The sequence below is a fragment of the Juglans regia genome, chromosome 5, assembly GCF_001411555.2.
Source record: "Juglans regia cultivar Chandler chromosome 5, Walnut 2.0, whole genome shotgun sequence".
Lineage (NCBI taxonomy): Eukaryota > Viridiplantae > Streptophyta > Magnoliopsida > Fagales > Juglandaceae > Juglans > Juglans regia.
The window spans coordinates 7328739-7400827 of record NC_049905.1 but is presented as its reverse complement, the minus strand read 5'-3'; the positions used below and the strand labels follow the sequence as shown (position 1 = coordinate 7400827).

At 35.2% G+C, this 72089-nt stretch overlaps 5 protein-coding genes and 1 pseudogene across 6 annotated transcripts; 2 read left to right on the top strand and 4 right to left on the bottom strand.

Annotated features, from left to right (window-relative positions):
* The first annotated feature begins 3599 nt into the window (after positions 1-3599).
* On the top strand, positions 3600-8159 carry LOC109003781 (serine/threonine-protein kinase BSK5-like). Its single transcript, XM_018982072.2, has 10 exons — positions 3600-3984; positions 4080-4300; positions 4457-4592; positions 5092-5225; positions 5323-5428; positions 5516-5601; positions 5841-6029; positions 6263-6427; positions 7006-7119; positions 7551-8159. Exons 1-10 carry the CDS (start codon positions 3909-3911, stop codon positions 7791-7793), a joined length of 1470 nt encoding a protein of 489 aa, XP_018837617.2. The 5' UTR covers positions 3600-3908; the 3' UTR covers positions 7794-8159.
* Positions 8160-9516: 1357 nt separating this feature from the next.
* LOC109003778 (mitochondrial import inner membrane translocase subunit TIM10-like) lies at positions 9517-12842 on the bottom strand. Its single transcript, XM_018982066.2, has 6 exons — positions 12689-12842; positions 12526-12576; positions 12258-12310; positions 11094-11132; positions 10834-10903; positions 9517-9945 (listed from the first exon to the last, which is right to left on the bottom strand). The coding sequence occupies exons 2-6, from the start codon at positions 12568-12570 to the stop codon at positions 9895-9897; spliced, it is 258 nt and encodes an 85-aa protein (XP_018837611.1). The 5' UTR covers positions 12571-12576; positions 12689-12842; the 3' UTR covers positions 9517-9894.
* Positions 12843-25318: 12476 nt separating this feature from the next.
* Positions 25319-30618, bottom strand: LOC109003777. Of its 2 annotated transcripts, none has more exons than XM_035690296.1 (2): positions 29978-30618; positions 25319-25766 (listed from the first exon to the last, which is right to left on the bottom strand). In XM_035690296.1, the coding sequence occupies exons 1-2, from the start codon at positions 30364-30366 to the stop codon at positions 25763-25765; spliced, it is 393 nt and encodes a 130-aa protein (XP_035546189.1). In that variant the 5' UTR covers positions 30367-30618; the 3' UTR covers positions 25319-25762. The 2 variants fall into 2 exon arrangements, with proteins under 2 accessions (XP_035546189.1, XP_018837610.1); XM_018982065.2 differs by having other exon boundaries at positions 25319-25728; positions 29978-30612.
* A 13169-nt stretch (positions 30619-43787) lies between these two features.
* Positions 43788-46150, bottom strand: LOC109003776. The gene is made up of 3 exons (XM_018982064.2): positions 45808-46150; positions 45462-45504; positions 43788-44213 (listed from the first exon to the last, which is right to left on the bottom strand). The coding sequence occupies exons 1-3, from the start codon at positions 46084-46086 to the stop codon at positions 44062-44064; spliced, it is 474 nt and encodes a 157-aa protein (XP_018837609.1). The 5' UTR covers positions 46087-46150; the 3' UTR covers positions 43788-44061.
* Positions 46151-52030: 5880 nt separating this feature from the next.
* LOC109003775 lies at positions 52031-61529 on the top strand (annotated as a pseudogene).
* A 5463-nt stretch (positions 61530-66992) lies between these two features.
* On the bottom strand, positions 66993-69048 carry LOC109003774 (proliferating cell nuclear antigen-like). The gene is made up of 4 exons (XM_018982060.2): positions 68517-69048; positions 67880-68032; positions 67684-67781; positions 66993-67458 (listed from the first exon to the last, which is right to left on the bottom strand). The coding sequence occupies exons 1-4, from the start codon at positions 68833-68835 to the stop codon at positions 67228-67230; spliced, it is 801 nt and encodes a 266-aa protein (XP_018837605.1). The 5' UTR covers positions 68836-69048; the 3' UTR covers positions 66993-67227.
* Positions 69049-72089: the final 3041 nt, after the last annotated feature.

Here is a 72089-nt window from a genome sequence, read left to right as displayed (position 1 = left end):
CCTGTTTTCCACCACTTCAGCACAATCACTAGGATTTAATCCAAATTTATCATTGTTGACTTTGTTGCTAACATGGGCATCTTTTTTGGAGTATGGGCGGTGGAATCTATAATAATGAAAGATTCTATATCCATATTTACAAGAAGAATATTACTTGTTGGGTTGTCGGTTGCCAATGCTCGAAGGCTCCAAATTGTGCAAGTACTTCCTTTTCATAAAAGTTTCATTCGTTTAAGTCCCTCATCATTTTTAAATTCACCACTTATATTGCTCTTTTTCCATCTAGTATCTTTAATAAGAGTTGGCTCAAGACAGTTGGCAGAGTCATCAACATCTTTAGTTACCATATTAATCTTAAGACTCCTTTCATTACTCCTCTAATTGCTACACTAATACTTCCTTTCATTTTTTGGGATTCATTACTGCCTCCTGTGCCAGAAAACTGCTGTCTCAAGGTCTCAAATTGGTCAACTTATGGCCTACCACCATATCTTTTGGAGCCATGAGAGCTGGTTAAAGTTGGCTGTACTCTGAGCCATGGTCCATACTATTGTTGACAACCTGTTGCCGATTGATTACCATGCTTTAGCAATGAACATCCCATTCCCTTATGTTTTAGCACTCCACATTGGAAGTAGAAGTTATGTGATCTTTCATATTGGAAGCCAATCCACTTTTGTTATCCTCCAACATTCAATCACCTTCCTCGAGCAAGTGGTTTAGTAATGTCCAGAGCAATTCTTATCCTGAGAAATTTACTCCATCCCAGACCTTCTTTATTCACATCGACCATTACAACCTTACCAATTGAGGAGCCTATTTGTTCACCCATCTCTTTTGTCATTCCCGATAATGGTAAATTATGAATTTGTATCCAAAAATATTCATGTGAGAAATTAAACTCACTTGGAGGGTTATTATCTTCAAATTCCTGAATTACCACCAAGGATCAATCAAAAAACTTGGGTCTGCCTTCCACGATCCTGTATCTTTTAGTCACTTCTTGAAAGTCTATGATGAATTAGTTTTCTCTCACCTCCTTGTATGTAATCCAGCCTTCTAATTTTTACACTTGAGACATGGTGGATCGAAAGGCCTCGCAATTCACACCTCTATGTGCTAATATCATAACTAGTATGCAATGTCTTCCTCGAGCAACTACTCCAGAAATGGTCTCCTCTAATAATTGTATTACTGTTTTTCATCCTCAATTAGTTTAAGGACTTCGCATAGATTGGAAATGTCTTTATCTACCATGTTCTTTATTTGCCATGCTGGAAAAAACTCTATAGACACTAGGACTAAGAGACTAAAGATCTTCGCCACGGTAAAGAGACTCATACCTCACTCTTTAGAGAAGAGAAGGACTCCCATTTCTAGTTTAGACGAAGACTCACACCTCACTCTTCAGTATGGACAAAGATTTTAAAAAACCTTAATCCCCACAAGAAAGTAATGCTTGGGAAATAAAACTAGATCGAAACAATGAATAATAACTCTTAGAGTTATTCTATTTTCAAGCCGGTGTGTAGAATATATTATCCACATCATTTAAATGATAAGATTTAATTTGTAGAATTTAAAATTTAAAATTTATCTTTCAAATCAAATTATGGCATGTAAGCACTTTATTATATGTGCTCTATACATAAGCTTGAAAATATATTTTTTCTAACTAATCTTATTCTAATCATATTTAAGATTAAAAAAATTCTATTTATAAACCGTGGATAACACACTTAGTAAAGTGCTTACATGATATAATTTGATTTAGAAGAAAATTTTTAAAACTTAAATCTTACAAATCAACTCTTACCATTTAAGTGATATTAATGGTGTGCTCTAGATACGGTGTTGAAAATAGAATAACACTTAAAGATTATAAAATAGTTAGTTCTAAATTCATTAGAGTTTCTATCCATGTTTTAAGGCCTAAAATAGGATAAAAATAAACACATAAAATGACTTTATACTATTTATAATTAATTAATAAAATTTTCTAATATCATTAAATATTTAATGATATTTATTAACTATTACATGTGTTATCTCCCTCTTACTAACTATTTAAAAAAAAATCAAGAAATTAAAATCTAAGGTATTTATTTTAAAGAAATACTCTAATCACAAAATGATTATAAAAAAAAAAATTTAAAATTAATTTAGTTTGATGTAATTTATAGATTATAAAATTATTTTTATTATAAAATAATTATCTTATTTTAAAGTAGATTTGTCAATGTAATAGTCCTCTTACTTTTATCCAACCATCATGCTCAACGATCGCAGCCTGAAAAAGTGAAATCGTTTTCCACTAACCCATTACTTGATAGGTATAATTATTATATACAAGTAGCCCATTCCATTATTTAATCCAAAAGATGGTAGTAGGAGTTATTATTATCAACCTATAGTCTTATTCCACACTCAATCCCTATCCCCCCCCCAACCAAGATAAGGTTAATCATTAGGCACGAATGGTCATTCTTGTTCGACAAACCAAACGGGATAACCTAGGATTTTTAGAAGGATAACATAAACTTACTACTTTCTACCATTATTTATTATTTCATGGTATATTTGAAATTTTATTTTTTTATTATTTTATTTTAAGTATTTTTTTAACATATTTAATTATTAAAAAAATTAAAAAAATATATTATTTTACTAATAGTAACTTCTTTAATTATTAAGTAAAAATAATAATAAAAAATTAAAAAAAAAAAAGGAAATAGTGATTGAGTTTTAGAAATTTGTAAGCCTATCATTATTCTTTTTAGAATTATGCATGTTTCATAAAGTTGTATTTTTTTTTTGAAATTTTTTATTCTTAAGTCATTATATAGAATATGCTTAATAAAATACTTACAAAACATAATTTGATTTGAAAAATAATTTTTAAAATTTGATGTTATAAATTAAATCTTACTATTTAAGTGATGTTGATGATGTGCTATGTACATCAACTTAAAAATAGAATAACTATTTTAAAATAAAAATAAAACTCTCAACCGTCAAATTCATATAAAAAAATTCAATAATATGAAGAGATTGTCTTATTTGTTTGAGTAACATCTCAATGTCCTACTTACTATTATATAAAATAGAATAATATTATATACCATACTTTGATCTTATTTTAATTATACTAAGTAGTATGTGTCATATTTATTATCATTAGATGATAAAGAAATATGTAATAAATAATTATTTAATGATAATAAATATATCACATTATACGTAGTAAGATGAAAGTTAAATGATAATATAGTATGTAAAATTTTCTTATAAAATATGATATTTTTATCATTTACTCTTTTTTAAAAAAATTCTCAAATCAAAATACTTTTACGTCGTTGAAAAACGTAAAAAACTACAAGTTGATTAAAAAAATAAAGAAAAAACTCATAAAATTATAACGTAAAAAACTCGTAACATTTTCCAAAATCAATTCAATTTTGACGAGACGACAAAAACACGTGAAACTATTATTAATGCAACTAAACTTGCTTTTGTTCTTTGTCCTCGAACGAGATTTCCTTTCTTTGACTTTGACCCCTCCTTTCTTTCCTTTCTGTCTGAAAGCGATAAAAAAAAAAAAAAATTCCGGGGGGGAAAGCAGAAAGCGAGGAATGATGAGATCGTAGGATTTCAATAAAACATCTGTATCCAAAAGTTTCTTTTCCTCTCTCACTTTTTTCTAGCTGTCCAAACAACAAATCAAGTGCAGTAGCTGACTTTCTCCTGCTTTTTATCTATATCTCTACCTTGCTTTCCTCCCCTATCCTCGTCTCTCCGCCAAACAACCTAGTATCCCAGCTAAGTGAGAAATAAAAAGAGCAGCTTTTTAAGTGTGAGAGGAAGAGAGGTATTTATATTTTAGCTTTTTTCTCGGTGTAGGATTTGCAATGGGAATTCGTTGCTCCAAGTTGTCGCTCTGCTTTTGGCCTTCAAGTACTAATCTCAACTACTCGTCAGACATTGGTAAGATCTTTGCTTTTTTTTTCGCTTTCCGGAGAAACTGTTGCTGCTCTAGATTTGTATGAGTTTTGGGTTTATATTTGGCGCTGTGGCTGCAGAGAATGGGAGCAAGAATGAGAAGGACTCGTTACCTGGGTTCAGGGAGTTCAGCTTGGATCAACTCAGGGTTGCAACTGGGGGATTCTCTTCGGAGCACATTGTCTCGGAGCACGGAGAGAAAGCTCCCAATGTTGTGTATAAAGGAATGCTCCAAGAAGATCTCTATATCGCTGTTAAGCGCTTCAACAAGTCGGCCTGGCCCGATTCTCGCCAATTCCTAGTCTGTTCTCTTATTCCAATCCATTCTCCACGTTAATTCTTCAATTTCTACATATCTACATACATAAATGTGTGTATATATATATATATAGTGTATACGTTTCTGTGTATGTGTGTTTGTTTTGGTTTTGAACGGGGAGTTTGATTCGGATTCTAGGAGGAAGCGAGGGCGGTGGGGCTGCTGAGGAACGAGCGGTTGGCGAACTTGTTAGGTTGTTGCTGTGAAGGCGAGGAGAGGTTGCTTGTCGCCGAGTTCATGCCTAATGAGACTCTATCTAAACATCTTTTCCACTGTAAGTATACCCGTTCCTTTGTTTCGTCGTGTACTGTATTCGAGTTTCTTATTTAATTTTAGCAGATTTCTGTGCTACATTTGTATGTTTCTAAAATGGATGGGTTTTATCCACTATCTGGTTTGTTGGCGAGGAACGGCTGAGGCAGATATCATTTGGGATTTTGGGTCTTCTGGAAATGCTGGGCAACGATCTTGGAAAATGGAAAGCTTTTTTTATTTTTATGGGCTACTGAGTAATCAGAAGTGTAGACTCAAAATTTTGTTTCCTTTTTTTAGAACTTCCCTAATTTTTTGAGCAACCAAACGGGGTGTGAATAAAAGATGTAAGCTATTATTGCATACCGAGGGAAATGTACCTCATTTGTGGAGTTTATGGACTTATAAACAATATAACATCTTATTTCTTGATTTGATACTTAGTTGATTCAATATGTGTCTGCACTTCACCTACTCAAAACCTTACTTTGCTCTTATTGTATTTGGGCAATATGTTCTAGGGGACACCCAGCCCATGAAATGGGCAATGAGGCTGAGAGTGGCCCTGTATTTGGCACAAGCTTTGGATTATTGCAGCAGTAAAGGCAGGGCACTGTACCATGACCTTAATGCGTACAGAGTTTTATTTGATAAGGTACTTATGGCTATTGCCATTCTTCTGGTTTCCTACTGTTTTTCAAGGTGTGCTTATTTTCACTCTTCACTCCTTACAATGAGTCCTTACTTGACAGGATGGTAATCCCAGGCTCTCCTGCTTTGGCCTTATGAAGAATAGCCGAGATGGCAAGAGCTATAGTACAAACTTGGCCTTCACTCCTCCAGAATACTTGAGAATAGGTATTAGCTGTGGTTTACTTAGGGTATCCGTGCATGCCTTTGTATATTTCTATAACCAAGTTTATTTGATGTTGTTTCTGTTTGCAGGAAGAGTGACAACAGAAAGTGTAGTTTACAACTTTGGCACCCTATTGCTCGATCTTCTTAGTGGCAAACACATCCCCCCAAGCCATGTACATTTACTTACAGTCAATTTTATCTGTCTTTGAACTCTGCATAATTCTTGACCTTCCAAGAAAAACTCATGGGCTCCAAAATTAATTTATGCTCAACTGTGTTTAGAGTTGCCACTTTATGGATTCAGTATGTTCTAAGTAGTCAGCTATTGTTTCTTTTTAGCTGAAACATTATCACATGCTAGTTAATTGTAACTTTAGAAACTTTTGGAAGTAAACACTTCTTTTATCTACAGGCACTTGACCTCATACGTGGGAAGAATTTTCTGATGCTGATGGACTCATGTTTGGAGGATCATTTCTCAAACGATGATGGAACTGAATTAGTGCGATTAGCTTCACGCTGTTTACAGTATGAACCTCGTGAGAGGCCAAATGCTAAGTCTCTGGTGACTGCTCTCGCTCCTCTTCAGAAAGAAACACAGGTATGCTCAACTTCTTTCTACATAAATGGATCTCGGTAGGTTGATATAGCTTTTGAAAATATTTGCTTTATATAATATAAATATTATGCATTCGGACATTATTTTATTATCTCTCTGCAGAGTTTGTTTTCTAATAATGAGAGTTTGGTTAGCTGATTTCTGCTTTACAATGCTTGCAGTTAAAATTGAGTACCTTGACGATACTGTGTGATTGCATTTGATGGCATTTGTAGGTTCCTTCATATGTTTTGATGGGCATACAATGTGGAACGCCGTCCCCAAAGGAAGCAGTGCCATTAACACCTATGGGTGATGCTTGCTCAAGAAGGGATCTTACTGCAATACACCAAATATTGGAAAAAGCCGGATATAAGGATGATGAGGGGGTTGCAAATGATGTTAGTGATCTCCAATCCTAAATTCTAAAGGTTTCTGCCTTGAACATGTCAGATGGGGAAGAAAAATTTAATCTCTCATCTTAAAAACTAAGTTTTTTGGATCTGTGTGCTCCTTAGTCTTTTATCATTTGAAAGTTTTATTGCTTTCATCAATAACTATCAAGAAGGAAGGTTGTCCTTGATTCAGTTGTCAGGTGATTTTCCTTAATAAAATGGATAGTTTAACAGCTCAGGATCTCCCACATTATCATGGTGCTAAAGAGTGCTATTATGGCTTTTAACATAAGTTCTAGCTTTTCAATATAAGACCATGTGCACTTATAAACATATATACATGCACACACGACCATGTATATTCAGATGACCATTTTTTTGGTTGAGCTGGCTCTTTTATAATAGCACTTGAAAGATCTAAATGAAAAATACCTGCCAAAGATGCTGAAAATCTCATTATAGAAACCAGTTATTTGACGCAACCTGTTTCGATTTCTCACATTAGTATTAGTTCTAGAATCTGATATTCCTCATGTACATATGCACTGTTGCTCAGTACCATGGAATTTTGTTTTGCCTTGCAGCTTTCCTTCCAAATGTGGACAAGTCAAATAGAGGAAACACTGAACTCTAAGAAGCGTGGAGATACTGCTTTTCGATCTAAGGACCTAGCCACTGCCATTGATTGTTATACCCAAGTAAGTAATTTCTTTAAACCTGCAGAATCTTCCAGCTAATTGGTCAGCAGAATCAACATGCAAACAAATGCACGGTAGTGTTGGAATGCTGACAGCCTGACACATTGGTGCAGGTTGTCATATATTGTCAAACTCTAAAAACACAATTTCATATACTTTCAACTTGGTGGATTGTAGGTTTAAAAATTGAATTGTAAGTTGGAAAAGATACAGTTATGTTTTAGTCAAAATGAAATTGGAGTGCTTGTTTTTTCGTTAACCATGGAAGGAAATTGAAATGGGATGATAGCATCTTCAGCTAACAAACCGATTTGGCCAACCAATCCCAATTTAAACTTAACAGCCTTATCAACTGTATTATAGAAATGGAGAGTTCTTCTGAACTTGCTCCAATTTAATTGGGTGATCTTATTCCTTGCTTGGATGTGTAGTTCATCGACGGTGGGACTATGGTATCACCAACTGTGCTTGCCAGGCGCAGCTTGTGTTACTTGATGAGTGACATGCCACAAGAAGCTCTAGGAGACGCAATGCAAGCCCAAGTAATATCTCCTGATTGGCCCACTGCCTTCTATCTTCAAGCAGCTGCCCTCTTCAGCCTTGGGATGGATAATGATGCGCGGGAAAGTCTCAAAGATGGCACATCCTTGGAAGCCAAGACACTTAGAAACTGAAAGTGTGACATTTTTTCTTCTCATTAGGGATAACAAAAGAAAAGAAGAAGGAAAAGACAAAAATAAAGAAAAAAGCACTCCTTGTATATATGCACATGCATTTCTTCTTTGGCATGAGTCCCCCAGCACCTAAGGTGTGTTTGCTGGCTCATTTTTATGTTTTGATGTTGTTCTGTAATTTTAATCATCTCCTTAAGTTGCTTCTGCATTTCTTAGTTGTCATTTGCTATATTCAGATGGTGATAATAGCAATGAAAGGTAGAGTTCGTATTTTAAAATTCTGTCCTCCAGATTGTGACCCTAGCGGTTCATTACTCTAACGGATGTTAAATCACTATTTATCTCAAAAGCTTAAATTAATAGAAATACAAAGATTTAATTATTTATATTATATATTAACAGGTCAGAGGAGGGGCTTTAAAATGGTCAATAGATGGCTTGGTTGAATCACTATTCTTTCTTGTTCCACAAAACAACTTCCTGACATCTGTAAGAAACAGTTTTCATATTTCTAATTTTATTGCCATCAGAATTTGTCATCTTTCTTTTCCTTTTTCCTTTACTAATAGAGTAATGATATCCATACGACACATTTCACAATATATACAACACGTAAAATAAGGACATTTTTGTAAAATAATATTAGTTTTATAAGGCATTTTACAAAAATACCTATCCTTTCAAAACATTGTTATATAAAGTGTTGTGAAAAGGGATGTGTGATTACCATTATTCTATTCGATTCATGATAAATATCGTTAGCCATCTGTGCCACCAAACTACTCCCTAGACAAACCTGATTGCAGAATGGACATTGTACCTGACATCTCTTCAACAATATATCCAACTTCGATCGAGTTTGAAACAAACCCTTTTCTTAGGAATGTTGCAAAGGATAGAAATTTGATCGACCAAGTTATCTTCATGCGACTTTAGACTCATTTCTGGCAACTCAACATTTGTAACCACTTTTTATGCCTTCTTTTGTGTACACAGAGAGTTGGGTTGTGTAACAAAATTGACTGACTCGTTAAAAAAGTTTCGAGTGTAAATTAGAGCTAGAGCTCAAATCCAATGAATCAATTATTATGGTAGTTGGGGTGGTACAAAATTCCTACTTAGAAGTGCATTTATCTCATTTTATTTCCTTACTCTGTATCTACCGGAATGGGGTTTTGGTAAAGAGATCCCCACCCCCCATCTTATTCTTCGAGTTTAATTCAATGGAAATTTACTTAAAAATAATAATAATGAAATACAACAACAACATCAATCTAAGTGTTACAGTAAGTCACGGGTGTTCATAAAAACCAATTCACACCATGCATTTTTTTGTTTTTTATAATTGTGGATGTCCGGGCCTGTTTGCTTGCACCTCGACTATTCCCACAGAGCCCTAAAGTTAACAACCAGGTAAACCTCCAATGGCCCTAAAAGGACTCGAACTGGTGACCGTTGGGGAGCAAACCCAAGGCTGGACCAGCTTAGCTCCAGTCAGTTTCTTTCATATGAGCTGATAACAGAGATGAAAAACGAACTTTGTTGGGCAGAGTTGTGCAAGCATGCCGTGACAACAATTTTGTAAGCTCACTACAACGGGGGAAGAACGTGGCTTCTTGAAACCCAATAAGCAGCAAGAAGCAACCAAAACAATTGGAGATGTAATAAAGCATCATGGAATAATAACAAATTCAGTCATCTATTCTAGAGTAAAAGATATATCCTCAAAACACCTAGATAAGATGAATCTGTATAATGACATCATATACTATAAACTATGAATGTCTTCCCGTATCCATTTATTTGTATCAAGGATGCTCGCACAAATTAATCATGTGCCAAGAACCAGATTTGAACTGGTAAAAAATGATCTCTCATTAAGAAAAGCAAATACTTTTTCAGACTTGCAACTAGGGGGCAGCATAAATTCAAAATACTGCCTTTTTTCCCCTCTCAAACGACAAAATGGATATCACCTCATAATGTTGGGTACAAACAAAGAGAGAAAAGAAAATAATTTTAGCGTCCACCTTCTTTCATAGCCAGCCAAGTTAACATGTAACAAATGCAGAATGGCTTTCAGATGAGAGCAGCCTTAATTTCACATTGGAGGCCGACCAGAACCGAGTAGCTGGCCAATTAGATTAGTCACCTGGAACACACAGAAAAGATTTTGCTTTTATCTTCCATTAAATGATAGTCATCTACATGCAACCATAAGTGAAGAATTATGAAAAATGGAACCAAGAAGCAGCTCATTACTCAAATATCTATGTTTCGGCTATAAGTATCTAGGTTTTTTTTTTTTGATAAAGTGTTTAGGCCATCCTAACGCAAAACCAGGACTGTGGCCCTCACATACTGAGTAAAAAAAATTGTTAACAGGACCAAAACCAGCAAAACACGGATACTGAAAAATAATAAAATAAAAGCCATCAACAGCCTAAGACTACAGTGGTCAAAGAATGGGTAAGGAAAAACGAATAAAGCAGCCAGGGAGAACACGAAAGAAAGTAATATGGTAAACCTTTCTTTAAAAAAAAACAAATCCAGGCCATAAGAATTCCCCAATATATTACAGTCATCACGGCAACACGTCTTTGCCCCTTGTACAGGGATATCTGAGTTATTAGATGTCTATAAACTTTTGGAGCAATATTATAGCGTGGGTATGACTTAGCCACAGGAAGAAAAATAGTAGCTAATAAAGGAACAAAGGAAATATCCCTCCGCCAAACCACGTGCATGTGTATGCAGATAATGGTAAACTAAAACTTATATTTCCATCTGTTAACAATCGGCAAACTATGTAAGCTTTTTTTCGAAAACAAAGGCCAAGAGAATAATGCAACCATGAGAGTAAATTTCATTCCTATCAAAAGATATTTACACCTCCCCCAATAAAACAAGTCAAGAGAATAGATAATAACAATAAAAAATAAAAAACTGTTCCACTTGTTTGATATAAAAAGAAAAGATAAAAGCATCAGAAGTTCACAGGAAGTACTCTAAACCATGCCTGAATACATCAACAACTTACTTGCCAATATTTTGAAACACAGCGATCAATGCAACTATTTTCGCCCATATTTAGTTCAGATTCCTTGTACCTGAATAGTAAAAGAATATATTGGATACAGCCTTTTTTTGGTACAAGAAGAACAACTGGGTAGTTTCTGGAATCATTTATTTAGAAAACTTGAACTGAACTTCTTGGGAAAGTCTTCAAAGGAGAACTCAAAATCTACTTAGAAATGTTCATGGAAATTGTTGGAAATAAATGAACACAAATTCTTGTACCTTTTCTCCACGCACTTATTAAAACATGTGTGTGTGAGCCTGAATGGGTAAAAAGAGAAGAGAAAATACATTAGCCTCAAGAAATATTTTATCAAGAATGGAAGCTCATAAGCAATGCAGAGTTTTTTAATATACATATCAGCAAGCAAGTTCTTCAACTACATCAGTCCATTCCAATTCTAAATACAGCAATTCAAATCCATTATAAATATGCTTAATACGACAGTTTAGGTAGATTATACTCGTCCAAAACTTAAAAATAAAATCAAGATAAACTGAACCTATGGCAAAGCTAAATAATCAACAAACTAGTAGTACCTCATCCCACCTATACCTAATTAAAGTGTTTTTGGAATTAAATTATTAAATAACAAATTAACCTCTTTCAGTAGAATGTAGATTAAGATTTAATTTACAGATATGTTTGCTCTTGTCTTTACTTAACATGAGAAATATATATATTTTCTTGATCCAACGAGAGTATGTATGAATGGAAATTGATGATGACTATTTTTCAACAGATAACCACATTTTACTGCAATATTCAACCCAGCTCATTACAAAGCCTTTTTTTCTTGAGAAATACTATAGCCACAAAGAGATTGCACAAAAGTAAATCCACAAACTGATGTGGCTTGATGCAGGACATTAGATTGTAAAGTTACTTTTATTGTAAAGTAGATCTAACAGATCACGTAAAACCACGTCAGTTTGTATGTTTACTATTGTAGAATCTCTTTGTATCTAAAACAATTCTCTTTTTTCTTACCCATGAGATGTTTACAAGCACACTGAAATTCAATAACTTGGATCACACCGGGAAAGCAGATTATCATATACATGCACCCATGGTTGCTCGAATTGTGGAGGCAGGTGCCTAATCACGCATGATACACCCGACAGGAAATAAATGACAGAACACTCAAGGACCGTAGTCCAAGAGACATAAAAAGAATTATATGCTCTGCACTGTGTCTTCCCAAGAAGCTCATAAATCATATGCAAGACCATTTTATAATGGCTCTAGCTTCACAAAATTTTTCCATTATTCGATGAGCATTGACAATAGTATCAAATACACTTGATATCAAATCTTAGAAAACCCTATTGTTGAATGGACGACATTTCTAGTATGGAAGGATATATACAAGGCAGAAAACCTACTTGTTGAACAACTCGACCCTATACTCCATCTCCTTTTCCGCCATTCCAAAGATCTGTGGAATTACAATAAGCAGAATTTATAATCTAACTGTCAACAACTTAGAACAAGAGTGCCAGATATACATAGATATACTTGATGAATTCGGTTCAGAGAAAAACAGAAATGCCATGCTCAGAAACACTAAAAAATAAAACTAATTTTTAAATTTCATTTCCACAGTTAAATTCAAGATCTGAGTATCAAACAATAGTTAAAAAAGGTACCCACCTGTTCTTTCTCCAAGCCCGACGGCGGATTATTGTTGGCAGCCATTGGACCCTAAAAAATCAAAGATAGTCGCCTAACGTCTTTTATCCCAAAATATCCAATTTTATGCCTATGCGCAATAGAAAAAATTAAGTAAAAGCTTCGAAGGTTAAAATAATCTTACTTGTTGAGAGGGAAACTCTCTGTTGAGGGGTCTAGAGTTTAAAATCTTTGGGCGTTATGAACTTATGAGATAGAGTGCATACGATTTAGGGTTTTAGAAGTGAGCCGACAGAGTGAATGTGATCAATAATGTTAAATGAATGAGCGGCCATAATAACACCGCCTATGTTGTGTGTGGTTGTTAAACTAAAATCAATTCATCTTAAATTATTTATTAATAAGATTTATTATTTTTTTTAATTTTTTTATAAAAAAAGTAAAATTCATTTTAATTTATTTTATATATTTTAACTTAAAAAATTAAATACATCTCAATCTTAAAAAAGTTAAACAAAATATTACTATTTATAATTTAACTAAATTCATCTCAACATATAGAAACATAATCTACTTTTAGGAAAGATGTAAAAGATTAAAGTTTTTCTATTGGACAATGCTACAGCTCCCGCCCGTCGGAGATCTAGCATATATTTTCACGTGTTGTTTTTTTAAATTATTTTTTATATAAATTTTTTTAATATTTTTAAATATTTTTAAAAAATAAAATAAATTTAGAATATCATTAAAAACATTTCTTTAATTAAAAAGTAAAAAAAATTATTAAAAAATACTTCTTTAAATTTTTATTTTACTTCGTGATTAAAAAAATATTTTTAATAATATTATAAATTTTTTTTTTACAATATTTAAAATTATTAAAAAAATCTATATAAAAAAACTAAAACAAAACACATGAAAACACATGTCCAGCGGTAGCTCCTAGGGGAGCCTGCAGCGGGAGCTCTAGTATTATTCTTTTCTATTATTTTCATTATACTTGATGACGTGATATATATTAAGTGATTTTTATTTAAGTATCTAGTAGAAGAAGTCATTTTAAACATTCTGTCTAATTTTAATGGATTTATCATTTTAAAAAAATAATGGACATGATTGTTTTAAATGAAAAAATAATTTTAAAATAGGGTTTTTTTCATCAATCTTGTCCATTCATTTTTTACTAGAAAGTATCGAATGAAATTTTAATAGAATGTAAGCCAAATTTTTTAAAAAATGTGACATCATCAAGAATAACCAACTATGATAAAGTTTAAAATAATAATAAAAAAAAGAGTTAATTTTCAAAACAGTTCATCTGTTTATCTTCAAAAAATAACCCTCCAATAGGTGATTTACACATAGCCTCCTCAGCATACCTACCATGTGCCCCCACCACATGCACGCAGATGGATCCCTCAGGCCTCATCCCCTCTCATTCTTTCCCTTAGAATCCAGTTTTACGAAATTTCATCTCCCCCCTCTCTGCAACTCTCTTCGCCTCCTCTCTCCGTCGTTCGCACGAGGAACACGACCCTCTTTGCCCCCTCTCTCTATCGTCGCACGAGGAATGTGACCTCCGATGGATTCCCTTGCTATTGAGATTAGATGGGTCTGGTAAGGGAGTGACAGTGAGACACAGAGAACAATGTCGCCCACCTCCGATAGGTCCCTCCGATGGTTGTTGTGGTTGCCTCCTCTTCCTCCGACTTTGGATCAGTCGATATTTTTTCTATTTTTATTTTATCTAATCTTTTTATTTCCATTGGAAGGATCTAGGAGGGGGGCTTCGTCTGGGTTTCAAGAGAGGGGATTAGGATTTGCTGTAGTGCGGCTTGGTAGTCACTGCTTCACGCACGATTCTGTCAAAGTTGAGGTATTTTTTCTTGTAATTGTCGAGAGAGAGCGCTTGGATTCTAAGAAGGGAATGGAGGGGAACCATCTCAACAGGAAATTTGGGAAGAAAGAGAGAGTTTATCTATGGATTTCGACAAAAAGTAGAAAAATAAAGAATAAAAAAGCCGATAAAAGTGGTGCGGATGGGAGATGTGTTCTTGGGCAGTGAAATTCTGACATGAAGATGATGTTCTTGGGCGACTGGAAGATGTGTTTATTATGAAGTGTATGAGCTTATGTTGATTTGTGTGTAATTGCTGATATGGTAGAGTATTATTGGAGGTTGTTAAAAGCTTATTTTTGGATGGACCGCTACAAAATGGCTTTGATAAGAAAATAAAATAGCATTATCCATCTAAAAAACATTTCATTCCCTAGCCATAAAAAGATTAAAAAAATGAAATAAAGTTGTTTTTACAGTCTTCTACTTGCAAATCGATGCAAACAAACCGTTAGTTATATGATATTATAATTACAATGTTGGTATTATAATAGCTAGTTTTTAATTTAATATGTGAGGCGCGTCATAAATTTTTTTCTACAACAACATGCAACTGCAATTTCCTTTTAATTTTGTTTTTCCAAAAATATGCTTTACCAAGATCATGTATGATCCTTAAGTAAGTCGGAACTTCTTGAATTTATTTGAGATATTTATAATCATAATTAAACAAAAAGATTGGTATCATTGCTCTAGATAGATTTTTTTTTTTAAAAAAAATTGAGTTATAAAAACTTTTGTGATGATGTGGCGTCGCACCACATCTGAGCTCCACACGTGGCAGCCCACTTTGCCACCTCACCAACAATGGTCCCTCCGTCCAGCACCACCTGGAAAGTAACCCTTGCAACCCTAAAAATATGGTCGAGCCATCTCCCTTCATTTCATCATCTTGTCATACACTTGGCAAAAAGGTTTTTAGGAAAGAGAATGAGATGGAACTACTGGCTTATACTAAGCCTTCTCTTTCATATTTTGTTTCCCCCATGCTCTTGTTGTGTGCCGTCCTTCACTACTAATGATATTCACACATTTTGGTCAGTCATTTCAATAGTTTCTGGACAACATACTCATTGGAACTTCAGGCCATTCATTGGTAACAAAAGAATTGGAAAATTGAAAGAGCTAGAGGCCTATTGCCTAGCCCTTCCTTCAGCATCACTTCACTTCTTTTCTTTTGTAGAAACTGCCCATTACCACTAATGACATTCACACCATTTGATCAGTTATTTTATTAGCTTATGGACAACACAATCATTTGGAACGAGGCCATACATTGGTCACAAAAAGTTGGAAACTTGAAGGAAAAGCCATGGAGGAAAATTGAGCCTCTCTTCAACTTCTTTTTACTCATTTTTTTGCAGAAGTCAACCATCTGTCTAGCATTCAGCCTGCATCTCTAAAGAGCCCCAAGGTTAGCACATCATTAGAAGATCTAAGACTATCCATTTGGCATTAAAGCGAGAGAGAGAGAGAGAGAGAGAGAGATTGGGTGGGTTTAACTCAAAACCAACAGCTCATTTCATTTTTCCTTCTTGTTGTCGAAGTGACTAACCCGATGACTAACCCAAGAGGGAAGGTGAATTGGGTTGTTTTAAAAAATTAAAAATTAAAAATTAAAAATTAAAAATTAAATACACAATAGAAAATGTGAATAAAATACTAAGCAGCAGTAAATATAAAAAGTAATGGTAAGAGATGTAAACTCAATATTTTAATAAGATTCAGTCTCACTACCTACGTCCTCACCTCAAGCTACCCCTTTACGATTCCCAAATTGATTAGTCAACCTCTTTCAGGTGAAAATATAAACCTATTACACATTTGAGCAATATTGCTTCAAAGAATTCGTGTAGCACACCCTCTACACTTACAATCACATTCCGAGTGATGACTCAACTATTCCCCTTGTTGAACTCCTACTATACTTACAAGTGTTACACTTACTCTTTTATTGTTTATACAAGGACTGATAGTGGATAGGTTATCAAAATACACTCCTCAATAAGTGAAATGAAAATAGCATAGTGTAAACTATATCCATCTCAAAACTAACAAGTGTTAAGACACAATGCTATGAAAGAGAGATTGAAAGCTTTTGATGAATGAATATTGTTATAACGCTTGTAGTTAATGTATTTTTGAAGATTATAAATGATCTATTTATAAGCATATAAAACTTCATTTTCAAATTTAAAAAGATTCAAACGTTGAAAAGGAGCATCATTCATTTTTCAAAACTTTCAAGTAAAATCTTTTACTTTTTATGTATGTCAAAAAGAGCATCAATCACTTTTCAAATTTTCAACAAATCATGCACATGTGAAAATGACAATCAATCATCATTCAAATTTTCAAAATTTAAACTTTCAATTATATCATGTACATGTAAAAGATGACAATCAATTATCTTTCAAATTTCAAATTTTCAAACTTATCATGCACATATGTAAAATGCAAATTGATGTCTCATGAGAAAAAATTCCTTTCGAGCTTTAAAACCTTTTTCAAATTTTGAAGGAGATGTACAAAATTACTCTAAGAGCATCATTTGTAAACTTGTTCCCTTTCTTGTTCATGCTTAATTTGTTAATATCCTTGACTCTATTTTGTGGACAACTTGAGACTCTTTTATACGTAAACTCATTTGGTATCATCAAAATTCATAAGTATACTTGAAATTATATGATGCTTGAAACCTTAGGTTCAACAATCTTTCATTTTTTTATGATGACAAACACTTGGTAAGATTATCCGTAGTAATGCTCAAGCTCCCCTTGAGAATGTGTGCTAGTTTTTCAAGTAATAGATAAACTTAATTCCAATCACACATATATATATATATATATATATATAAAGCTTAACCATTCAAGGGATATAAAATCAAATAAAGCATTGGCAAAAATATGTTAATGTCCTATTCTATACTTCTCCATTTTTTGACATCATTAAAAAGGGCCACAGTAACCAAAGATGAAAATGGGCGCTAGTAGAAACTACAGATAGCTAAATAATTGGAGCTACTTAGGCCAGACAAGTTCTATAGAGCTATAAGGTTAGCCTTATCGAGTTAGTGCAAAAAGATCTTCAAATTCAGTTGATATTTTTGACAAATGATATTTTGTAAAGATTTGAAAGTTCTGAGTTTCTACTTAAAAGGATTGTCCTTACCCATCAGATTCTCATGAGAAAAATTCCTCACATTGTTTCTTAACCTGTTTTTTGTTTATCCAAAACAACTTTTATGGTCGAGCAATTTTCTTCCAATAATGTTTCAGATTTAAATCAGGAACCCTTCACTCCTCAACCACTTATTTTCTCTATTAAGTCTATTAATTCCATGCCATGATAGGAGAAGAGAGACGTTTGACTTGCAAGACTGATTCTTAGGTCAATATAGAATCAAAGACTCTCAATGCTCAATATAATGCTAGTGTTACAACCATGTCTCAGAGATTATGAGCAAGAGTGAGTGACGTTGATCAATTTAACAATGAAATTTTTAAATTGTGTTGAATGCTTGTTGATAAATGTGAAAAAATAAAAAGTTAAAACAGGAAGACTAGGAGTTGAAAAAGTTGACAAATTGGTATGCTCGTGACTTCAACCACAAGTAGAGGAACTAGAAAGAAAAAGAGCTCAAACTCAAGGCCAACAGTAGCGAATAACGATAGAGATTAAGTATTTAGGAGAAAATAACTTTTGAGAAGATTGAAAAAAAATTGGGGGACAAACTGTAATAAATTCAGCTGCCTTAGTAAAAATAAATTTTGACAAAATGAGTCAAGCATGTCTTGTAATGTTGACCAAGTAAGATATGAAGAGGTTTGATGTTTTGTCTTATGCTCATGTTTATCTCTGTAAATGCAGTCTTCAACTTATCCAATTCGCATTCAATCTTCTTCACATATATGTAATCAATCTATATTCTTACTCTGTAAGTTTTCTCTATTAGCAATGGCTCAACAATCTTCTTCCAATAATCCTTTTGATCAATATATGAGAAATTCTACACCTCAATCACCAGTTTTCTTAGCATCTACCAAGGTGTCATGGTGTGGTATGAAAGATATCTAGCTAATAAGCCAGATGATGAGGCTATTTATGAACTAGTGACTCTTGGCACTCGATATTTATCATCCATTGTCGCATTTTCTCTACGATTTCAGTCTAGAACAAGTGAGGTTGAAAAGTTTAATAAGAAAATTTATATACTCTAGTGGCTTGTTCAGTAGTCTAACATAAAGATAAGGCTTAAAGCAAGAAAATAAGTAGTTGAGGTCCTCGCTAGACTATTCATCCGATTGCCTAATACTTTAGATAAGGATATCATGCTGATATGTGAAGAGTAGGAACGCTTAAAAAATTAGGCTAAGAATCTCAAGTTTTTTTTAAGTAATTTTGATCTAAGAAATTATATTTGCAGTCTTAGGGTGTGCAAGTCTCGTGTACTCCCTTTTAAAAAAATAGATAAATTTGAGACCTACATGAGCAAGTTATTTTTTTAATCTTTTTTCCCATCATAGTGCGTAAGGCTTACATGTCTTTTGACTATATCTAGTATTACTCTTTTAAGATAATAAAAGAATATTTACCAAATATCCATAGCATGCAGCATTCTTAATTCTCTTCTCATCATGCATAATATATCTTCTGGCTGAGGGTTTGTGAAAATATCTGCCAACTGGTCGTATGTGCTTGTGAAATCTAGTACAATGTCACCCTTGCACATGATCTCGTAGAAAATTATATCTAATTTCAATATGCTTGGTAATAGAATGTTGTACTGGGTTGTTTGAAAAATTTATAGCATTGATATTATCAACTTTAAGTGGAATGTGATTATATATGAGCTTAAAATCCTAAAATTGTTGCTTCACGTATAGAACTTGAGCACAACAACTACCTGCAATAACATATTCAGCCTTAACAATAGATAATACAACAAAATTTTTTGTTTTACTAAACTATGAAACAAGTGCATAACCTAAGAAGTAATATGTTCCACTAGTACTTTTTTCGATCAACTTTGTAACCAACATAATCTACATTTGAGTAGCTGATTAGATCAAAATATTGCGCTTAGGATACCAAAACCATAGATCAATTGTGCCAACAAGATATCTAAGAATACACTTAACCACATTCAAATGGGATTCTTTTGGAGATGATTGAAATCATGTGCATAAACATACACTAAATATAATATCCGGTACTTGTTGTCAAAAATATTAGACTACCAATCATACATTGATACACTTTTGAGTCAACTGGCTTACTGCTTTCATTTTTTACAAGTTTGGTGAATGGACTCATTGGTGTTCCAATTTACTTTGTACCTTTCATTCCAAACTTTTTGAGTAATTTTTTTTTATATATTTTGACTAATTAATGAAGATAAATGTTTTAGCTACAAATGAATTCCACAAAAGTAAATTCATAAATTGACGTGGCATAATGTGATATGCTAAATTGTAAAGTTACTTTTATTGTAAAATCTAACATTTCATATAAAGCTATGTTAGTTTGTAGGCTTACTTTTGTGAAATTATTTTGTGGTTGTATCACTTCTCATTGATAAATATTCCCCTTTTTGCTTGCTTGATTTGCAATCCAAGAAAGAAGCTAAGTTCTCTTATCATGCTCATCTCAAGTTCTTCATGCATACTCTTAACAAAAACTTAGCACATTTTTTCATTAATACTACCAAATATTATATCATCTACATAAATTTAAATCAGAAGAATATCATCATCTTCATTAAACATGAAAAGGGTTGTGTCGATTTTTTCTCTTGAAAAACCTTTTTTCAATCAAGAAAACATTGAGCCTCTCAAGATCTAGGAGCTTGTTTGAGTTCATATAGTGCTTTTGCCAACTTAAAAACGTGATTTGGAGAAATATGATTTTCAAAACCTGGAAGTTGCTCAACATATACCTCCTCATTAATAAAAACATTTAAGAAAGTATTTTTAACATCCATTTGAAAAAGTTTGAAATCATTATAACAAGTATATGTAAGTAGTGTTTGAATAACTTCTAATCTTGTGACCGGTACATATGTCTCATCATAATCAATTCCTTCTTCTTGATTGAAACATTGGACTACTACTCAAGCCTTATTTCTAGTGATAACTTCAAACTCATCTTTCTTGTTTCTAAAAATCCATTTTATTCCAATAATAGTATGATTTTTGAGTCTGGGAACAAGTGTTCAAACATCATTTCTTTTAAATTGATTTAGCTCTTCATGCATAGCTAGAATCCAAGATTCATCAAGAAGTGTTTCATCAATATTTTTGGGTTCAATTTGAGATTAAAAAAAAAAATACTATGATTGCAAGTATTTCTAAGAGATGATCGACTACTTACACCTCATGATGGTTCTCCTAGAATTTGTTCCGCTAGATAATCTTTTACACGTTTCTACTATTTGGTTGCATATTGCATTAAGTTTTGATAATATTTCTTAATGTCTTCACATTGGACCTCCTCTATTGTGTTTTCTTTATTAGGTTTAAGGCTCTATATGTTATTTATAAGTTTTGTTTCTTTATCACCAGATTTATTGGAAAACATGGGGTTAGATTCATCAAATACTACGTGCATAGATTATTGTGCAGTCATAATTTTTTTATTGAAGACTTTATAAGTTTTACTATTAGTAGACTACCTGAGAAATATACATTTATCAAATTTTGCATCAAACTTGCCTAATCTATCCCTGACATTCAAAATGAAACATTTGCATCCAAACACATGAAAATAATCAATGTTAGGCTTTCTCTCATTCCAAAACTTATAAGAGCATTAGCATTGGTCTATGCATATGCATATGCAAAATTACCTCTTTTGCATATCCACTTTGCCATTCAAGCAAAATTCCCACATTGGCTTATGCATATTTGAAACAAAATAATAATAAAATATTATTATTTTATTATTATTACTTTTTTGCTAAAATTAATTTTTTTTTATATATTTTACAATTAATATCCACTACATACATTTGACATTAATGATACAAATGTAATAATAAAAAATATAATTTTTTAATAATAATATACTAAAAATATAATAAAATGAAAAAATATATATAATATATTATAATAATAAAATGAATGTGCAAGTGAATGTTTGTTTTGTTGTTGAAGGAGGGAGAAAATGAAAGGATTGTGTGAGAGAGAGTAGGAGGAGAGAGAAATAATTATTAAAATATGATTTGTAGGGTGAATAGTGGTTATCCAAATTTGGATAAGCACTATTCATAGGTAGCTAAATATTTGGATATGCATAAGCCAATGTGGAGGATTTTAGGACCATATTATCCAAATATAACTTTGCATATGCATATGCATATGCATAGACCAATGCTAATGCTCTTGGATTTTTATCTAACCTAGATATTAACATAACTCTATTTTTCTCATTGAGCATTGTTCTTGCCATCTCTTGAAAGGATATGTTCTTCCTCTCTCCTACTCCATTTTGTTGAGGACATCAAGAAGCAAATAAATTATGCACAAAACCATTTTCATCACAAAATTTTTTAATATCTTTATTAGCAAACTCTTTCTCCTATCATTTCGAATACTTAGAAATAATTTAGCCATTTCCATTTTAAATTCTCTTGTATAGCTTGGTATAGGCTGAGCAAAAAAGATGACCCAAGTATATATAGAGAAATCATCAACAATAACAAATACATAATATTTTTCTCATAATCTTTCAATTTTGTTTGGTGTAAAAAGATCCATGTATGTTAGTTGTAATGGTTTAGTAGTGAAAATATGCTACTTGATTTTAAAAGAAGTTTTTATTTGTTTACCAAACTGGAATGCCTCACGAATTTTTTCTTTAAGAAAACTTGTCTTTGGAAAACCTCTCACAAAATCATTTTTTTAAGTTTATAACTAAGTTCTACGTTGGTAAACTTCTATGTCATAGCCAACTAGTTTCATTTTGCGAGCTAAAAAATAAATAGTATATTGTGAGACAATTTCTTCGTATTCAATTGTATAAACAATATTGCTTCTAAAGGTAAGAAACAAACATTACATTCAAGCTCATTCAAAATAATGCACTTATCCCTTTTGAAAGTAATTATAAAACCTTTATCACATAATTGATTTATGATAAAAACGAGGTTCGGTCCTACTACCTACATTCTCGCCTCAAGCTACCATTTGAGAATTCTCAAATTCACTATTCAAGCTCCTTTAAGTGGAGATAGAAACATATTACACGTTTGAACAATACTACTTCAAAGAAATTGTGTAGAACACTTTCTATACTTACCATCACCTTTCGAATGGTGATTCAACTATTCCTCGTGCAGAACTCCTACTGCACTCACAAAGGCTATACACAACCTTTTATTGTTTATACAAGAGCAGACATTGGGTAATTTATTAGTGTACAATGCTCAGTGAGTAAAATGAAAACAGTACAATGCAAACTATATCTATTTTTAAAATGAACAATTGTTAAGGCTCAATGTTAGAAAAGAGAAATTGAGAGTTTTTTATGAATGAATGGCATAATGTTTGTAGTTCATGTGATGTTGAAGATCTCAAATGAGTTATTTATTAACATATGAGACTTACTTCTCAAATTTAAAAAGATCCAAAGTAAAAAATGAGTATCATTCATTTTTCAAAAATTTCAAACAAAGGTTTCTCCTTTTGTAATTATCAAAGACAAATCATTTATTTTTTAAAATTTTGAAATAAAATCTTATACTTTTTGAATATGTCAAAAAGAGCATCAATTACTTTTCAAATTTTCAACAAATCATTCACTTGGGAAAATCACAAATTTTCATAATTCAAAATTTTAATCATATCATGCACATGTGAAAGATAATGATCAATCATCCATCAAGTTTTCAAAATTCAAATTTTCAATCATATCATGCAAATGTGAAAAATGACAATCAATTATTTTTCAAATTTCAAAATTTCAAACATATCACACACATATGAGAAATACAAATTGATGTCTCATGAGAAAATATTTCTTTCGAGCCTTAAAACCTTTTTCAAATTTGAAACAAACATACAAAATTACTCTAAGATGTTCATTTGTAAGATTGTTTCCTTTCTTGCCCATGCTTGATTTGTTAATGTCTTTAGCTCCATTTTGTGGACAACTTGAGACTCCTTTATGCTTGAACTCGTTTTTTATCATCAAAATCTATAAGTAAATATATAGTTATATGATGCTTGAAACATTGGGTTCAACACTTCTATATACCGAGAGCTACCTTGTCCCTTGCCATTCCTTTGTTACTCACTTTACTCAATACCATCTCCAGTTACTTTACACAAGATCATAGGTCACAATCACCAAAGTCTTAGAGCAACCTAGAGATTTTTTGTTAGTGCTTGGTGTAGAGGGAAATCGGTTTTGCTCCAAGATTTGAGCTTTGGTGAGTTAAATACATTCTCTCTTTATTTCAGTACTTGTTAGATGATTATGTTAAGAAGTGGTATGAAGCATTTTATGGGAGCTTATGTTGGATATTTGAGGTAGATGTTGGTTGAAAGTCATGGTTAGCATTAATGTGGTTAGTGTTGTTAGTTTGAGATTGAACTTTGTAAATGATGGATTTTTATGACTTAAATGGTGTGTACAGATCTTTGTTTGGGTTTATAAATGAATTATATTATTTGGATGTATGATTCTTGCATGAGATTTCAAGTATAAGAGTTCAGAGTGTCATTTAGATCTATTGCATGTCTCGATTAGTACCTTGTTGTTGCATGTGGTTGATTTTGAGTTTGATCTTCATAAATGTTAAATTTTTATGAATGACATGATGTTAAGGACTCACATTAGGTTGTAAATGATGTGCATGGTCCAAATGTTTAAGAAACCTTCAAAATACAAGTAGATGAGAGATATGTTAAAGACTTTTCTAAGTATATATCTCGGTTTCAAGCCTTAGTTTGTGCATTTGATTTCCTCTCAAAAATATGTTTTGGTTTAGGTGTTTATTTGGAGTTAGTATCTTCAAGAAATGATTTTGAACCTGTTTATGTTTAGAATTTTTAATGGCTTTGATGATCTATGCATTAAAAGCATAATAGGAACAAAACAAACTCGATTAGGTTTCGGTTCTTGATATTCATGTCCATATACATGTTAGTTGATATTTTCTTTAAATCCTTCATGGATCAAGAATGTAAACATGTTTAGAGTTCTGTTTTAGAGTATAATCAAGTATTTATTTTCGGTTTGAGTGATTGCAAGTGTGAGCTTAGTCATGAATTTCAATTAAGTAGACCTTAATTGCTTATTTTTCTACTATACAATTTATGTTGAGTGTGGAACTTCTACCCTCAAAGCATCCACTGGGGCGAGGTAAGAAAGGAACAGCAGATGTGTTGTTCCTGTTTGAGATTTAGATGAGTTGAATAAAATATTATTAAAATATTAATTTTTAATATTATTATTATTTTGAGATTTGAAAAAATTGAATTATTTATTATATTTTATATAAAAATTTAGAAAAATTATAATGATGAAATGAGATAAAACGATTTTCGAATCCACACGAGCCATCCATTGTCCCCTCAAACAATGGATACTGTTTGAGATTGCTGTCAGACTTTGCTGGCAATTTTCTGTTGGAATAATACTAATCTTCATCTTGAATTCTATCCTTGTAATATTACCGACCAATGTGATACATTTTAAGTGATTTTTGTAAGTCAACTACAAAAGTAGAAATCCATTTAAAATATGATATCACTACATCACTTAGATGTGACTTAAGATGATAGAATGAAGAGAGAATCTCTCCTCTTTCCCTTGATGTTTTGCCTGTGCTGGAGCTTTATATTCTCTGGAAAGTGCAAAATATTAAATGCTTGTCAAATCGTGTACATTCTCAACATTATGAAAAGAGACAAATAAATACAACAGGATTGCTGTTTCATTTTCAAAAATTACAAGACGTGTAATTGAATGGCACATGCTCACAGAAACTTTTGTAATTATACATCACATGCATACACGTTTCATAGCAATTCTAAATACTGGGGGGCAAGTAGGCATAAGTGGAGGTGAAGTGTATATATATATACATCCAGAACTGAACTCATGTTAGTATTTTAAAGTGAAAAAGCCAAGAAATGACAAAGCCAAGGACCATGCAGGCCAATAGAAAATTCATTATGCGGCGGCCATGCCAAATGGTTCGGTTCTCCACCAGTATCACTGGTGCTGCTAATGCTGAGGCTGAAACAGTAGCAGCATTATTTGCCTCATTTCTTTGCATACTGGCAACATTGAGTGCAGTGGCACCACAGATCTCACAGGTCCTGAAAATATAGATATTTTTATTTGTGGCAGAAATTATCTGAAAATGAATCAAAACTATCAGTTACTGAATTTTGTAAGGCATATGAAGAAAAAAAATGAGATAAGAAGCAAGTTTCAAATCTAAAGGACAGCATCAAGCTCTGGATTACTGCTCTATTATGTACATTCAATTCAACTTACCAAAGCATTTATGAACTTATCTCTTGACAATATTTCAAAAGATTAGGATGCTATCTTGAGGGAAACTACACCAAGTACCAATCCTTTGCAAGAACTACCAAAGTTGCAATTTATCCCCTTGTCCTGATCTAACCATTAAGATGGACGAAAAGTAATCGACGTGGCATTCAAGGAAAAGGAGTGGGTGGATTCAAAAGTAGTAGTAGTTTGAGGGATAAAGTGACAAACTTTTTGCTAAGTAGAATACAGTGACTACTTTGGTAGTGCAGTGGTCATATTGCAAATGAGTGGTAGGTTGAGGGGTAAAAATGGATTTTTAACCATCTTCAAACAAGAATTGGAAACTTGGACTGCATTCAAGTTATTCTTGTTCTAGAAATATGTATGTATGTATGAATTCAAATTATATTTGTTATAATATATGATACCAGGGTTTACAAAAATTACAACACAGTCAAGAGGGATTCAATTGGGTGTTTTATCAAGTCATGACAGCAATATTTGCTTCCACTACAATTATCATTACATAATGGAAACCATCCAGTTTCATAAATAATACAGTTCTCTTGTCTACATCCCGACATCTCGTGTACTTGGACAAGGCCTACTTATATTTATCAATAAAAATTTTGTTTACCTATAAGAAAAAACAATACAGCAAGCATGCTCCTCAATTGCTTTACACACTCCATCACAATTGCTAATTTATGTCATAAAAAACTATCAGCTAACACCTCACCAACTGCGCTCTGTTCAATAGATTTGCAGTCATGCCGTGCAACTCATACTAACTTTGATCGCTCGCAATCTTCTCCACTTTCCTAATAGCAATTTAAAACACCTTGATTTACCAAAATTGCATATGGTTTTAAAACAAACACTAGCTGCACAGCATATTGCACAACATGGGCAATATGTAATTGATTAACAATGAACAAGCGCAGTGCCTGCACACCAATTGCCAATATATTTTTTTTTTTTTCCCTCAAAGATAGTCATCGTCTGTCCATACTTGATGGATTGCATTTATTTTATTTAAAAAACAACTTGTCAATCGATTCATCACCTATCAAAGCACAAACAATATCTATTCGAACCACCTTTACTTGTATGAGTACATCTTGGTCCATTCCTATATAATTAATATAAAAGGAAATTGAAGTTAGTGTAACCACCAGGATTGTGAACAGGAGTTCTTATCTCAGTACTCGGTAGAGACAAAAAAGGCAACAGAAAATGAAAGCAAACACAAATCAAATAGTTGCAGGAATTCCATGAGAGGACACCCCAAGACTTGTTTTTATCTGTATAACTTTACTTTTCCTCGACAAAGGAGACAGTGGATGGATGAAACCTACTTATCATTCGTTTATTGGCAAAACCTCCTAAATAGAGTTGATTGTCTCCTAAATAGAGCTGATTGGCAAAACCTACTTATAAGACCAGATTTTGGAATAAGAGCATTGTTTGGCTGGTCGCTGACTTGTTTTCCTCCACTTGCCTCTCCCCCACTTTCCTCTCCACTTTCCATTGCAAACACTGAGCGAGAACGGTAAGGGGCGCACAAACAATGCCGTTGCGCAGGGATGCGATTCGCCAAGCTGGGACAAAAAAAGCTGTCCTGCCCCCTACTGGATTAGGAATGCAAAGGTCTTTCCTTCAAAAGTAGCCCCGGAAAAGAAAGAGCTATGCTATTGACCAACCCTTTTTTAGTGACTTTGAATCAATTGGCCTCTCCTGTTTTCTCATTTTGTTTGAGGCGGGCCAAATAGAGAATGAAATGCAGAAATGGGGAACGGTTCCAAACCTTGCTTTAGGTTTAAGGGCTGCTCGCCCTACCGAAGCACCAAAGGCTTTTGGGGCTTACGCCTCCCTCTTACACGACCTAAAAAAGCTTTCAGTAGCACCCCAACATCGACAGCCACGCGCCGTCCCATTGATCTGGCAACCCACCAATCCACAATACCACACCGGCAAATGTCCAGCCCAGGCCTATCTAGCGGCACTCCTAAGGGTTTTCTTCAGTGTTTTAAATTTCGTACCGTACCGGCCGGTACGGTCGAAATTTTTCGTTTCGGCCGTCCGACCGGTACAGGTACTATATCTGTTCCGTACTGGCTAAAATACCGGTCATACCGGACTAAATTTCGGCCTGTACAGGCCTATATTTGGGCCGGTACCGGCCTTTTTTTTTTTCCGTTTTCTCAAACTACAAACTTATTTTTTAACCCCTAATTCAGACTAGACTATTTATAATTTTTATATATATGTATTTATATATAATTTATTTATATATAGACTATTATTTTGGAATATAATTTTTATATATATTTATATATATAATTTATTTATATATTGACTATCTCGAAATGTTATCCCAAAACGCTATCCCGAAACGATACCGGTATTGAAATATTTCGTTCCAGTGCCTTGACCGGTACGACGTCCAGTACGGTATTCAAAACATTGGTTTTCTTCCCTCTCCGAGAAGCAACCTCCAGTCCTCTCTTTATGTCCAAAGTGGACATCCATTCTAACTTCTTTTCCAGAGGATGAGGGTGTGGAAAGCTTTGTTGGATGCTCTAAAGCAGTCAAGTCCTATGATACATCACCTATCGCAGCTTTCAGACGCAACACGGCAATCACTCAGTAGGATCATATCAAAATTGACCTTTATGGCAATTCGCTCAGTTCACCAAAGGAATATAGATCTGAACCAAACTTTTAGCTCTATTGTCCTTTTAATTTTTAATTATATGCACCGTATTAGTTGTAAGAGTGGGGCTTGTTGGGGCTCACTACCCCCACCTTTTGTATTTCTCTTTTTAATTAATGCATTGTTACTTATAAAAAATAATAGTATTAATGGTCCTTGTAGATTACAAGTTGAGAAATCAAATTGGACTCTGCTTGTGATAAGAAGAGAAGTCAAATAGATAGAATGGAACTATTTCCCATATTGTTTACTAGTTGATTCGAATATTCCCATATAGTAAATATTCGAATCAAGTAGTAAACAATCAATGCTACCATCTTTCAATTGAATTTTCACTCTATGAAAGACTCTTGTTTGGGTATTGGAGTATTCTCAAGTATTCTCAGATATTCTCAAATATTTCCTTACCAAATATCAGTCAAAACACAAAACACTTTTTCAATTTCAAATTTTCAAATTTTCAACTTTTTCATCTAATTATTACATAATCATTACAACTTTCCCAAGCTTCCAAACAAAACACAAAAAATAATTCAACTTTTTTCCAATTTCAAAACAAAAGTAAAATTAAAAAATTATATTCCAACAATTTTTTAACATTATAATATTTTTATTCAATTTTTTCTCTCTCATTTTCCAAAACCTAATAAAATATCTTAACTCAAGTCATTTCACTATTCACAAACCATTTCACTCCTATTCACAGATATTCTGAGATATTCACAAAACAAGTCCTTAATATTTTAATTGTCTATCTTTCCCCAGAAGAGTAAAGATGTGCATTTACTTCTAGTTTTATTGATCATAAGAACTGAACCCAGTTTTTCTGTAAAAATCCAAGTTACTAAACCTAAACGCTAAAATTTTGATATCAGCGTCCCCCGTACCCCTCTTTGTTTGGTTACTTATAGCATGACAGGAGTGTGAAACAAATCGAGCCAACACTATTTCATGCTTTCATCAATTTCAAATAATAAAAAAATCACCATCACTAACCAAAATTATTTAATAGGCTTGTTTTGTATAGATTTTATTCATCTTGAGCCACGCGGTAATGCAAAAAAATTTAAGTTTCAATCATTCATATCCTTCCTTTCCTCTTCTCAGCAATCAAACAGAAACAAAAGAAGAAAATTATACAGGCAGCAATAGCATACCCACAAGTAAACAACATATAGAAAAAAAGAATCCCATGATTCCATATTTATCACCACTACTCACAAAAAGCAGATACCAACAAATGGATATTCAGAATTTCCCAAAAAGCACCCATCATTAATGAACAATCACATACAGAAACAAACGATTTTCATGAGCTAGTTATATGAGAAAATTTAGAAGCCTTTACTCACGTGTTTCCCTTGATCTTGAACCACGTCTCAGCACATTGCTTGTGGGCAGCACCCAAATCACCTTTACAAGCACACCCCAACTCAACTAGCACCCCGGCCTCTATACCATCCTCCAAACCCAAATGGCAAATCCTACAATCTCTTTCAACTTTACCCAAATGCTTCTTCAACTCCTGAACCCCACTCTCCAAGTCGTCTTTAAACAAACAGTCTGGCCCAGAGGAATCCCTCTGAGAGTCCAGCACACCTTCAATCTCCAACGGCGAATGCCACGACTGGTCGTCGGAGTCGCCGGAGATTGAAACGCCACTGCTAGCTGTGACAGAATTACGATAACGGCAGCGACTTGCAGTGCCTGCGTCAACATGGGGCCCCTCCACAGTTGCCATTGTGTAGAGTGAAAGGTCATGGATTTGGGAGAGAAGGCATGGAAAAGGTTAAAAGGTGGAGATTTCCTTCTTAAAGTGTATAGGCCATTAGAGATCAAAGGATTCAAAGAAGGAAGGAGGTGCTAGGGACTGAGATCAGATGGTGAGGTTGGACCATTGCAGCAGGTGGTGTGGTTTTTGTTTGCTCAACTTTATCAAATATCAAAGGTCTTTGTCTGTTTGCTATCTTTGCTATCTACATATCTATGTGTGTCAGTTTTTGAGCAGTGTTGGTGAAAAGGAGATGCTGGCAATTGGTAAACTGTGGGGCAGACTCCAGAGTGCTCAGGTAGTATTATTTTGCTTTCTTTTTTTTCTTTTTTTTTTTTCTTTTTTTCCCGAAGTGGATGAATCGATGATACTTGTTTTATATTTTTTTAATTATATAAAGTTTAAAAAACTTTAATATTTTTTAAATTAAAAAATAATAATCGCAATCATGATTATGTAAGTATTATATAATTATTTTAAAAAAATAAATAAATATTAAACATACATAAAAAAAAATTAATTTTTTAATAATAAATCTCACTCTTTTTTAAAATAATTATACGATGCTTGCACATTTCACGAATTTATGTAGCATTACCATTTTAAATTATACAAAAGTCAATATCCTATAAGATATGTTCCACACTTCTATACACTACTTAAAAACATGTGATTGTATCATTTTATCCTCATATTTCATGAAATATGTTTTGGTATAATGATAAAATTACATATTTTTAAATAATGTCCAGAATATGAGACTTCTGTATAGCACAACTCAGACATTATATGAAAAAATATAGACCTTCTCAATAAAATCATTTCTCAATTTATAATTGCTTGATTTTTGCTTTGAGTTATGTTTTGCATGAAGTTTTTTGTTGTATTTGTTAGATATTCCCCCACTGTTTATGCTAGTGTTTTTCTTTAATTTTACTATAATTGTTATCAAATCTTTTTGCCGAGTCAAATGAGATCAGAATCCAAAGTGTTGAGATTTTATTCAGCTTCAATATCCACTCAATTCAATTGAACAGATGGCATGCAATGCCCTACATTTAGTACGTTTTAATGGGTGAAATATCATAGAGAGGTTTTTTTTTTTTTTTAATAGAAAGAGGAAGGTATCTTCAAGCTTTATCAATGGAAGAACCTTATTATCAAAGAATTACAACCAATAAAATAAACTCTACAAAAACCAAAAAACTACCCATATCCATACAGAAACATTAAGCATTACGGATGTATGGAAGACCAAGTTTGTCTGTCTTCAAAAGACCACGTAATCTCCAAGGCAGCTCTGCAAAAGAATTCCAATTTGAAATGCATCCCTCTGAGGCCATTCTCGCCAACATATCTGCTGGGGCATTCCCTTGTCTATACACGTGAGTTATACTTATATTCATGCCCTTCATCATCTCTTGCAAGCTCCTCCCAATAATCTTCAATGTACCAGAGTCCACAAACTGATTTTCGCAGCCAGTTTACGACAGTAATGGAATCAAGTTCCAGGTCTAAGTGATCAATACCCATTCCTTTTGCTATTTTAAGACCATGAAAAACACCCATAAATTCCCAAATGAGCTATTGTCTTGTCCCAAGGAAACCGAGAGAGTTGTTACCAATTTCCCATTAGAATCACGTATAAGACCTCCTGCCCTGCTGCACCCAGATTTCCTCTACTACTGCCATCTTTGCCACCCAGAATTTTATATTCCTCCACACTTGTTCTACAGATTCTTCTGTCTCCATGTAATAATGGAAGGTAGTCAACGGATAATATTCCCCATTGTGGTCGATTTTTTTGCTCTATTATACCAGCTTGCAACAATCTATCGCCATGACCAGCCATCCTTCACGGTCATGCCTACTTGAAGAGCACACTTCTTCCAAATATTTCTTGCAAACTCACCTTCAGCTAGGATATGACTCTGATCCTCGTAAGCTCCATTTTTACTACAATTGTATTTTGAGACAATTGGAATACCAACCTTTCTAACCCGATCATCCACACTCAAAGCATTATTGAGTCCCTTCCACATAGTTACTGCCATGAATTTAGGAACACTAGAATGCCATACCCAATCAACCCACAATATTCTAGGCATTTTTACCCGTATCACTTCCCAAGCACTCTTAGTGCTAAACTTTCCACCCGAATTAGGCATCCAAATGAGGACATCAGCGCTAGGTTTCTTGCCCCTCAAAGTTTGCATTATCCCCTCCATATGATCTGGTCCAACCAGCCAATTAATAAGTTCATAGTCTCATCGATCCACCACCAATAATTCCTTCAATCTCAAATTTGATGTACTCACCGTATCATAATGATCATAAAGGGGACCATTCTGCCATTTATCATGCCAAAAGAAAGTATCTTCAGACTTTATTTTCCATTTAGCATGTTTGATGACATCTGGGATACAACCAATAACCATTCTCCAAAAGCTCGATCCCTGTCAGGAACCCTAGAAGAACCGATGAAGAGAATCGAAGCTAGAGGGGTTCGGAAGTGTTAAGTGGAGTTCAAGTGTTTGAGACAGGTATACTCGGGACGACGTCGTTGAAGGAAGCAGTAGAGTAATTGAAGACCAAAGCTCACCGTTTTAATGGGGAAGGAATTAATGTCGTTTTAAGGATTTTAATTAGTGTTGTCATTTTCAGTTTTATTGTGAAACGCACCGTTTGGGGGAGTGTCCTAAACGGAGCATTTTATACTGTCATTTACATTCTGTTGGGAGATGTGATTTTATCAAAAGGGTGGAGTTTGTTAGAAGGGAATATAGTCAGACAGTGGGGTAGTGGGATGGGGTCGAAAATCTTGTAGTGGAACTTATTGGAGGAAGGGAGACCTCGAATGCTCCCAGCGTGATAACAGTTTATCCCTTTGAGGAATTTCATCATACATCTTGCCTGCATTCATTTCCTTCTCATGTTCTTGACAGATTCTTATACATTCATCCATAATACAATCTACATTTATTCCATCGTTATTCTCACATTCTTACATCATCATTAATCAAGAGATTCTCGTTAGCCTGGAGTACTCTCGGAGGAAGCTAACAATTGGTATCCTGAGCACTGATCCTACCCAGAAACACCTTTCGCAATTCGCACTCAACACGCATTCCAACCCAGAAATCCATTTCAGTCTCATACAACCACTCACAGCATGGCTGAGGCAACTCGTTCCAAGCAGAACAATCTGGAGGGTCTTCAACGCCAAATCGACATTTTGGGCGAGGAGCTACATGAAATACGGGCAAGCCAACAGACAGCTGATACTCGGATGGACCAGTTCATGGATATGATGCGTACCATGGTAGCCAATCAGAATACCCAGCAAAATGTCCATGTAAACAGAGACCTGTACGAAGCACATGAAGGAGATCAACATCAAAATAGAGGGGGATTTCAGAGAGGAATCAGATTAGACTTTCCTCATTTCAGTGGGGAAAATCCATCAGCATGGGTATTCAAAGCTTCTAAATATTTTGAATATCATCAAACAAACCAAGCTCAACGTCTACTACTTGCTTCTTATCACATGGAGGGGGAAGCCTTGGTGTGGTACCAGGATGCTCTTGATACAGCTCAGTTTAATAGCTGGGACACCATGGTTAGAGCCTTGCTGGTCCGTTTTGGACCCACAGCTTACGACGATCCTATGGAGACCCTTACTCGTCTTAAGCAAACTTCGTCAGTAGCTAACTACAAAGCACAATTTGAGGCACTCTCCAACAGATTACGAGGACTTTCGGACCAACATAAGTTGAGTTGTTTTCTCAGCGGACTGAAAGATGAAATTAGGTTACCCCTACGTATGTTTAATCCTCTTAATCTAAACGCTGCATTTGGCTTAGCTAGGGTGCAAGAGGAATATGTTAGTAGCATTCGTAAACCCATTAAGCTGCACAATGAGAGAGGAATGATACCAGCAGGCCATGGACCTAGCAACACGGCGGTTGGAGGGGAAGGTATTAGTAAGGGGCCGAGAACCTTCCAAAGAGAAGTTTCCTCATTATCGATGGATGAGAAACGAAAGAAGGGCCTATGTTTCCATTGTGAAGAAAAATGAAACCCAAACCACATGTGCACGAAGCCCCGAATTTACTTATTACAAGGGTATGATGGGCTGGAAGAAGGAGGGGAAGAGGAAGAAGTAGCTAAGGAGTTGACTAAAGAAGCTCCAGCTTTGGTCCAAGAAACAATCCAAGAACCCGAGATTTCATTAAATGCTCTCACAGGAACTCCTAGTGCCAAGACAATGAGGTTGAGAGGAACCATTGGAGGAGAGCTAGTGGTGATTCTTGTGGACTCGGGAAGTACACACAATTTCCTCGACCCGGCCATCGTGAGGAAAACCATGTTGGCAGTGGACGCAACACAGAAAATTGCTGTGCGGGTTGCAAACGGACAGCTTATATATAGTGAAGGTTATTGCAAGGCAGCTCACACAAAAATACAAGGTACCTATTTCAACTCTCCGTGTTACATTTTACCTCTTGGTGGTTGTGATTTGGTGTTAGGAGTAGAGTGGTTGGAAACTCTTGGACTCATTCGGTGGGATTTCAAGAATCTTACAATGAAATTTGAGTATGGTGGAAGGGAAGTTACCTTGGTGGGGCTGACTTTGAAGGAATCCACCATGGTGGAAAGTAACAAATCCTTGTTTAATTCGATTAACAAGGGAAAAGGGCTGTTGTTACAGTTATTAGTAAGGGAGGAAGAAGGGAATGTGGGTTGTTTGGGAAAAGAGATGCAGAATCTGCTCAAAAGGTTCAAAGGGGTATTTGAAACACCTAAAGGCCTACCACCCTCACGTGTACATGATCACAAAATCACCCTCAAGGAGGGAACCAAGCCAATTACAGCACGACCATATCGATATCATCATTATCAAAAGGAGGAAATCGAAAAAATAGTTGCTGAATTACTGGAAACGGGGGTAATAAGACCTAGCGCCAGCCCCTTTTCATCTCCGGTGTTGTTGGTACGGAAGTCGGATGAAAGTTGAAGGATGTGTGTCGATTATAGGGCACTTAATAAGGAAACTATAAAAGATAAATTTTCGATTCCCGTCATTGATGAACTACTAGATGAGTTGCATGGGTCGGTTGTATTTTCCAAGTTGGATTTACGATCCGGTTACCATCAAATACGGGTAATACCCGAAGATGTGAAAAAAACAGCATTTAGGACTCACGATGGGCACTACGAATTTCTAGTTATGCCCTTTGGGCTAACGAATGCACCATCAACCTTCCAAGGGTTAATGAATGATGTGTTTCGACCTTATTTGAGAAGGTTTGTACTAGTATTTTTCGATGATATACTCGTTTACAGCAGGGGCTAGGAGGAACATTTGGGTCACTTAGAGAAGGTGTTAGAAGCATTACATCAGCATGAGTTATTTGCTAAGTTATCAAAATGTCAGTTCGGAGTTTTTGAAATTGATTATTTGGGTCATGTGATAAGTGAAAAAGGAGTGGCAGCCGATGTTAAGAAAGTAGCAGCTATGCTACAGTGGCCTAAACCAAAGAATGTGAAGTCATTAAGAGGGTTTTTGGGGCTGACTGGCTATTATCGTAAATTTATTAAGAATTATGGGGTGATAGCAACTCCCCTTACGGATTTACTTAAGAAAAATGCTTTTTTGTAGACAACCGATGCAATGGAAGCCTTTAACAACTTGAAGTCAGCTGTAACACAGCCACCAGTCCTAAGACTTCCGGATTTTTCACAAACTTTCACTATTGAGTATGACGCTAGTGGACGCGGAATGGGGGCAGTACTCATGCAAGCTGGACAGCCACTAGCTTACATGAGTAAGGCCTTAAAGGGAAAGGCATTACTACTCTCTACTTATGAAAATGAGCTGTTATCCTTAGTCACAGCAATGAGGAAGTGGAGGCCCTATTTGTTGGGCCAATCATTCGTAGTTAAAACCGACCAACAAGCTTTAAAGTTTTTATTGGAACAACGAGTCGGTACTGCAGCTCAACAGAAGTGGATCAGTAAATTGATTGGGTATGATTTCTCTATCATGTATAAGAAGGGGAAGGAGAACGTGGTGGCAGATGCCCTATCACGGGTGGAGGATCAAAATGAGGATGTTGGGGCTGTACTAGCTATGATATCATTTCCTACAGCTGATTGGGTAGAAGAATTAAAAGCCAGCTACACAGTTTCTGCCGAAATGCAACAATTATTGCAGAAATTACAGCACGACAGCGATCCTCCAAAAGGTTACCAGTTACAACAAGGGCTCTTACTAAAAAAAGGTAGGATTGTGATTGTGGCTGAATCAGCCTTCAAAAACAAGATAATGCAGTACATACACGACAATCCAATGGCAGGACATTCCGGGTTTTTGAAAACATACCAAAGGGCTAAGAGAGATTTTTTTTGGAGTGGTATGAAGAAGGACATTAAGAGGATGGTAAGAGAGTGTGGAGTTTGTCAGGCTATTAAGTACGAGACTTCTTCCCCCGCTGGTCTCTTGCAACCCTTACCTATTTCGAAACAGGCATGGACGGACATTTCAATGGACTTTATTGAGGGATTGCCTAAATCCCAGGAATTCGATGTCATCTTAGTGGTGATTGATCGTTTCACTCAGTTTGGCCATTTTATTCCACTGTCTCACCCATATACTGCTGCAACAGTGGCCAACTTATTCCTAGATCATGTTTTTAAGTTGCATGGGTTACCAAGAACTATTGTTTCAGACAGAGACCCGATCTTTGTGAGTTCATTTTGGAGAGCCTTCTTTGCACTACAAGGATCGACTCTCAATCACAGTTCAGCATATCATCCACAGTCTGATGGACAGACTGAGGCCTTAAACAAATGTTTAGAAAATTATCTAAGGTGTTATGCTGGTGTGAAACCCCAGAAGTGGGTGCAGTGGTTAGCAATTGCAGAGTGGTGGTATAATACATCATACCACACCTCCACAAAAATGACCCCATTCGAAGCCCTGTATGGTTATGCACCTCGGCCTCTGTTAGCGTATATACCAGGAACAACAGCAAACAACCAAGTTGACCAAACATTACAGAATAGAGATAAGGTGTTACAAGTGCTTAAGGAGAACTTAGACCATGCAAGAAACCGTATGAAAATTCAAGCAGATAAACATAGATCGGAAAGACACTTTGAGGTTGGAGATTGGGTTTACCTAAGGCTTCAGCCTTACAGACAGAAATCGGTGGCTAATCGAAGAAATATGAAACTTTCTCCTCGTTTTTATGGTCCGTTCAAAGTACTGCAGAAGATGGGAGAAGTTGCTTATCGGTTGGACTTGCCAAAGGGGTCCAAGCTCCACCCCACTTTTCACGTGTCTTGCCTCAAGAAGAAGATTGGAGTCCAAATGCAGCCTTTAGCCACTCTACCTCCAGTCGATACACACGGCGAAGTTCAACCTGAACCCGAAGCTGTTGTTGAAAGGCGAATGAAGCGCCATGGGGATCACGCGATTACGGAAGTTTTAGTGAAGTGGGTGGGCGCAACGGAGGAGAATAATACTTGGGAGAAGCTGTGGGAGTTGCAGCACCTGTACCCGCACCTTGTGGGCAAGGTGCTGTGAAGAAGGGGGCAGTTGTCAGGAACCCTAGAAGAACCGATGAAGAGAATCGAAGCTAGAGGGGTTCGGAAGTGTTATGTGGAGTTCAAGTGTTTGAGACAGGTATACTCGGGACGACGTCGTTGAAGGAAGCAGTAGAGTAATTGAAGACCAAAGCTCACCGTTTTAATGGGGAAGGAATTAATGTCATTTTAAGGATTTTAATTAGTGTTGTCGTTTTCAGTTTTATTGTGAAACGCACTGTTTGGGGGAGTGTCCTAAACGGAGCATTTTATACTGTCATTTACATTCTGTTGGGAGATGTGATTTTATCAAAAGGGTGGAGTTTGTTAGAAGGGAATATAGTCAGACAGTGGGGTAGTGGGATGGGGTCGAAAATCTTGTAGTGGAACTTATTGGAGGAAAGGAGACCTCGAATGCTCCCAGCGTGATAACAGTTTATCCCTTTGAGGAATTTCATCATACATCTTGCCTGCGTTCATTTCCTTCTCATGTTCTTGACAGATTCTTATACATTCATCCATAATACAATCTACATTTATTCCATCGCTATTCTCACATTCTTACATCATCATTAATCAAGAGATTCTCGTTAGCCTGGAGTACTCTCGGAGGAAGCTAACAATCCCGAGGAAGGATTGACCAGGAAAATAGGAGAATTCTTAACATACTTTGCTTTGAAATATCGAGACCATAAAGAATCATCCGCAAGAAGTTTCCAAGCAAATTTCATATGCAGAGATTTTTTTATATCCTCCAGATTTTGCATCCCTATTCCACCTTCTTTTTCTGGTTTGCAAATTGCCTCCCATGCCCTCCAATGCTTCTTCTGTTTTCCTTCATGAAAACCCCAAACAAATTGCTAAACAACCAGTTCATCTTGATAAGAATCGACTTTGGGACCTGCAGAATAGAAAAAAAGATGAATAGGCATACTTCCAAGAATATGCTTTAAAAGAAGAACCCGTGCGCCACTGGATAAAAGATTTGCCTTCCATCCACCAAGTATATCTCTAATCTTCGACAATATCTCATCAAAATGAATTTCCTTAAGCCTCCCTGAAATAATAGGTGACCCTAAGTATTTAAAAGGCAAAGAACCTTCAGAAAAACTCATAATACGAAGACTAGCTTGTCGCCTTGCAATTGTGAATTGCTTTGAAAACATAATTGAGGACTTTTCTTTACTAACAAATTGACCTGACCATTTTTCATGTCTCTAACGTTGTCGAGATGCTCCTCAAGGATGCCTTGCTTCCATTGGCAAAAATGACAATGTCATCCGCATATAAAAGATGTGAACTAAGGAGAGTGCCCCAAGGATGATAAAAAGCTCCAATGTTTCCTTGATCAAAATTTTTCTTCAACAATCTAGACAAAATGTCTTCCACCACAATGAAAAGATGAGGAGAAATTGGATCTCTCTGCCTAAGCCCCCGCCTAGCCTTAAAGAAGCCCTTAGAAACACCATTCATAACAATTGAGAACCAAGGGGAAGATATGCAATTTCTAATCAACTCACATACCAGATTTGAAAACCCAAACGCCTTCAAAACATGTATCAAGAAATCTCATTCAATATTGTCATAAGTTTTAGCCATATCAATTTTAATAATAACATTACCTCACTGGGTTGGCTTATGTAGATTATGTGTCAACTTCTGTGTCAAGCTAATATTATCAAATATACTACATCCAAGAATGAAAGCTCCTTGTTCCTGGGAAATAAACCGGGGCAAAAGAGAGGAAATTCGTCAAACCATAATTTTACTGCAAGTTTTGTAGAATACAGAACACAAGCTGATAAGACTGAATTTATCAAAGCTATTAGGGTTGTCAATTTTCGGGATAAGAACTAGAGACGTTGCCGAAAATACTGTTGGCAAAGGAGATCCTCGAAAGAAATCATGTACCGCCTCCACTACATGCATAGAAATAATATGCCAACAATATTTATAAAAATTGGCTCCAAACCCATCAGGTCCCGAACTACTATCCAATGGAATGGAGAAGATCACATCTTTAATCTCTTGGATCAAAGGGAGCTCAATGAGCTTCTAATTATCACTGTCAGTAATGACCTGCATAGACAAACTAGAGAGATTCGATAAAGGATTAGAATTCTTAGACATCAAGAAATCCAAAAAATATTCAACCGCCCCGTTATGGACCTCTTATGGACTCTTTAAGCACTGCCCATCATTTAGAGTCATCTCCCTCACTACTTTATACTGCCTGGATACAAAAGTCTTGAAAAATGAAGCATTTGCCTCACCTGTCGTAAGCCATTGCTACTTAGCTTGTTGAGCTAGGCGAAGCTCCTCCCTATGCATCCAAGTATTCAACTCCCCTTTTGTTACCAAAAGGTCAAGATCGGAGTCCTCATTATGTTCAACTTTCAATTGTTCTTCCAAATGCATCACCCAATCCTCAAGCCTTTTCATATTTTCAGTTGCAAAATTGAAAACATTTTTATTCCACGCCTTCAGGCTTTGCTTCAACTCTTTTAACTTCCCAACTAACCGAACCATACCTTGACCTCCCTTCCACGTTTCCCAAGATCCATGAACACAATTTCGGAATTCCGAATGAGTCTCCCACATTCTCTGGTACTTGAAGCTTGGAAAACCATATTTAATATTATCACTCTCCATCCACACAACCATAAGAGAATGGTCTGAAGAGGCCCGTGGTAAATACTTCATGGAAGCCTTAGAGCAACATAAAAGTAAAGGAGAATTAATCATCACCCTATCCAAACCAACCCAACTTCTTGAAAGGCCATGTTGTCCATTGCACCATGAAAGCATATTACCTTCATGATTCATATCCAACAAACCAATGTTATCAATAAAAGAATTGAAATATGTCATGGCCACTGCAGATCTTGGTCTTTCACCCCTATGTTTCTCATCATTGCGAATTATGTTGAAGTCCCAAGAACCATCCAAGGATCATTTCCTGTGTTAATACTTCGAAGATTATCCCATAAGCTTCTTCTTTCCAGTTGTTGAAACTTTACATAAACAAAGGAGATAATATAATGGTTATCCTCCTCCAGTCTAACCGACAAAGATTGAGGACAACACTGCAGCACCATAACCTTGACTCCAGAAGCCCATAATAACCAAATCTTTCCACCACATTCCTCATTAGAAACACTACCCTCCATACAAAGTTTAACTTTTAAATGACTCAAATGATTGTCATTCAAAAACGGTTTCGCCAACGCAATAATCATTGGCCTATACATGCAAACTAACTTATTCAGTCTCCTCTTAGAGGTCCCAAGACCCTAAGGTTCCAAAATAAAATTGGTTTAATCATAAGTTCAAACGTAAGGGCTTGCTCTTAGCCCTTCTGGACCTCATTGGCTTAAACTCCTATTGCTTTCCTTACTAGCATTCTTGGCCTTCTTTTTCTGATAACGAATTTGTCTCCTTTTGTAAATGAGCAAAGTCAGACTTGTCTTCTTCACCTTCTGAGACAGAAGAACCATATTCTAGATGTTGGTCAACACGAAATAGTCCAGACCCCTCACCAACACCCTCCTGCTCCGGAGAAAGAGAAGTTTCAGGATGATCAACACAAGGCTGTCTCACAGACCCCAAACCAACACCCTCCTGCACGAGCTGTCTATCCTGACTAGAACTTGTTTCTTGCACATCAAACATTTCCTGCACCCTTTCCTCATTGGCTCTCTCCATCTCCTTTCCTTGCAATTGGGCGTGAAAAGGATTTGTTATCATTCCTTGCTTCCCAGACACATCTTCAATCACAAACAACGTCTCTTGGTTTAACGATAAAACATCTTTGTTAGCATCCTCAATCACTTTCTTCGGCTGGAAAGATTCAACTCTATTTTCAACTTCCAAAATCTTTGGATCCTCCATGTCCGCTGAACTCAATTTCCCTCTTAAATCCTGATTCACATTTTCCTCCAGATTATTTTCTAGGATTTTAGGAACCCATTTTTTCATCACCTTGCCTCCTTCCAATTTTTTTAGATCACCTAACTTCTTTGCATCAACCTCTCGTTTGCATGTTTTAGAGTTATGGCCCTGCATGTGACAATGAGAACAATAAGTCCGCAAAATTTCATAAACTATTTCTTGATATCTACAGGCAAACTTCCTTGGATCACCAATTCAAAAACTTCCATCGCGTAGCACAATGCGTGCTATTATCCCTCCTAATATATTTGCCAATCAGAAGCACCAGACTCTGCAAGAAGGACTCATTGTAATCAGTGGCAATCTAGGGAGAACCACCCAAACTGGAACCATGGAAGGCTCATATATCTCTAAAAAATCTAGGTTCTAGATAAAAATCATGTAAGGCTTCCCTTCTACCTCACAAACCTCTCTAGAAAAGGCTTTGACGAAATCAACTTCAATTGAAAACCGAAGGAAAACGTTACGAGGGCGTCGCATACTTGATACAATCGGTTGTTTATCTAAACCCCACCGATTTTTTATAAACGCACGTATCTCATCCAACGAAGGACGTTGGCGGAGGAACTTCATCACCAAAGAAAATCGAAAACACTAAGTAGATTTTTTTATCTCTTCTAACGTGAATAAAACACAAGACGTACCATCAATAATTTTGGGCACACGAATCGGCACTTCCACTTCAGGCAGCGGAGCTAGTGACTAGGGGTGGGCAGCTTGCCCCGCCCCGCATGGCGGGGCTGGCAACCCCGCTTTGCCCATGCAGGGGCGGGGCCCCCCACCCCGCATCTAGGGCTCCTAGCGAGGGCGGGTGGCGAGGAGGGCCTAACCCCGCCCCGCCCCCGCTCCCATTTTATATATATATATATATATTATATACATATATATATATATAAACATAAATATATATATATATTTATATTTTACAAATTGTGTATATATAAATATATATTACAATTTGTTAAACTTGTTCACAAAATATGTATTGGCAAATTTAAAAACTACATAATTTAAAAACTAATACATTATAATTTACACAAAATATGCACTAACAAATTTAAAAATTACATAGTTTCTAAATTATAGTCATATTTACAAAATTTAAATTTATAATTTGGGTCTAAAAATATATTTTTAATTACTTTTACACTTAGAAATAATTTTTAAATAAAAAAAAATATAGTATTTTTTTTTAAGTAAAAGGAGGCTGGGCGGTTCCCCCGCACCCCGCCCCCGGAGGCGAGGGACATGGGTGAAAGCCCTACCCCCTGCCCCATGCGAGGTGGGGTGCGAGGAAGGGGTGCCCCCAGTCCCGTAGGGGGCGGATAGCACCCCTACTAGTGACTGTGAGATCATCTCCGCAAAGGAGCGCAATTTCCCCGACGCCGACAAGCCCAGAGGGGGCCCTGCGGCAGCCATATTGCATACACTCAAAAAACCCCTTTTTTTGCTCCAAAGAAAAAAAAAAACCGTTTTTCCTGAATCAGATCTTGTTTCTCGTCTGCTATAACCGAATCCCCTTCTCTCTTAAGCTTGAACCGAGCAAGAGGGAAAGAGAGATCGCTTTTCGGATTTCGAGGCATGAGAGGTACTTGAATGAGTCTTCCATTGGAAAACAGAAATCAATGGGAAAAGCTGGTCCCTACAAATTAAATACTAATTTAAGGACATGCCTTCCTACCTCGGGTGAGCAACATAGAAGGAAAGAAAGTTGGAACAAACGAGGACAGAAATTAAAGAAACATCCTGCCTCGAGCCTGTCCTAATCAAACACTCATTGAATCTCCAGATTTCCTCAGATACCATTTTGGAAGAGACAGGATTAAGCATCACTCCAAAAACATGAAAACTGAACGAGAACAAAATCCATCATGCTCAACCTTTTCACTTGTGATGACATATTTTCATTTGCATTGCCAATAGGCCGTTTCTTTTGCTTCCAGTACACAAGGATGCTACAAAAAAACATCAAATACATCCAGAAAGAACTGAATAGAGAACAAACTACATCCGACATCGGTGCCAATGGAGTGAAACTCTAAAATAGTGGGGCATCAACGGCTGAAAAAGGACATCAGGGTATAACAGGTCAGGCAACCAGTATCTATTATTAGTCGATACGATTCAAGATGCTTGAACTTCAGCTTTCGGGGCAGTTTCAGCACATTTAGTCAAATTGGGTGCAATCTCCGTTGTTTTTGTCAAGTTTGGAATATACCTCCAACAACGCTTGTGGACTCCACTTATTTTCTTTGGTGCATCTGCAGCTGGCAAGCCTGCATCAAATTCTAGCAAATAAACTTTTTTGATAGATCAAAACACAATAAACTACAGAAATAGATAAATCGAGCCTTGAAATCAGATAATTCTTCTACCTTGAAATAGACTAATAAATCTAACCTTTATAACAAGCTCCAAATATTGTGAAATAACTAGTAACTACAGAAAATAGGCATTTAGTGAACCAACACATAACAACAATGCTCTTGCAACTAGAAAAAGTAATCACGATCTGAATCAATTTGTATAATCCTTACTCTTGATACCATAAAATGATTTACTATTATAAACATTTTTATGGACCTGAGATTTGGATGAAAGACCAAAGATCGAAAACAGTAACAAAACTTTCTTGGACCATAAACACTGAAATAACTAATGTAACTTTTTTAGATGACCTTCCAGTCAATTATACATTTCAGTCTGATTTCCCACAGAAATGCATATTCTGATAATTGGTCAGCCAAAATAGAACAAATCTAAGATGAAATCTACATGTTCCATTCCAAGTCCATAATTATAAGTTACTAAGGATCATCAAAACAGGAGATTGAGTTACTAAGGTCAACCAAAGAAGACAAAAGCTAATTAGCTTTTTTGAACCAACTACTCTACAGAAGATTGCAATATGAGATAGCTGATCCCCATAATGCAAAACTAATTTCAATCCGGTCTTATTGTTTGCATACATAGACACAGCCAGTGTGAAGAGACATTTGAACCCTTAGACACGCTTAGCGTGAAGAAACAACTAATCAAAGATTATGAGTTTTCTAGGTCACACCTTTTCAGCATTTCAACATTGAAAAGATTAATAAGCAGGACTGAGACTTGGCGCAAAGAAATCCTTGAGCTTAAATAATAATTTGTTATGGTGAAAAGCAACAGTCTTTTTTAATCTTTTTCTATGAGTAGAGCGTTACAGATATATTAAAGTTTGCAGCATCAAGGGATTCAAGAATTGCGAAGGCCATACTAAACCCAATCAAATAATTCCAACAAGGTAAACAGCTCACTCCCTAAACTAAAAACTCTTTTTAGATTCATTATACAGTAAAACAGAAAAAGTAACACCCGACGTAATGACACTGAGCAATAAAGCATGAAATTACCTCTTTTTTTAATTAAGAGAAAAAATCTCTAGATATATTAAGTAACAGCAGCAGGTGCAGTGTCAGCAAATCTAATACCAATATCGAAAAACAAATTTCAATTCTTTAAGAAGTATGAAACCAAACACTGACCGTCCTTGTGAACGATTCCCCATGCCTTGCCATGCCTACCATCCTGCAACAGAACCCAGCAACCACATAAACCCTATACCCTTAAACCTATGAGAGAGTGGCGGACAAAAGAAGCATAAAAATTGAGCCAACTCGTTGTTTGGCTGCCGAGAAACTGTAGGAAAGAAAAATTGTGGCCATGCACATCACTCAAGACAAGACAATGGTTTAGGCAAATTCAACGAAAAATTTTGGATAACCGGATTTTGGGTTTTTCCAATATGGAAAATTTCCAGTAATTTTCCCACATTTTCTCGCAAAAAAAATAACAATGGAAAATCAGCGAGGCAGAGAGACAGAAAGTGACCTTGTATAGATTGATCTTCGTGATCTCGTAGGAGACCCCGGTCCAGTGAGTCTTGGCCATGTGGTACCCGAGTCCCCAGCTAGGTAAGAACTGAGCCACCTCGAACAGGTTCTTCTTCTTTCTTCTCTTGGGTTTCTTCGAGGCCGAGGAAGAAGCATTGGGATTTGGCGCAGAAGGAGATTGCGAAGCAGCACTGAAGCTTCTGAGGAAGCTGAATGGGAGCTTCAAGAGGCTTAGAGCTCGATCGCTCGAAGCTCTGTTCGCCAGAGCAGTCGCCATTTCTGGAGTTCGGCTGTGTCTCTCTTCTCGGTGAAAAACTTTCGGCTTTCGTCCTCTTTGAGCGACTGCGAAGTGAGGGTTTTGACGTTTTTTTTTTAAGACCTCGATAGTTTTAAAACTTGGTAAATTGAACCCTTAATTTTTTAGTCTTTAAGTTTTTGGCGGCATTTTTTCTATTAATTGGTAAATGGTGCTGCTGTTAAGTGAGTTTGCCCTCATCAAACTTATCATTAGTGCAATTGCATATTTTTTTTTCAAGTATTTTTTAAACATATTTAAAAATAAATAAATACATAACTTCATTAATAATCACATCTTCAACTATTAAAAAAATTAAAATACTCAAACGGTAATTTTGAGGAGACAAAATCATGAGATTAGTATCATTTAACTTTGATAAAAGTTATGATTTATTGCCAAGACTATTTTGATCAATTGGAAACACCTTGATTTTGAGAACTAAGGATCGAATCTCCCCTCCCCATATATAAAAAAAAATTATGATTTATTGACAATTGAAAATGGTATACCCATCAAAAAAGTCTACTGATTATGTCTACCAAAAAATTAACACTCAATACAAAGTGTCGATGGGATTTCTCGGTGTGAGTAGCACCGTCCATTAACAAATATTTTGTCAAATAAAATTAAGTTCATGTTTGGAAAGCGAGATCTCTCATAATTTCCTTTTCAAATATCATTTAAATACAAAATACTTTTCAATTTAAAATTTTTAACTTTTTCATCTAATAATTACAATTTTTCTTAATTTTCAAACAAAATACAAAAAATAATATAATTTTTTTCAAATTTCAAAACAAAAATTATATTAAAAAATTATATTCAATAAAATTTTTAATTTTTAATATTTTTCTCTCAGTTTTCAAAATCTAATAACATCTTAACTTAAATCATTTCATTACTATTCACAAAATTCCCATATCATCTCATTAAAATTAAAATCTTAAAGAATGTCACGCTATCTTGAAAATTGTAAATGGTTACCTTCAATTTTAAGAATTTAGAACTTTCTCATCTGTCCACTTTAGAGATGACTCAAACTTCTGGATCCATATTTTTACTATTCATATGATAACTAAAAATTTAGATTGTGTTTGAATAGTGAGATAATCTCAGATATTATGTGAATAGTAATTAAGAAATATTGAATAGTAATAAATAATAATGAAAAATAATAATAAAATAATAAATAATAGTCAAACTAGCCCTTAGCACTTTCATTTCCAATTAATTTTGTTTATAATTTTTTAAATTTTCTAAGTATATGTTTTTAAGCTTTTATAATTTTTTTTTTATGGGACGACTTGCATGGCATGGAGAATGCCATGTCTCATTAATGTCCGCTAACAATCTTAAAAACAAAAGAAAAAGATGGATTAAAATGATAAAAATATGCAAAAAAGTGATATAGAAATGCTATAAAGAAGCTTTACATCACACATCTCTATTTAAAAAACAAGTGATTTATCATTTTTATCATTATATTTAAATACAAACATATTTAAGTATGAAAATAAAAAATATAAAAAATCACAAATCACATATTAATTATATTAAAGTATGCGATGTAAGGATTTTATGTAATTTCTCAAAATTATAAAATTAAAAATCCTATATGCACTTGACCCTCGGAACTCTTGTCTTGTTTCAAGATGAAAAACACACCACGATGTCATGTGTGAACACTTTTTTTTACTGAGTAAACAAAAGAAGAAGATAGTTTTCGAATGAGAAGAAGTAGAAAACGAATGAGAAGAAGTAGAAAACTTTAAAATAATCATAAATATATTTTCTTAAAAAAATTATAATTCTTAAAAATTAAGAATTGATAATGATTGTTATTGTGTTTGTTGAAGATGAGAAACTTGTGAAGGTGATGCCTTACAAAAATCATTCCGTACCAATCAATTTGACTTATTATATCTGTTAACAAAAAAATCACCTCCAATACAAATAACAACATTTTTCAAAATTAAGGTTGCTCTAGTATTTATTTATTTCTTATATGTATTTGAGCACATAAATCATTTTATCTCATTTCATCTCATTTTAAGACGGGTGTCAATAAAACGTTTTAATTCAAATCATTTTATTACTATTTACATGATTATCATCTCATTTAATTCTCCAAACATTCCTTAAGGGAGGTATGAATAATAAATTGAGATGAGATGAAAATTGAAAGTTGAATAAAATATTATTAGAATATTATTTTTTAATATTATTTTATTTTGTAATTTAAAAAAGTTGAATTATTTATTATATTTTGTATATAAATTTTAAACAAATATATATAATAAGAAGATGAAATGAGTTAATTAAACAGTTCTGCTAGTACAATCTATTTTGTGCACGAAATTGTGAATGAAACTGATGTGACGGATGTAAGTCTATTTAAAAAAAAAAAAAAAAGAAGACATCACCAGGAAACCTCTTCCCACAAGTAACCCTTAACACTTGTATCCCTGAAGCTCCATCCATATCCGACCGTATCTTCAAGAGTGCCAAAGTTTCCTATCGTGGCCACCGGTTTCCACTGTAATTACTTTGGTCACCTTTGTCTTCTTCACCAGAGTCTGATCTAACGCCGCTAGCCTCAACGCCTTGGTGAGTTGTCACAGCCGCTGCCATGGCTGCAACCACATCGTCGGAGCTCTCCAACATCCTGGTACCCGAGTCCTCATCTAGCATAGGACTCTCTACAAGTTTTTTTTTTTAAACAATTTGACAAAAATAGAAAACAATTGTGGGAAAAATATTATTTCCACTGAAATTTGATGATTACACATCAACCACTATGATTGTTATATACAACTTTGTGTCCTTTGCTTGACATTAATGCAGAGAATTAAAAATGATAAATACTAATAAACCTATTGACGTGTATATGACATATTTACATGTGTGAAAAATGAATCTTCTAGAACAATTACTACTAGTGCTTTTAACACTCCCCCTCAAGATAGACTATATATGTTTAATAATCTTATCTTGGAGATGCTTCAAATTGTTGTTGCCCCAAAGCCTTGGTGAAAACATTTGCCAACTGCATATTACTCTTGACATGCAATATCTTGATTAGTCCTACTTAAAGCTTTTCCCTCACTATATGGCAATCGATTTATATGTGCTTTATCCTCTCATGGAATACAGGATTAGTAGCTATGTGTAAGGTTGCTTGGTTATCACAAAACAACAATGCAGAATGTGGATGAGGAACATGCAAATCCTTAAGCAATTGAACTAGCCACATCAATTCACAAATTGTTGAAGTCATTGATCTATATTCAGCCTCTGCAAAACTTCTAGAAACAGTGGACTGCTTTTTAGATCTCCATGAAATCAATGAATCTCCAAGATATATGCAAAAGCTAGTAACACTTTTTCTGGTATCTATACACCCAGCCCAATCCGCATCTATAAAGCCTTTTAGATGCAGTTTTGACTTAGAAGATAGAAAGAGAACTTGCCCTGGAGTTCCTTTAATGTATTGCAACACTCTATTTGCTGTTGCAAGCTTTTATTCATAAATTGAGAAAGCACTTGAACCACATATGAGATGTCTAGCCTTGTAATAGTAAGGTATATCAGTCTGCCTATCAACCTTCTGTTCTGCTCAACTTTAAATTCTGCTCCATAGGGAATTTCTGCACCTTACTCCCTAACATCCCACTATCTTCAAGGATTCCTAAAGCATATATCCTCTGACTAGTAATACCATTTATTGTTCTAGATATCTCAATACCTATGAAATATTTTAGAGGACCCAAATCTTTCAACTTGAACTTGCTATCCAAATCAGTTTGAGTTCCTCAACTGCACTCATGTCATTAGAGGCTATTAATATATCATCTACATACACAAGCAAAGCTATAAATGATGATCTAGTAATTTTGGTGAAGAGAAAGTAATCTACAGTGAACTGAGTGAAGCCATGAGTGATGAGGGTCCCTGAGAATTTGCTAAACCAATGTCTCGAGACTTGCTTTAAGCCATAGAGAGACTTGAGTAGCTTACACACTTGCTGAGGCTCCCCCTGTTTAGCAAAGCTTGTGGCAAGCTCATATACACTTCCTCATGAAGCTCACCATGCAAAAATGCATTGTTAACATCTAATTGGATGAGGTGTCAATTATAAACTGAAGCAAGAGCCAAAACTATCCTAACAGTTACCATTTTGGCAACAAATGAAAAGGTCTCATAATAATTGAATCCCTCTTGTTGGGTATAAACCTTGGCCACTAATCTGGCCTTATACCTCTCAATGGACCCATCAAACCTAAGTTTAATCTTGTAAACCCATCGACAGCCAATAGGAATTTTACCAACAGGTAGTGTAGTGAGTTCCCAAGTCTGATTGGCTTCTAGGGTTGCTATCTCGTCTGCCATAGCCTTTCTCTAGTGAGGATGACACACAACCTCATGAAAGAACTTGGGTTCATAAATGCTTGATAATTTTAAAGTGAAGGTTCTATGAGAAGTTGAAAGATTATCATAAGAGAGAGTAGAAGCTAAAGGGTGAGGATTACCTGCTTATAGAGTACCATTGGCAGAAGGGGAAGGTTGGAGTGGTGTTAGAGAGAGAAGGAACCTGTGATGAAAATCAAACAAGTAGCCTGGAACTTTTCTAATTCTAGTGGAGGTACGAGTAGGCATGACAGGGGGTATAAAAGGAGAAGATGAGGATGCATCAATAGAATTAGTAGGGCAAGCACATGAGATGAAGATGTAATGTCAGTTAGAGATACATCAATAGGAACATCAAGAAGATCAGGTAGGGATAAAGGGAGAACAAGTGAGGAATTTTTAGTTGATGGAGGAAGTGGTAAAACATAAGTTAGAAAAGAAAATATAGACTCATGAAAGACCACAGCTCGAGATACAAAAACAGTTTTAGTAGTGAGGTCAAAGAGTTTGTAACATTTTGTGGCATAGGGATAACCAATGAAAATGCCATGGAAAGAATGAAGATGAAGAAGAAAGGGAAAACTATTTTCTCAAGAGTTTTCTGATACCATGACAAAAATAGAAAACAGTTGTGGAAAAATTATTCTTTTCATAGAAAATTGATGATTACACAGCAACCATTATGGTTGTTATATACAACTTTGTATCCTCTACTCAATATTGACGCAGAGAATAAAAAAGGATAAATACTAACAAACCTATTGCCATGTATATGGCAGATTTACATGTGTGAAAAATGAATCTTCTAGAACAATTACTACTAGTACTTTTAACGCAATCTCCACAAACTATTACAGTATAGCTGAAAGAAAGAGAAAAATAAAAATACGAAACAGAGAAGAAGGTGAATTGTCGACGATTTTTTTATGATGGACAGGTGTATGGTGAATTTGCTAATTTATTATGCTGGGATCTGCTTGTCAATATCGAGAACTTTTGTTGGTTTCATTGCTAATTGATGGTTTTGTTCATTGCTTCCTTCGATTTTGCTTAGTTTCGAAGTTTTGCAATCGGATTGGATACTGAGAACTTCTCTGCACTTTTCACCATTTTTCTGCAACTGATCAAAGGTAGGACTCAAAAGAAACTAAATAGTAATATTAGATATAGTGGTAAAATATATAAATATCATATAATTTTTTTTTAAAATAATTTTTAATATTAAAAAATTAATTTTTTTTATATAAATCTCATATTTATTTATATTTTTTAAAATAATTATATAATATTTAAACATTTATATTATATATATATTTTTTTAATATTAAAATTATGTTTAGATGTTGAATTGAGATGATAAAATATTATTAAAATATTATTTTTTAATATTATTATTATTTTAGAATTTAAAAAAATTAAATTTTTATTATATTTTATATTTTGTATTGAAATTTAAAAAAATTGTAATAATGAATTTAGATGATTTGGAATTAAAAGGAGTCGAAGAACCAAAGGCCAATTGTTTTTTGAATGCATAAACCCCCCGCAAAGCTTGGAAGGGAGGTTTGAATTCAATATGTTCAGCGCAGAAAATATGGATTAAGATTCGGGCCTTTCCCAATCTAGGTCTGGAGTAGACTTCGGCCAGTAAGTATAGGAATCCTGGTGGATAAAACTGGGAAACCGAGCAAGCCTCGCCAAGTTATCGGTCTTCATTTTCCGCTTCCGACACGTTTTCTTCACTTTCACTCTACTGCAAAGCTCGAGGGTATGTTTACTGTCAAAGAGCCAGAGATACACTCCGCATTCTGGAAATTCAAAAAACTCGATCAAATTTGCAGCAACTGCTTTAAAATAATGACCGTAGTGTGGAAATCGCAAGTCGTCGTCTGCTAAGGTACAGAATCTCCGCTGAAACTGAAAGGGTTTTACCTTTGTTAATCGCATTTACTTGGCTCTTTTCCTCGCTAATCATAGGTAGAATGGTGCATTACAGTGCTCTCGGTCTGGTCAGAAATCATAACCTAAAATTGTAATATGTAAAAGAAAATTCGAGAAAATCTGTTTTAGTTTCGACTGTGATAGTGTATGTCTAGCTATTAGCATTGATCAAGATATTTGAATTATATGAGGTAGCATATGTTATTCTGCTTCTTCTTTTTTTGTGAAATCGGTTATAATCAAACGATTCGAGGTTTCTGAGAATCGAGTTAAACAAGAAATAGATTGTGCATTGACACGTGCCTTATCTAACTTTGATAGAGAGATAAATTATGCAGATTACATTTTAGCCCATATTAGATAAAATAGAGTGCAGCTTCTGTGACTCGTTTTGCATACGTTTGGAACTCTTATGCACTACGGCTGTCTGTCGCAGAATATGTTGTCTGTGAAGGAAAATGAGAAGAACTGGTTGATTTCTGATAGATCTCGATCGAGTGCGATGGAGTTTTCATCTCGTTTTAATCTCAAATTCAAGAGGCCATGTGCAATGATTTGGTTATGGATTGCTTTGGTACTCCTGCTGCAGAATATTAGAGGACTGGTCTCAGCATCCAATTATTTGATTGGGCTTGGAAGCTATGACATTACAGGACCTGCCGCTGATGTTAATATGATGGGATACGCTAACTCAGAACAGATCACAGCTGGGATTCACTTCAGGCTCCGAGCTCGCACTTTCATCGTTGCAGAGCCAGAAGGGAACAGGGTAGTATTTGTAAATCTCGATGCTTGCATGGCTTCACAAATTGTAACAATCAAGGTGATTGAGAGGTTGAAGGCAAGGTACTTAATATAATATGTCTCAAGCTATTGCTCTACATTTTCTTATCAATATGTATATTTTGATAGCAAAAATAATTTATTTGTCATATAAAGTCCACCTATAATGTAAGAGTGACATTTATTGTAATACATAAACTCTTCTATTCATGCGGATATGAACAAATTTGCTTTGTTATTTAAAACCTATTATGATTGGCGGGTGACGAAGATAGGGGGGATCTCTCCCCCCTCGCCCCAAAAACCTGCAATTTTTTCTATTCCTCCAAAAAGAAATTCTAGTGCATACCGGCCCCTTCAGTTTCAATTCCTAGCTCCATCCCCGGTTGGTGCATGGTGTTTTTAAAATGGATGGACTTCAATTTCTGTTGCTAAATGCCAAATTTTGAGTTTATTGGGCATTTCAACATCTTTGTCCAACAAACTGAAACTATCCAATCTTTTTATTTGGCAGGTATGGGGACCTATATACTGAAGATAATGTAGCTATTAGTGGAATTCACACGCACGCTGGCCCTGGGGGTTATCTCCAACATGTGGTGTATATTATAACATCCCTTGGATTTGTACGACAGTCGTTTGATGTCATTGTTGATGGGATTGAGAAAAGCATTATAGAAGCCCATGAAAATATCCGGCCCGGGTCAGTTTTTGTAAGTAATGGTAAGGGAAAGAGCTCTTATGCTTCACCACATCATTTGGATGTTAAAATGTCCCTGTTGGTCTTGTTTTTCTGTGTCATCTTTCTCCCTCTCTCTTTCAACATTTTGCACTGTATTCTAATTTCTTAAGAACATTGTGGCATGTTCATTGCTATCATTTTTCTCTTTGCTATTATATCTAAATCTCATTGTCATATAAAATTAAAGAGATGTAGAAATTAATATTTTCAACTTTATGATAGTGTATATATATATATATATATGTAATTTTAATTAATAATTTCAATCAAATCTCATTAGCAGGAGAAAGAATATGATCGTTTGAAAGCAACAAACCTTAAAGAATCTGTATATATTTTTCTTAGGGGAAAAAATCTAAAAGCATTAGTGTTTAACAAAAAATTAAGTTTTTACTGGTGTGGCTAAAGATCATATATAATTGAAGGTTAACCCAGTCAAAAACATGTTGCATTTGACATCTCTACGGTTCCTTGTCATTAAAAAAGAAAAATCAAGGTTAATCGTCACCTTCTCCAATCAAGTTACCCAATATTACTTCAACACAATATCGAAATTAAATTTACTATCTCAATCTAGTTTTATTAGTGAAAAGCATTAAATTTCATGCTTTTTAATATATATTTATATTATATTTTTAATTTTCTCACTTTTATTCTTAGAGTTATATATTCCCATCCTGGTAAATAAAAGACCTAGCTTCACCCCTACTTTGAAGCCTCTTTCAGCTTTCATTGTAAATAACTCTAGATTTTTATATGGTTGATGCCATTGACGTGACGGGGTTACCTGCAGTTTTAGGGGGACAATGTGGCTCATCTTTATTCCCATGTACTTGCTTTTCATAATTACGGATTTTTATCTCTGTATCTGGTTTTGCACATATATAGCTAATGCCAGCTCTTCAGCATGCATAGCTAAAAGTTGGTTTCTTTAAAATCAAGGGCTGTGTCCTTGCTTTCTAGATAATTTCAACCATCTGCTACTTTTATGGATGCACGAGTCACTTAAATAAAGGGATCAGTAAGAACCTAAACAGGACAAATAGGCTTTCTGAACTCGGATCCAACAGTTAGATAACAACTTATATTGCAATGCTTTCATCCTGCCATGAACTATTGTATGGTGTTTTGAGAAAGTGGTGGTATATGTTTTATTTGTAAATCATCGTCAACATGCTGAAATAGATTTTGGTTGTCAACTTACAGGAGAGCTCTTAGATGCTGGTGTTAACCGCAGTCCTAGTGCTTATTTAAATAATCCTGCAGCTGAGCGAGGTAAATACAAGTATGATGTTGATAAGGAAATGACCCTTTTGAAGTTTGTAGATGACAAGTGGGGTCCACTAGGTAGCTTTAACTGGTTTGCGACTCATGGAACTTCTATGAGTCGTACAAATTCATTGATAAGTGGGGATAATAAAGGTGCTGCCGCAAGATTTATGGAAGACTGGTTTGAGCAGAATGGCACTGAAATCTCATATTCTGGTAGACTTGGAGCTGATGGAATCCCACGAAGAGTCTCAAACATAATTCCTAACCTTCATAGTAACTGTAAGTTGCTAGCTCTCGCATTTAATTACAGTAAATTTATTTTATAACAGACTGGAAACTGTAGCCTTAAAGAAGTAACATATTCGTGGTATAATTTCTTTTGGGACCCATATTGATTACTGTAATAGAATAGAAATAACAAGGCAACAAATTTATATTACTGTTCAGTTACTTGGTTTATTTTTGGCTTTGTTTAACAATTTTAAGTTGTCAAACTTTACTGGCTTTAACATATGCTTTCGCAAAAGGCACTTGCATTTTTGCCTATACTTAATATCACTTGCTCATGGTTGTAAGAGATGTTACACAATTTGACATGCACTCCCCTTGGTTCTCTGGATCGTCCCTTTTAAGATAAAGTCAACATTTTTAGAGATCAAGGCTCTTCAAAGAGATAAAAAGGAAAAAACTATTTCTTGGGCATGATTTGTAATTGAGTAATACTACATGCAGTCATGGAATGTGCAACCGCTGCGCAATTCTTTTGAAAAAGAGTGGGGTCCACTATTAAAAAATTATTTTTTTTAATATGAGTCCCGTATTTACTTACTTTTTTCAAAGGGATTGTGCCGCGCTTACGCACTCTACGACTGCAAATATCATTTCTCTTTGTAATTATCCTTTTGTCTCTCGCAGAATTGCGCGTAAATTTCTCCTTGCCAACTCTCCATCAGGCTTTATATTGAGAGTAATGGCCTAATAGGTGCTGTACAGCAATTAATAGGTTCAAAAAGTATCTGGTGTATTTACATTGGGTCTTGTTGCTTCTTGTGTCGTGGGTTTGGTGAGGAATGTCTGCCTACAAAGGTATTGGTACTTGAATGAATATGATTCATGCCAGTAATCAAGCTATGTCAGCTTCTGTGTTAATATATGTGAAAAACAAGCAAAAATGAATATGAAAATATTAAAAGAAATGGAGGGTTGAAGGGGACTACTATGGCACAACATGATAGCTTGAAGTGGAGGGTTCAGGATCAAAAGAAATGTACAGTTAAGGCGTATTATAACCTTTTGATTACACAGTATCACACTCCATTCCCTTGGAAGAACATTTGGAGGTCTCGGGTGCCATCTAAAGTTGCTTATTTTGTTTGGAATGCCGCTCTTGGGAAGATCTTGACCATAGACAACTTGAGGAAGAGAGGATGTGTAGTGTTGGACTGGTGCTACATGTGTAAAAAGAATGGAGAATCGGTGGATCATCTCTTACTACATTGTAATGTAACAAGGGTGTTGTGGGATGAGATCTTTTGAAGGGTTGGTGTTGCTTGGGTGATGCCTTTGAGGGTGGTGGATTTGATGAGTTGTTGGAGAAAATTGCAGGGTAGTCATCAAGTGGCAACAACTTGGAGGATGATTCCGTTGTGTATCATGTGGTGTATTTGGACAGAAAGGAATGCGCGCTGTTTTGAAGACAAAGAACGCACAATGGTGGAGCTGAAGAATTTTGTTCTACATACTTTATTACTTTGGTTTTCCGTTATTGTATTAAACAGGGAGGATATTCATGATTTCTTGTCTTTAGTTCATCGTTCTTAGAATGTATTTAGGTGTTCTTTTGTATACTTCCTGTGTACATGGTACATGCCTATTTCATTCACATCAATAAAATTTATCTATTACTTATAAAAAAAATAAATAAAAAAAAAAGCTAGCAAAAGTACAACAAATAGGCAGTTTAAAAGAAGAGAAGAGAATTGAGGGAAGGTTGCTATATGGCATCTACTACCTTTAATAGAAAAACCGTGCAACTTAAATATAGAAATTACATTGAGTGACTTGTCAAAAAAGAAAAAGAAATTACATTGAGTGAAAATATTAATCACAGGAATAGAACTGCAAAATGAAAGGCAAAGGATGGTTTTTCTTTCCATAATATCAACATAAGTTAAGTTAATAACAACAGTAGTGAAGTATGCAAATTTGAATGTGACATATATAGTTTTAAGGACTTGGATATGATATAGGATAGTTTACTGATAAACCTTGCATCAGGTCGGCACATGTATAGCTTGGATTTTGAAGGATTGCAGAACTTAATTTTTTTATAAGAAAATAAAAATGGAACGAACTTCCATTTATTTATGTTTTGTACTTTTTCTTCTTTTGCAGACCATGAATTACTGGAGCTTGCTGCTTCCTTCCAGTCTCCTCCTGGTAGACCAGCAGACAGTAAGATGAGCGTTGCAAGACGTGTCAGGGCTGCTCTCAGGCAGGCTAACAAGCCTGGATTTGTTTCTGCCTTTTGTCAATCAAACTGTGGTGATGTTAGCCCAAATGTTCTTGGAGCATTTTGCATAGACACTGGGCTACCTTGTGACTTCAATCAAAGTACTTGTGGTGGGAAGAATGAGTTGTGCTATGGTCGAGGACCGGGGTACTCATCCCTCTGCATGCTAAGATCTTTTATGTTTTTATTTTATTTTTACTTTTGCACTGTAACATATGTATCTGCTGCTTCTGTGGATATTAAGTTGCGCCCACACATAACATGGCAGTTACCCAGATGAATTTGAAAGTACGCGTATAATAGGAGAGAGGCAATTCAGAAAAGCTGTAGAACTTTTCAACAAAGCATCCGAACAATTAATTGGGAAGGTTGACTATCGCCACACTAACATAGATTTCTCACAACTTGAGGTGACACTTCCTAGAGAGGGAGAGGGAGGGGCTTCTGAGGTGGTAAATACATGCTCTGCTGCAATGGGATTTGCATTTGCTGCCGGAACAACAGATGGACCAGGAGCTTTTGACTTTAAGCAAGGAGATGACAAGGTAATTGGTAATAGCAATTTTTTATGGGCTGGGCATTATGAAATGTTCTTGTACTGTTCAGGTCTTACATGTATTGCTAGGCTACTGTTTACTCTGATTTTATTTCAGGGAAATCCTTTCTGGAGTTTGGTGCGCAACATACTCAAAACGCCAGACAAGGAACAAATTGATTGTCAACAACCCAAGCCCATTTTGCTTGATACTGGGGAAATGAAGCAGCCATATGACTGGGCTGTAAGTGGCAGACTTGGTTTATATGAGCATTCTTGTTTTTGTGTAGATTGTAATACTTTAATGCCTAAACTTGGTCGAATTTTTTATTTCCCAAATCAAATTATCTTAGTCAGCAGGTGGCAGTGTATAACAGCATTATTTCTTGTAGTGCCATCTTAGTAAGCTGTGCCTGGATGTGCTTTTTATAATTTAGGTCTGAATTCCTATATCACATATGCTTCTTAGTCTATTTCTGTAAGTTTTAATTACATATTGCCTTTTGTGCAGAAGATGCCCCATTTAAGATATAAAAAGTTACTGGTGAAGGGTCTAGTCTGAGTATTAAACTAGTCTTTCTGGCCCAAAAAAACATAGTATTTCTTATATCAAACTATAGGAACATGGTATGGCTAACTGTGTAAAGTTTCATTAGAATGTAATTATTTAGTTTTAGGTGCAGTTTAAATAGTAAAATGAGATGAGTTGGTTTTAGATGAAAGTTGAATAAAATATTGTTAGAATATTATTTTTTAATATTATTATTATTTTGTGATTTGAAAAAGTTGAATTGTTTATTATATTTGGTGTGGGAATTTGGAAAAGTTGTAATGATGTGATGAGATGAGATGAAATACTTTCACTATCCAAACGGGGCTTAAAGAAATGCGTCACATATGATTTTCCCAGAATTGACTGATTGCTATAATTCATTTGAGCTCATAGATTGGAAATTGTGGTTTAATTTTTAGGGATGCTAGATTGTTGAGGTTCGGGATATCCACATAGTCGCAAAAAAATCTCCCAAATACCCTGAGGGTAGCCATAACATCTATTAAATGCATTTTTATAAACTGGTATTCATGCCTGAGAAACAATGCAATGGCGTCACATTGGGGTTTTGTAAAATGATATTATTGGAAGATTGTGATCATTTGAGTATGAAGTGGTTTTGGGAAATTTACTATCATCTCTGTCAAAGTGTTTTTTTTAAATAATATCTCGTTGATTTATAGAGACCGCCATTCAGTCCTTTTGACCCCCCCCCCCAAAAAAAAAAAAAAAAAAGAGGCTGCGTAAAGACTGATAGCAGTAGTTTCTAAAAATTTTGTTTGTCCATGCTTATGCAGCCTTCAATACTTCCACTCCAGATCCTACGGATAGGACAGCTAGTCATTCTGAGTGTACCTGGAGGTAGTGGGTTGCCTTGTTTATTCTTCCATTCTTCTATTGTAATGTTAATTATAATATAGGAAGATTCACGTTAGTCTTCTCAACCAATTCTTAAACTCCATTTTTATGGTAGACTGTAACTTATGCATTCATTTCTCATGGAGAAAATTAAGGAGCACGTATATGTTTTCCTTGGAAATCACTTTTTACTGTTGCTTCTGGCAACTAACTACACATTTATGCTTCTTTATGTTAGCGGATGTGTTCCTTTACACTCGTGACTTTTCTGATTGTTTTGGTTCTTATAGAATTTACAACAATGGCTGGGAGGCGTCTCCGTGATGCCGTGAAGACAGTGCTCACAAGTAATGGTCATGACAATGTCCATGTTGTTATAGCAGGGTTAACTAATACCTATTCACAGTATGTGACTACCTTTGAAGAGTACCAGGTGCAAAGATATGAGGTCAGTCTTAATATCAAGGAACAGATATGCATGCGGAGTTCTATATTCAAATGCTATAATCAGCGAACACTTAATTGAAACTCTTTGATATCAGCAGTGTAGATGGTATTACACCCGGCAGGAGAGACAGAGGGAGAGTCAACAAATGTTACATGTGACACAACTTTGTTATTTGAGAACTCTTTTCTGTTGTTCATCGACCATAATAGATTGCTTGCCAATGTTGCCATTATTGATATTTTTCCTGTTTGGTTAGGTTTGAACCTAAGTGCTTTTCCTAACCCCTACCCATCCCCTATTATAGCCAACGCCCAAGGACAGTTGGTTAGGAAGTTTTTAAAGGCAGTGAACCTTGAAATTGCCATAGTGTGATTTCAAAAGATAGAAGGCATGCCATACTGCGATGACTTTAAAATGGCCCTGAATTCTTATTTACTTTTTCTACGTAGCTACTTGAATCAAAACACTGCTACTCACACACAAAACTAAAATAAATAATTAAATTGCAGTAAAAATAGTGATCCTTACAACATTTTCTACTTTTATAATGTGACAACTTTTTGCCTATAATTATTTTCCCTTTTCATTTACTGATGTTTTACTTCTCAGGGAGCTTCCACACTATATGGTCCACATACACTCAGTGCCTACATTCAGGAGTTCAAGAAGCTCGCAAGTGCTATCATTAGTGGTAAAGCCGTTGAAAAAGGGCCACAACCCCCAGATCTCTTGGATAAGCAAATAAGCTTACTTACCCCTGTTCTGATTGATGAAACAAGTAGTGGAGTAAATTTCGGGGATGTCAGCTTTGACGTTCCTGAAAATTCAACCTTTAAAAAAGGCGACTTGGTGAATGTTACCTTCTGGTCAGCTTGCCCCCGAAATGACCTCATGACTGAAGGTACATTTGTCCTCGTGGAGATCCTCCGTGGAAAGGATACATGGGTTCCCGCTTATGATGATGATGATTTCTGCCTGCGTTTTAAGTGGTCAAGACCCTCGAAACTCAGCGCTTGGAGTCACGCAACAGTAGAATGGAGAATATCCGAATCCACACCAACCGGTGTGTACAGGATCAGACATTTTGTGCTTCAAAGAGTATCACGGGATCGATACGCCATTTCACAGGTTCATCAAGTGCTTTCGTGGTAGCATGAGGATCTCCATACTGTTTAGGTATGTAAGTCTTTTAAATCTATGTATGTGAGCTATATGATACATGACTGGTTAGCTTGGGAAGGTCTCTTTATTTGCGTTTTTATGTCAGGCAGCGGCTAGCTATTAGGTACTACTGCATCATATTCCCGTCTTTGTAGCATTAAATTCATTGCATATTTTTGCCCCACTCAAAAAAACATACATCTAAAGTAATTACTCCTGGCAAATTGGTTAAGAAACACGATCATGTCACAAGCTGAAGAATGAATGTTCGAGTAAATCAGCTTGATCAAACCATCGTTTGATCATGTATTAAAACCACGGTTCCACGGATTTATCTTGCATTCTGTTGACCATGGATATGAGCGTGCACACAGTGCTGCTATCTTTGTTCAAGAACAGGTTTTCTTTTTTGTCTTTACCTAGTTTAGAGTATCTTCATAGGTTAAATGTAATAAAAAAATATATAGATACAAATCTTTTTATTTGGCACACTAAACATAAAACCTATCACATGAATTGGTAGAATAATGTCACATCCCGAGATGGAGGAATAAAAATCTGGACCTCACTTTGAGGTGAGCTCCTCTAGAAAATTGTAGAAGAAAGAGGGAGAGAACGATAATAGAATTTGTATGAACTTTTGCTCAAAGATATTTTGGTCCCCACTTATACCTGCCAACACATCCACCGAGCGCTACCAAATGACAAACAACTAAAGATTCCACATTCCATAACAGAAAAGGGTAAAAAAAAAATAGGAAAAAATATCTAACTTGGATTCATATTGAGCTAATACAAAATTAGAAATAACTAATGGGCCAGAGGCCCCTAATCACGAAATGGTGTGGATTCAGCCCTCTAGTAGAAAGCCAATGTCTTCAAGCCCAGCTATCCAACCCAAGAACCTATTCTTCAACTTTACTCATGCATGTGACAAAGCCCCCTGGTTAGAACACCTTACCCACAAGGTGGGGGCAAGCCTCCTTTAGCAGCACATATGGGTCAAAGTGGCATCTTTTGCTTGTTGATCTTGCCATCAAACCAAGAGCTCGACCAAGGGTTGGTTCTTCGACTTCTTGAGTCTACGAAACAAAACTTCTTCTGGCTCAAGGTTGAGAAGGCCCTCAGAGTCCATTGGAGGCAAAGTTGGAATGATCGTGACTTGTTGCTCGAGCTTCTTCTTCAACTGTGATACATGAAAGACGGGATGGATGGAAAAGGAAGGTGGGAGTTGAAGCCGATAGGCCACGACGCGTATTTTCTGAATGATCTCAAAGGGGCCAAAGAATCCAAGTGCTAGCTTTAGATTCTGTCGGCGTGCCACCGATAACTGATGGTATGGCTATAATATGAGGTACACCCACTCTCCAACCTCAAAAGTTTGCTCATTTTGTTTCAAATCCATGTACCTTTTCATGCGTTCCTGTGCCTTTTGTAAATTATGTCACAAGAGCTGGATGATCGAATCCCTAAATCGAACTCTCCTCTACTACTTCTACTTTGATAGTTCCAGACATATAGGGAATTAGCCATGGGGGGTGCATAGCCATAAAGGGCTTCAAAAGGGCTTATGGATATTGTACCACCACTCAGCCCAGGATACCCAATTAGCCCATTCCTTAGGTTTGTCTCCCACAAAACTCCTTAGATAATTCTCTACACACTTGTTGACAGCCTCGATTTGACCATTAGTCTGGGGGTGGTAGGAGGTACTAAAGGTCAATTGTGTGTCCTAAGCGTTGAATAGCTCCTACCAAAAGAGGCTAGTGAAAGTGCTCCCTCGATCTAAGATGATGGAATTGGCATTCCATGTAATTTTAGAATGTGCTTGATAAACAGCTGAGTCATTGTCTTAACTGAGAAAGGGTGGGTATGGGGGATGATTAGAGCATACTTGGTGAGCTTTCCTGCTACTACCCCATAAGCTATTATACCAATGAGAAAAATGGAAGCCTTCCACAAATCCATAGTGATGTGAGTCCATGGTAGTGAGGGAATGAGGATGGATTGTAATAGGCCAATTTGTTTGGATTGATCTGCCTTAACACCCTAACAGATTTCACATTCCCTAATAAACTTTTTGGTGTCTGTCTTTAGCCTTGACTAGAAAAATTCCCTTTTGATTCAATGTAAGGTCTTGTCATACCCTGAATGTCCTCCTAAAAGGCTGATGTGAGTGATCTATAGTAGTTACTGCCTCAAGTCTCTATGGTTAGCTATCACTACCCTCTGTTTGCAGTGCAATAACCCACCTCTAACTGAAAAATCTTGGGATAAAGTGTCTTTTCATGCTGAGAGATCAAGCCCACTGTATAAGGATCCTTAACATAGGTTGCCTTAACCTTCTCCCACCATTTAGTAGTGGGAATAGACAATGTTGCCATGTTGACCTCTACTTCCTGATTAGCACCCTCATTTATTCTAGAAAGAGCATCAACCACCTTATTTTCCTACCCCCTTTTAAATTCCACTACTAGACCATAACCAGCAACTTAGAGATCCACATTTGCTGCATAGGGGCTCATACCTTCTGTTCCAACAAGTATTTGAGGCTTTGATGGTCAATCCTAATTGTAAAGGACTACCCAAGTAGGTAAGACATACATTTCTGTATGGTAGCCACTAGAGCATAAAGTTCATTTTCATAGGTCGACCAAGTTAGAATTCTTCCCTTAAGATCTCGTGGGTATTCTTATTGTTTTGGGACCTTAGGAGCCAATTAAGGCATATAGGGAGATCTCAAGTTGGTTGTTTTCTGCCTCAATTCCACTTTATCCTCCACAACTGGGCCCTCTTCCATCTCAAGTTCCTCAAAAACTTATTCCTCAACATCATAAATTAAAGAATAATTTGGGATTGGAACATTTGTGGCTTAGATTCCACTTGAAATCACAGTAGTAACCCGACCCCTTATCCCTCATTTCCTTCATTTGATGCTGGTTAATCTTTTGAGTGGGCATTAAGGCCTTGGAAGCTCCCTTGGGGGCTATTAGAATAGTTGTAAATGGATTTTTAAGCAATCTCTAGTCAGGGGAATGTGGCACCCCCTTCTAATTCCTCCTAGTAATTCCAATATGTTCCTACTGAATTTTAGCTAGGCTATAAGTAGTGAGTAAGTTGTCAGGATTAAACATCCTCACAAGCAATTGAATATCATCCCTTAACCCACTAAGAAAATATCTCAACTTGTAGGAATTAGATAATTCCCTTAGTCGATTAGACAAGGCCTCAAACTTGGACTTATACTCCTCCACAATGCCATTTTGTTTTAGATGAGTTAGGGACTCCATGGGATCATCATATGAGCTAGGTCCAAACCTAGTCAACAATGTCACAGTAAATTCCTCCCCACTACTCAAGTTCCCTGATTTCTCTAAATCTTGGAACCATATAAGATCCTATCCTTTCATATAGAAGGAGGCTAACCTCAATTTCTATTATGGTAATGTGTTATAGAAAGTAAAGAAATGGTTGGCCTTATATAACTACATATTAGGATCTTCACCATTAAAAGCTAGGGAAGTCAATTTTTACTGACCTTGAATATGTTTCTCCTCCAGGTTCAGATCGTTCCTCTCGACGCTAGTGCAAACTTGAAGACTCCCACGTGAAGGGCTATGGTTCTTTTGCAACTCCACGATTAAGGTAGTTAGTTGCTAGATTATAGATTCAGGCATGCATTTGAGAGCCAGCATTTTAGTCTTAATAGTTTTGAATTGGGAGTCTATTATTTTCTTGAGAGAGGCGAGTCCTTCCTACAATTGGTTCATGCGAGTCCCTTTTGTCATGGGGCTTCGTCTTGGATCAAAATCTCCAATACCATATTTGTCACACCCCAAAATGGAGGGATAAAGAACCGGACCTCAATTCGTGGGTGAGCTCATCCAAAAAATTGTAGAAGAAAGAGTGAGAGAAAAGATAACGGAATTTGTATAAACCTTTGCTCAAATATACAATGTTGTAATTTTGGTCCCCACTTATATCTGCCAACACACCAACCAAGCACTACCAAATAACAAACAACTAAAGATTCCACGTTACATAATAGAAAAAGGTTAAAAAGGAAAAATGATCTAACTTGGATTCATATTGGGCCTATAATGCGCTAATACAAAAAGTAGAAGTAACTAATGGGCTAGAGTCCCCCCAACCACGAAATGGTGTGGACTCAGCCCCAGTGGTTAAAGGATTCAATGTCTACGAGCCCTACTATCCAGCCCACAAACCTCTTCTTCAACTTTACCCGTGCGTGTGAAAAATAAATTTCACATTTTAATTTTTTTAATAATTGTTATGAATCATAATAAACAATGTATTTACGCACCAACTTATAAGTTCAATAACTAGTTAATTTCCTTGGGAGATATCAAGCTAGAGCTTATCAAGAACAGCTAGAATTCGTGGTATAGCTGGTCTCTAACTCCAATTAAAATCCATGTCTCTATCTTTCCAATGCACTTCTGTTTTTAGCTTTGGTGATCTGTTTAAACTTTGGGTAATAGGCTTACTACCCTATTACTACCCATCTACTACCAAAAGGTATTTTAGTTTTTTTATTTTTTTATCATTTTCTTTTAAGGTAAGTAAAATTAAAAAATTAAAAAAAAATCAAATATAAAAAGAGTAGTAAATGGGTAGTAGTAGGGTAGTTAAACTTAAACTTTATGTTCCCACTTCACTTGAGTCAGGAAAGCTTCATACATTGATCATACACCCCCGTGTATCAATAGTGGGATGATTTTAATAGCTCACAAATTCAGTGTTACCTCATCAATCATCACCAGTATCATAGTTGGAGTAACTCCTTTTTTCTCTCATCTCTTCCGCATAAATTTAGGCCTCTTTAGTTTTTTTAAATGAGTTGAAATGAAAGTTAAAAATTAAATAAAATATTATTTATAATATTATTTTTATTTTGAGAATTGAAAAATTGAATTATTTATTTTATTTTGTATAAAAATTTAAAAAAATTATAACAATTAAATGAGATGAATTGAAATAAATTGTCAAAATAAACGAGACCTTAGTGCGCAACTTTCTTTTGTTATTTGGTTTTCATTTTTCTTATCCTCTTTTTATTAATGAGGAATTTGAAAATTTGAAGTTCATATCTACCGCCCTCTAGCAGCCACCCATCTGTCTCATGTGGCATTTGCTCGGTGACAAATCTGTTCTGACTTCCATTACCCGTGAGACGCTTTTGCTTTCAGGTAGAGATGCTCCAACAAACAAGGTGGGAGTGAATATCTTCACCAACAACCAGAGTCCAATCAATTTTTTCAGTAGTACCTGCTTTCCTGTCACAACTTTCAAGATTCTCTGTGGTTGTAACTTGTAACCACTCTCTTCTCTCTGCCAAAACAATCACATTCTTGGTGACCTTTTTCTTCGCCAATATGGCTATCCATTGGCTACAAAAATCGTGAGGCTAGACCGCTCCATCGATGCCCATTTTAGGTCATCTAACCTGTAGGCTGCCTAGCTTGCTAGCACTATGTTCTAATTGTTTTGATGATTAAAGAAATGATATTTGCACTTGTAAAGTGTATAAATGCAATTTCTTTTCTTTAAAATAAATGAATAAATATGAAATTCACATAAAAAGAAATAAAAAATTTAATTTTTTAATAACAAATCCTTCTCATTTTCAAAATGATTGGTAAGCTTGAGCACTTCACAACTAACTGTGTATAACATTAATCTTGTGATTATAGAGCCCACCAGCGATTTGACAAAAAAGTTCATAAAACAAGAACAGACTCCATCACTTAACATATTTAGAATTCCTCTAAAGAACAAATAGATTGCCCACAAAGATTAAAAAATAGCCAAGATGAGAATGCATAACAAACATCCTCAAAATGGGTTTTAAAACACAACAATTGAGTTGCGGGCAAAAGCGTAGCACCTAAGCTTGAGGCCTCGTCTCGTCTTCATCCTCTTCTATCTTAGGAGCCAAGTAGAACCTAATGTAGCCCATCTCTGCAATCTTGTATTCAACCACGACAGGCAGCTCTGAAGACAAGCTAATTGTAACCATGTTCGATAAAGGTGTTCCCTTTGTAAAGGAATTCATGTATCTCAGCGCAAATGTCAATGATACTGGCTCATTCATCTCAATGATCGTTGCTTCTTCTGGCTGCATTTTTTTCAAATAAATCAACAGCCCCACCATTAGATACAAGTTTCACGATGCAGTGCAAAAGTCTAAAAAAGCAGAATGGCCATGTTCAAGAGGTGCTATAATTGTAGTAATCGCATGTTCAATAGAAAATTTTCGTTTTTAATCCATGGATTGGAAGAAGTTTACTCAACCCAATTCAGAATAAAACTCTTTCCTATTAATTACACCATAAGAGCATACCTTGTCTACTGTGGTGTTTTGCCTGCAAACAATGTTTGCAGTTCCAATATCACCTCTTGTGGAGAACTTCACACCTTCCTTACTCACAGAGATGACAACTGCAAACACACACTGACCAAATGTTTAGGGATTTACTAATGGGAAGAACAACTGACAAAACAATGAACCAATTAATCCAACAACAAAGCCACAGTACCAGTATCACCAATGCTGCTGAGATCTTTGCAAATCCTAGCAAACTCGGCTGAAGGCATTCTAACAATAGCATGGTATTCTGCCTCTGGAATTCCAAGATGCTCACTATCGATGTCCATCAGTTTCATTTCAAAATCAGAAATTTTGTCTTGAGCTTTAATCCATTACCCAATTGGAAGCAGAACAATCCATCAAAACAAGAACATGTCGGATAAAAACAAAAAAAAAAACAGGACAAAGTAAAAAAAAAAAAAAAAGCAGTCTCAAGTTATTTAAAACTTTTTTAAAGCAAACAATGTTTTCTTCTCGTTCCAATTGAAATAAATGTCCATCCTTAAATTTTCTCAGAAAACCTTTCAGTGCTAAGAAAGGGGGAGAGAAAATAGAACTTGAGCTAACAGAAAGACTTTAGCCATAATTTTTCTCGCAGCATAACTGTAGCATAAATATAATTAACTTTTATAGCTCTTTCGTTTCCCAACATTTTTACAGCAACCAAACATGGCAATATGTCTTAACGTCTAAAAATAAACCACACAGCTACTTGAAAACCGTAATTAGAAGTAAAACCCCAGCCTAACATTTTCAAATTCGAACATCACCAGATTAAGAATTTAAAGAACCAAAAGAACACTTACTAGGGCTCTCAAACATGAAGGTGACGGTGTCGCTGCCATCGTCGGCCTTGATGGTGATGATGTCATCGTTGCCAGCGCACTTGAGCATCTTGGACATGTTGTTGAGGTTCATGCCCATGGAGATGTTGCGGTCGCAGCGGTAGTGCTCGAAGCCCTCGGATCTAAGGAGCAGAGACACCAGCGCGACGTGGCTCGAGTCCATGGCCTGGAGCGAGAACCCGGTAGCAGAGCAGTCGAAGTTGGCATCATTCACCAGGTCCTTGATGGCCTCCATAACTTTCTTCAGGAGCGAACCCTGGACTAGCCGGAGTTCGAGCATTTTTCTTGACTTCTTCGAGAGCTAGGGTTAGGGTTAAGGCCTGGTTTTTTTTAGAGGACAGCAATGGTGGGCAAATCTGTTCGGTCGGTCGGTCTGGTCGGTTTATATAGCCGTCGGAGGGGTTAGTGGGAAAGTGCTTTCGAATTTGTAGGGTTGAATTGGCGGGTATCAGTTGAGAGTGGACATTTTGTTCCCGCCAGACTAAATTTCGGAAAGTATATGATTTTTTGAGGAGTAATGCTGCCCTCCTGCAATCGTCTTGAAAAAAAAAAACAAAAATGATTTGGATCCCAAATTTGAGATCTAAAAAATATCCTGAATAAGATTTTTTTTTTTTTTAATTGAATGATTAAAAATATATTTTTTAATGATGTTGTGATTTTTTTTTAAAATATTTATGATGATTAAAAAAATACATGAAATAAAATAAAAAAAAGATGAAATAAAAATACACTGTTCAGGACATTTTTTGGATCCTGAATTTGGGACCCATAACAGTACTAAAAAAATAATAATTATTAAAAAATTAATTTTTTTTACATAAATCTTATAGATATTTATATTTTTTAAAGTGATTGTAAGATATTTACGCACTTACAAATCACAACTGTAACTATCATTTTTCTTCTTTGTATGCATGTCCAGTGTTCAGTTGTTAATTTAAGGATGTAATCAATTCGTATGAGGTCATGGATCGAAAATTTCAATCCATCATTTTTGTTGGACCGGTTGTTCCATTTAGTCTGATTCGGCCTATAAACATTTCTTTTTTCTTTTTTCTTTTTTGATAGAAAAATTAATATAAAAAATTAATTAAATTAGTATAATTAAAATTAAGTTATCACTTTAATATTTTATATATAATTAATAAATATTAAATAATTTTATTGTATATATGGTCAATAGTGATTCTTTATATAAAAATACATAATTAACTTATACAACTACTATATAAAATAATATATTTAAAATATATATATACACATTTGGTCAGTTTTGGTCTGATCCGATCTAAAAAAACTAAACTTGAAACCGACCAATAAGACTATCATTCCGATCCAGACAGATAATCATACGGCCCTAATTGTTATCTCTCGTTGTCTATGTTTTATTACTTAATAAAAAACGAAATGATAGTCTTAAAACATCTTACAAAAAGTAAATTAACAAAACTAAATAATTTAATATTATACGGTAGATTTTGTTTTTATGTGATCGTAGTTGTAGCATTTTCCTTGAAAAGTTTTCACAAAATAAACAATTATTCTACTTTTATCTCGTTATAATTAAAGGATGATACTACAGCCACCTATAAAGTCTATCGAGACTTTGTACATGCAGTGTTTAGGTTTTTTTTCTTTTTTTAAAGCATTTCTTTGTATACTTTTTTTCAAAAATACAAAAAGATAAACAAACACAATATTAAAAAATAAAGAAACACAAATATTAAAACAAAGATAAATACATTTTGTCGGTGTACCTATCACTTTCCATTATTAAATATTGAATCTTGCTACTCGACTGCTCGACATGTATCGTTGGGCACGCCCCTAATGCATTTGCACTTTTTTTTTCTTTTTTTTTTTCCGTACATTTTTTAATTATCTTTAAACATTTAGGATTCTTACACAAATATAGTAGTAATCACTTCCTTAACAATTGAAACAAATTAAAATACATAAAGGGTCAAATCCAAAAATAAAAACTTGGGACAAACTAACATTTTCCTCGTATATTATTGTCCAAACCCTAACCCATGCCCCTTAAAGGCAAACCTCGACCATGCTTGGGTTTCAAACCACTTATGGGTTATGCAACACAAGCTCTAATTGAGTTATCCAACTCATGTGCGGCCTGAGTTACCCAAACCAAGGCACTCGCTAAGTTCTATTTGTCAAACTTTCCCCGTGCTCATGAGAGGGCTGCCTGCCCAGGAGGTGCGGGTAGCACTCCTATTATTTGGGTTAACCAACCTAAGAGCTTGGGATGGGCAGTGACCACCTCAAATTCTTTTTGTTTTATTTTAATATATTTTCATTTATTTTAATTTTATATTTAAAGTTACGTGTGTGTTTTCTAATTTGAGTTTTATACTTTATGTATTTCTTTTATTTAAAAAAATTTTATTTTAGTTTTTTCTTTTAATATTTCAATTTTCTTAGTATCGTATTATGACTTATTTCATTTATTATTTTTCATTTTTTTAATTTTAGTTTTCAAGTTTTTGCTTATTTTCTTATTTATTTTGTATCTTTTTATATTTTAAAATGATTTTATGTTTTTTTATAATAATATCTAAATTTAAAATTATTTTTGTTAAAATCTAACAAAAGATTCTTTTTGAAAAAATTACAAATATGAGAATTAAAATGATAAAATTAAAAAAAAAACGATTAGCTAAAAGATAACTACATAAAACTCAAGGATTGACGGTGTATTTAATCCTATTTTCCTAAAAACATAAAATGTCTTGAGTTAACACAATGATGATGTATTTAATCCTATTTTCCTAAAAAAATAAAATGTCTTGGGTTAACACAATGATTGTATTTTCCTGAAAAAAATTATTGGGTTAACAAAATGAAAAATTTACAAAAAATACATTATTTCTCCACGTCTCAACTAATGATATGCTGAAAATTATAAAATTTAAAATTTGATTTTAAAAATTAAACTGAAAAAATGAGTATTATACATAAAATTATAAATACATATAGCACTACTAATTTATTTATTCCTTTTATACACAACTTAAATATTCATTTAAAAATAATTATTATTTTAAATATTACTGATAACTACCAATAAATTTACAATATCTTCATATCTTTCAACATTTACAACATTTGTTGTATACTAATGCAATAGAAAACTCTTAAACCAGGTACTTTCGCACACGAAACCCAGCTGGCGGTCACTGGAAAAATGAAACGATGCATAGAGGAATGAAAGGCTACTAGACAAGAGGAATGAAAAGTGCGAAAAATGGTGCAAGAAACGTGTTTGGTGATAAAATGGTGCACTCCATCCATTAATATCCATGGTAAGTGAAATAGTGCATAGCGAAATTCGTTTATCTTCTCGACAAGATACTCCACTACAACCCAGTCTCTTCTTTTCTCCAAGTCCTTTAAGCCCTAACCCTAGCCTAAACTAGCCAAATCCAAGTCTTCTCCATTCACCCGTAGCAACAAACCATCCCTTTCTCTCATCTTCTCCTCTCCAATCTCTAAACCCTAACACGAGGCAAAGCC

Coding starts and splice junctions, on each gene's coding strand:
- LOC109003781 (XM_018982072.2), top strand. CDS start 3,909: ATGGGAATTCGTTGCTCCAAGTTGTCGCTCTGCTTTTGGCCTTCAAGT. Junction 3,985..4,079: donor CAACTACTCGTCAGACATTG/GTAAGATCTTTG, acceptor CTGTGGCTGCAG/AGAATGGGAGCAAGAATGAG. Junction 6,428..7,005: donor ATGAGGGGGTTGCAAATGAT/GTTAGTGATCTC, acceptor TTTGCCTTGCAG/CTTTCCTTCCAAATGTGGAC.
- LOC109003778 (XM_018982066.2), bottom strand. CDS start 12,570: ATGGCTGCCAACAATAATCCGCCGTCGGGCTTGGAGAAAGAACAG. Junction 11,133..12,257: donor AGGGTCGAGTTGTTCAACAA/GTAGGTTTTCTG, acceptor TTACCCATTCAG/GCTCACACACACATGTTTTA. Junction 9,946..10,833: donor GTGTTTCAAAATATTGGCAA/GTAAGTTGTTGA, acceptor TGTGTGTTCCAG/GTGACTAATCTAATTGGCCA.
- LOC109003777 (XM_018982065.2), bottom strand. CDS start 30,366: ATGGCAACTGTGGAGGGGCCCCATGTTGACGCAGGCACTGCAAGTCGC. Junction 25,729..29,977: donor TTCAAGATCAAGGGAAACAC/GTGAGTAAAGGC, acceptor CTATATTTTCAG/GACCTGTGAGATCTGTGGTG.
- LOC109003776 (XM_018982064.2), bottom strand. CDS start 46,086: ATGGCGACTGCTCTGGCGAACAGAGCTTCGAGCGATCGAGCTCTAAGC. Junction 45,505..45,807: donor CGAAGATCAATCTATACAAG/GTCACTTTCTGT, acceptor GTTCTGTTGCAG/GATGGTAGGCATGGCAAGGC. Junction 44,214..45,461: donor GGGAATCGTTCACAAGGACG/GTCAGTGTTTGG, acceptor AATTTGATGCAG/GCTTGCCAGCTGCAGATGCA.
- LOC109003774 (XM_018982060.2), bottom strand. CDS start 68,835: ATGCTCGAACTCCGGCTAGTCCAGGGTTCGCTCCTGAAGAAAGTTATG. Junction 68,033..68,516: donor CTTCATGTTTGAGAGCCCTA/GTAAGTGTTCTT, acceptor AATGGATTAAAG/CTCAAGACAAAATTTCTGAT. Junction 67,782..67,879: donor CAGCAGCATTGGTGATACTG/GTACTGTGGCTT, acceptor GTGTGTTTGCAG/TTGTCATCTCTGTGAGTAAG.